Source organism: Mixophyes fleayi, chromosome 6 (assembly GCF_038048845.1).
Source record: "Mixophyes fleayi isolate aMixFle1 chromosome 6, aMixFle1.hap1, whole genome shotgun sequence".
Taxonomy (NCBI): Eukaryota; Metazoa; Chordata; class Amphibia; order Anura; family Limnodynastidae; genus Mixophyes; species Mixophyes fleayi.
Window position 1 is genome coordinate 132,660,017 of NC_134407.1, and position 72,089 is coordinate 132,732,105.

At 42.0% G+C, this 72,089-nt stretch overlaps 1 protein-coding gene across 2 annotated transcripts; it reads left to right on the forward strand.

Moving 5' to 3' along the window:
- Positions 1 to 17,516: 17,516 nt before the first annotated feature.
- Positions 17,517 to 39,805, forward strand: UBE2V1 (ubiquitin conjugating enzyme E2 V1). Of its 2 annotated transcripts, none has more exons than XM_075176460.1 (4): positions 17,517 to 17,625; positions 28,485 to 28,633; positions 37,102 to 37,227; positions 39,034 to 39,805. In XM_075176460.1, the coding sequence occupies exons 1-4, from the start codon at positions 17,604 to 17,606 to the stop codon at positions 39,178 to 39,180; spliced, it is 444 nt and encodes a 147-aa protein (XP_075032561.1). In that variant the 5' UTR covers positions 17,517 to 17,603; the 3' UTR covers positions 39,181 to 39,805. The 2 variants fall into 2 exon arrangements, with proteins under 2 accessions (XP_075032561.1, XP_075032559.1); XM_075176458.1 differs by having other exon boundaries at positions 17,583 to 17,634.
- The last annotated feature ends 32,284 nt before the right edge of the window (positions 39,806 to 72,089 follow it).

Here is a 72,089-nt window from a genome sequence, read left to right on the forward strand (position 1 = left end):
GCTAGTTCTCACTTTGTGAACGTTGCTGAAGAGACATGTCTGGTTTGAGCTGAATTTAACAGAGCAGAAACTGCATGTGGTGTATAGACAGTTGAATCATGTCCTAATACTACGTCCTCGCTCTTACTTACCAGAAGAGCAGTTGCTGCTACACTTCTGGGAGTGATCTTGCCACAGTGTCCAATTGTGCACTGTAGTATGCTACCGGTATACTAGCATCACCATGTTTTTGTGTCAGGACACCTGCTGCACAACCATCAGCTTCCGTACAGTATAACTCAAAGGGCTTTTCATAATCAGGTATTCCCAAGGCATGTGCTCTAGTCAGACTATCTTTAAGGTTAAAGAATGCCTGCTCTGACTCCTCTGTGTGTGTGTAACACGCTCAGGTTATGAGGATGAGACTAACTCCTGCAATGGGAATGCCAGAATAGATAAACCTGGGATACATGATCTACAATATCCACACATCCCCAAGGAGATACGGATTTGCTGTTGGTTCTGCGGCAGGGTCATGTTCTGTATTGCCTGGATTCTGTCCGTTGTCAAGTGTCTTAGCCCCATGACAGTGAAATGACTGGCAGACGGTGGAATCTGCATAAGGATGACAGCTGGATTGATCTCTACAGAGAATTGGCTCTCAACAACTTTGTTAACTCCCCTTAAGTCCTGGATTAATCTATAGCCCATCCCCCACTCTTCTTCACTGGGAAAATGGGACTGTTGGCTGTGCTGGATGTACGAACCAAGATCCCTTGTTGCAGCAGCCTCTCAATTACAGAATACACCCCTAATTCCACCTCAGGTTTTAATGGGTACTTTGGGATTTTTGGAACTTGCCTGCCACTTTTCAAATTAACCAGTACAGGAGCTACATTCACCATCAATCCAGTGTCTTGTCCATCTTTGGTCCATAGGGAACCCGGTATTTGCAAAAACATTTCCTTTACCTGAGATGGACTTTGTTCTAGAACTTGTTTTCCGTATGTCCTGTACCTCTTGTGCAACCTTCCCTGGTACATCTAGGAATACACCATCAGGGGTACAATAAATGACACATCCCATTTTGCACAACAAATCCCTGCCTAGTAAGTTAGTAGGAGCCGTTGCAGCCATGAGAAATTAATGCTTGGTGTGTAGTTGCCCGATAGTAACCTCTGTGGGTTTGGTTAAAGGGTAATTTAGCACTCTCCCCGTTACTCCCATAGCTGGAACGCAGAGCCGTAAGGAGGGTGGTGCGGGCGGTGCCTCTGCCCAGGGAGCAAGGCCTAGTGTGGGCGGGTGTTGCGCAACACCCGCCCACCCTTTACATATCACCAGTGAAATGGCAAAGTAGTCCTGCGGTGCCAACACCGCAGCACTACTTTGCCCATTGAAGACAGCCAGTGCGAGGGTGCCGACTTCCAGCTCTTGCAGCGTCCTGACGTACAAATAATGGCATCAGGATGCTGTCAAAACACAGGCGACGAGGAGCCGGCGCAGAAGGAAAAGGAGGACAGAAGAAGACACGCTCAGGTGAGTAAAATACTGCAGTGCTGGAGCGGACAGGAACGGGGGCTGGTGGAGAGGACAGGAGCGGGGGCTGGTGGAGAGGACAGGAGCGGGGGCTGGTGGAGAGGACATGAGCGGGGGCTGGAGAGGACAGTAGCGGGGGCTGGAGATTACAGGAGCCTGGTCTGGAGAGGACAGGAGCCGGGCTGGTGGAGAGGACAGGGGCCAGGTCTGGAGAGGACAGGGGCCAGGTCTGGAGAGGACAGGGGCCAGGTCTGGAGAGGACAGGGGCCAGGTCTGGAGAGGACAGGGGCGAGGGCTGAAGAGGACAGGGGCCAGGTCTGGAGAGGACAGGGGCCAGGTCTGGAGAGGACAGGGGCCAGGTCTGGAGAGGACAGGGGCGAGGGCTGAAAAGGACAGGGGCGAGGGCTGAAGAGGACAGGGGCGAGGGCTGAAGAGGACAGGGGCGAGGGCTGAAGATGACAGGGGCGAGGGCTGAAGATGACAGGGGCGAGGGCTGAAGATGACAGGGGCGAGGGCTGGTAGAGGAAGGTGTATGGAGTAAATGGGGGGGGGTCTGGAAAGGAGTGAGGGATCTAGTAAGGAGTGAGGGGTCTGGTGGGGGGGTGGTCTGGAGAGAAGGAGTGAGGGGTCTGGAGAGGAGTGAGATGTCAGAACTGGTTGGGGGAGGCTTATTTATTAAATGTGGGTGCTATTAATTTGATGTTGGGGCTATATGGGGGGAAATAGACATTTACTGTAAATGCTATTAATTAGATTCTGGAGCTGATTGTGTGGGAGGCTTGTTTTTAAACAGAAAAAGCTACTGATTTAAAGTTTGTCTGGTTGTGGGGAGGGGAACCTAGATTCTTCACTCACTGCTCAACTTTCCAGGAGGTCGGTAATAACATTCTCTTTTCCAAACAGGCCCCCAATATTCTAGGATCCATTTAAGCAGCAACAGAGCATAAGACACCAGCAGACAGAAGACGCCGGCGATGCTTAACCGCTGAGAAGCAGCATCTACTCCCATAAAGGTACATGGGGAGGGGGGGGGGGGCACCAAGTTCTGTTTCGCCCAGGGCACTAAAATGTCTAGTTACGGCACTGCTGGAACGGATTTGTTATTGACCTGTAGATTTAAAGTAGAAGTTATCACTGACCTGGCTGCCCCTGTATCTACAAGGAAGGTTTGTGTTGTACCAGCTATATCAACTGTCATTGTAGGTTTTTCCCTAAAATTCTCAGTTAAAGTAACTGACTGCAGAATACAGGTATGACCTGATCCCTGGCACTAGCTATCACTCTCCCGCAAAGCATTTGCTGCTATGACATGTGCGGGTAACTGTTGGGAATTTTCTAAAACTTTTGTGTCTCCTTTGTGGGTATCTATGTGATTCCCCTCTAGGAGTCACCGATCTTCTCTCTCAACAGTACTTCATTATGTGTCCCTCTTTATGGCAATTATAACACTTTGCTGTCACATATCTCTTTTTGTGTGTGTTGTAAGTTTGTGACCGTGCTTGTAGTCCCTCTAAAGCCTGGATACTCACCATCATTAGCCTATCACTTTGCACCTCTTTCTTCTTACATATATTTTTATCATGCACGGCAGACTCTCTAAGTGCATCTACCGTGATTCCTCTCCAGTTAGGTAAAGAGGTTTGTACCCTGGTCTACAGATTGTCTTTGAGACCATCCATTAGCACTGTAACAACTACTTCCCTGTGATGCACATCATCTTTTATGTCTGATATCCCTGTGTACTGGGTCATTGGTGACAGAGCTCTAGCAAAATAATCTGTTACATTTTCACTTTTTGTTTGATAGCGAAAATTTTGCTCCAGTTCACTACCACTGGAAAATATATGGCCAACTGTGAGATTATTTGTTTAATATTTTCATGGTTATCATCATCTGTTAAGGATCTGTCTTCCTCCAACATACAATCCTTAATAAACTTTTGTATATCAATATTGGGAGGAAGACAGGCCCTCAACACTCCTCGCCAATTTTTATTAGTTGCCTCATGCGCGTTACCTAAGTCTTTGACAAATTTCTGACACCTGACCAACTCTTTTCTAGGATCTGGGAAATCAGACATAATTGAATCTAGCTAAGATCTAGTCCAGGGACAATGCATTGCTACACGTTTATAGGAATTACACCATCTTTGTGCACTTTTCCATTGGGAACTGCTATTGTGTGGACAGGATGCAAACCAACCAAATCGCTACATTCAGGAGTAATTGCTGGAATTACTGTTTCGGTACAATGAATGTTCTCCCACCTATAACTTTCCCCACTACTCTCACCAATTTCAGCCAGTGCCCCTGCTGGTGGGACCGCTCCCTTTCCTGGTCTGTGTGGTGCCTCTTGCAGGTTAATAACATGGGCAATGGCTGAAATTATGGTGAGTTCATCATCTTCTTCAGAAATATTACCGCTAAAATGGCTTCACACAGGATATAAATTGCTTGTTTCATTTTTATAATTTTTTGTATCGGCTGTACTTGCCCCCCAACTGCATATGGTGGCAGGGGCGCGCTTGCGCTCCCTTCTCCTCGCTTTGCAATGCTTCTTTCCGGTATGCACGCACTAGTTTGCCACATGTTTCCTTCCTGTTGCCATAATTTTAAGCAGTCATTGTTTTTAATTCTCTTTTTCATTGATTTGATCAAACATATTTTATCTCTAACATTACTTAACACATCTGAATTGAAACTACCAACCTTGGGAAAAGGTCTCACACATTCCCTGGTCATCTTGACCCATTTGTCGTAGTACGCCGTTGCGTACGCACCATATTTCCTACACATAATATACCTTGCCGAACCAATCGGCCCTTCCTTAAGCAGCACCTCATCGACCATCTCTAGCGTTTGCTTAGCACCCATGTGGAAATGGACTTTTCCAACTCTTCGCAGCACACAACTACCACTATAGATGTTTATTGCCCGTGGACAAATTACACAAGCTGCGTCCACTCACCTCTTCTCAACTGTGTACCACTGAATAACACTCGCGATTGTCAATGTACACAGCGAGGACCCCTAACACAGAAACTGGGAGCACAAAAGTATCAACTTCGCAATACCCTGCCTTTCCAGCACACCTGCTGAGTATTCTACCACTGGTAGCACTAAGTATTTACTAATACCAGTCTTGCCAACGTATTCCCTCCCGCAACTTCCCAAGTCACAATCACGGTCACACGCTGTACCGTGCGGTCCGATCGCACCGCTTAGAGATACTACCTATCAATAAACTTTGCAATTACTATGGAGAATGCGACGAAAACCTCTTGTATTCGTTACCAGTATACTTGCCATGTATACCGATCCTCGGCCGTCCTACCTGTCTCGTCAAACAGCAACCGATATTCCCTGTCTCTTTGAACAGTAAATCAACTTTCACTTCATGATCACACAATTCACTTACACATACACCTTTGTTTTCTGCACAGAAAATTACTTTCCCAAGTGATTGTAATAACTTTTCAGAGGCTTTAACAATTGATCATACTATAAATATAACAGGACTATCTATCAAAACGACTGATTAAACACGTGGCAACAATACCGGAAATACACATATGCAATGCAGGAAATACACATACGCTATGCAATATAAATCACATTAAAACGCACAGTGACAATAAAAGAAAGTTTTTCCTTTCTTGTCCCTAGATTCTAATCAGTGCTCTTTGGATTACACAACAACGGACATTCGGTTTCACAACACAGAATGATAAACAGGCTTCGAACACATTGCGTTCTTATCCGTATGTCACGGGCACTAGGAGTCTTTACCCAGGGATCACCAGGTGGTAAGCTTACCAGAGCAATGTAGATGGTAATAGTGTACTCTGGTAGCAGGGTGATCACGGAACAGGCAATAGTAGATGATGAGATGCTCAGGAAAGTCTATGACTAGCAGCACTGGTAATATGGAGGTGATAATACACGAGGAACTGTATGGACAAGGGCACGTGGAGGTAGTCAGTGGTCTGCGTTAGCAAGTTGTACCACTGCTATAGTGAGGAGGAATGTCCAACAGAAACGAGGAGGTGATGAGAGTCAGCGGTCTGCGGATAGCAAGTGGTACCGCTGTCTGAGTGAAGGAATGGAATCCAAGTGGAGGTATCCGGGAAGTCAGTGGTCTGCGGTAGCAAGTTGTACCACTGCTATGTGAGAGGAATGGAACAGGTGATACTGGAACAGGAATCAGTGGTCTGCCTTCAGCAAGTTGTACCACTGAAAATATATGTGAGGAGGTGTACGGGGAGAGACTGCAACACAGGATGTACACGGGCACATTAAACACGATCCACAGTAATATGCACAATATATATAAATGACTGTACAGGTCTGCAAATGTAGGAAGTCTCTGAAGTAGTCCAGCACAAGGTAGCACAGTCAATGATGGCAAAAGACTCAGCGGATTGCAGACTCCAGAGGAGAACCAACACAGTCCAGCAAGATATGCAATACACCAACACAGTCAATGAGAAGTATGCATACCGTGGTTCAGAAGGCAGTCAGACAGAAGTGCAGTGATACCTGGGCGGCAGGAGGCCGACAGGATGAGAAGTCCCTGGATGTAAGAAGCAGGAGTCTAGTAGGTGCAGCGCACAGGTAAGTAGACCAACAGGGACACGAATCCAATGCTGACAGGAGGGTAGCGACCAGGGGAACCAGGAAGGCGTGGAGAGCGGATCAGCAGTGGATGGACGATAGGACTGGCAGCGTCAGCAGGACTCTGCGGACCCACGGGAGAGATGAGATGAGGCTGAGGTGCACAGGAGCAGCGGATAGGAATCAGCTTGCAGTCACGATGATGAACACAGGCGAGTTGCCAGCTGGAGGCTGTAGTGCACGGAGGCAGCGGATAGGAATCAGCTCACGGTCACGATGATGAACACAGGCGAGTTGCCAGCTGGAGGCTGTAGTGCACGGAGGCAGCGGATAGGAATCAGCTCACAGTCACGATGATGAACACAGACGAGTTGCAAGCTGGAGACTGCAGTGCATGGAGGCAGCGGCTAGGAATCAGCTCACAGACTTGATGATGAACAGGTGAGTGGATAAGGAGAGAAGGCTGTAATGCACGGAGGCAGCGGATAGGAATCAGCAAACAGTCACAATGGAATATAATAGCGTTGAAGTGGTATAGGAGACTGTAGTGCACGGAGGCAGCGGATAGGAATCAGCAAACAGTCACTATGGAATATAATAGCGTTAAAGTGGTATAGGAGACTGTAGTGCACGGAGGCAGCGGATAGGAATCAGCAAACAGTCACTATGGAATATAATAGCGTTGAAGTGGTATAGGAGACTGTAGTGCACGGAGGCAGCGGATAGGAATCAGCAAACAGTCACGATGATACAGTTGATGGTAGGAGTGGTAAGGGAACCACAGTAGTAGAAGTGGTTAGGAAACCACAGAGGTAGAAGTGGTTTGGAAACCACAGGAATCAGCAGCGCTGAATACACGAGGAAACACAGGAACACCTTCAGAGGCTCATGGGGAATGAGACTCCAAGATCAGGCAACGTGGTGTTGACCACAGGTGCTTAATATAGGGAGTGTTGCCTGATCTGCCAATTGAGTTAAAGGGACATACACTGAAGTATAGGAAAGGGCTGCGCATGCGCAGACCCTCAGGATGGAGGACGACCACGGTTCCTAAATGTCCGGGAAGAGGCACTCACGGTCCGGTGAGTGACAGTACCCCCCCTTTTAAAGGTGGGCACAGAACGCCTGGAACCGGGCTTGTCCGGATTTTTGAAATAAAACTTCTTCAAAAGGGCAGGAGCATTAAGATCTTCAGCTTTGATCCAAGAGCGCTCCTCAGGACCAAAGCCCTTCCAATGAACGAGGAAACGGAGTACTCCTCGCGAAATTTTTGCGTCTAATACCTCAGTAATTTCAAAATCCTCCTCCTGATGAACTTGAACTGGCTGCGGAGCTGAGGGAGGTTTTGAAAAACGGTTGATAATAAGAGGCTTGAGTAAGGACACATGGAAGGCATTAGAAATCCGAAGATTCTTAGGAAGAAGAAGTTTCACACATACTGGATTGATTACTTGAATGATCCTATATGGACCAATAAAACGAGGGGCGAATTTCATAGATGGGACATCCAAACGAATGTTTTTAGTAGATAACCAGACACGATCTCCAATTTTTAGTGGTGGGATAGCCCGCCTCTTCTTATCTGCGAAAGATTTATATTTGATAGATGTTTTCTTCAAACAGGTTTTGACCTGAGACCAGATATTTTTAAAGGTCTGACAGGCCGTCTCCACCGCTGGAACTTGGGTGGGCGGGAGGGCAGGAAATTCCGGAAAAGACGGATGGTGACCGTAGACCACAAAAAATGGAGTTTTGGATGATGACTCATGGTACATGTTGTTATGGGCGAATTCGGCCCAAGGAAGCAACTCTACCCAGTTGTCTTGATTGGCTGAAGAGAACATCCTTATAAAAGTCTCAAGATCTTGATTGACACGCTCAGTCTGTCCGTTAGATTGCGGATGGTAAGAAGATGAAAGTGCTAATCGTATGCCCAAGGTTTTACAAAGGGCTCGCCAGAATCTGGAAACGAATTGTACTCCTCTATCTGACACAATCTCAGACGGACATCCATGGATGCGGAAGATCTCTTTAATGAAATGTTCGGCCAGGATAGACGAGGAAGGCAAACCAGACAGAGGGACAAAATGAGCCATCTTCGAAAATCTGTCCACCACCACCCAAATAGTGTTATGATTCTTACTAGGTGGTAAGTCAGTAACGAAATCCATACTAATATGGGTCCACGGCTTGGACGGAATGGGTAGTGGTCGCAGCAACCCTGCTGGAGTTCTGCGGGAAGATTTGAATTGGGAACATAATTCACAGGAAGCAATGAACTCTTTGACGTCTTTCCTCATTGAAGGCCACCAGTAACTTCGAGAGAGCATCTCAAAGGTCTTGTGTTCACCGGCGTGTCCAGAAAAACGAGAGGCATGGAACCACGAAAGGATTTTCCTCCTTAGAGTAGGAGGCACGAGAGTCTTCCCAAATGGTAGCGTTTTGGTGGATGAAGCAGCCAGTGAGATACATTTGGGGTCTAGAATGGTATGGTTGGAAACCTCTTCTATATCAGAGGACGTCACAAAAGCTCTAGATAAAGCGTCAGCTTTTTTGTTCTTGGCAGCTGGTTTGAAGGTTATTATTAATTCGAAACGGGAAAAGAAAAGAGACCATCTTGCTTGGCGAGGGTTCAAGCATTGGGCAGACTGAAGATATGACAAGTTCTTATGATCCGTGAAGATCGTCACTGGATGGCGAGCTCCTTCCAATAGGTATCTCCACTCCTCTAATGCAGCTTTGATAGCCAGTAACTCCTTGTCCCCGATAGTATAATTCTTCTCTGCGGGCAGAAGACCCCGAGAATAGAAGGCACAAGGATGGAATTTTTGCTGTTCAGAGCGTTGGGAGAGAATAGCTCCCAAGCCCACATTAGAGGCATCTACTTCTAGAAAGAAGGGGAGTGTCACATCAGGCTGTCGAAGGATTGGAGCCGAAGAGAAGGACTCTTTGAGTGTTTGAAAGGCTTGAAAAGCTTCAGGCGACCATTGCTTAGGATTAGCCCCTTTTCGAGTCAGGGCCACAATAGGAGATGCAATGGAAGAAAAGTCTTGAATGAAGCGTCTATAGTAATTGGCAAAACCTAAAAAACGCTGAATAGCACGAAGAGTAGTTGGCTGGGGCCAATGTAGTACAGCATTCACCTTGTCTGGATCCATCTTCAGGCCAACTCCGGAAACTATATACCCCAAGAATGGAATCTGGGGTAATTCGAATGAACATTTTTCTAATTTACAGAACAATGAATTTTTTCGTAGCCTGGAGAGGACTTCTGCCACATGTTGGTGGTGAGAAGGCAGGTCCTGGGAAAAGATCAATATGTCGTCCAGGTAGACGACGACACATACATATAATAAGTCCCGAAAGATCTCATTGATGAAGCCTTGAAAAACAGCGGGGGCATTACACAGCCCGAAAGGCATTACCAGATATTCGTAATGCCCGTCTCTGGTGTTAAACGCTGTCTTCCATTCGTCACCGGAACGGATTCTGATTAAATTGTAGGCACCACGAAGATCCAACTTAGTGAAAATACGGGCTCCCTTGATGCGATCGAATAGCTCAGTGATCAGCGGAATGGGATACCGATTCTTGATAGTAATGGCGTTGAGTCCACGAAAATCTATGCAAGGGCGTAATGATCCATCCTTCTTTTTGACGAAGAAGAACCCAGCTCCAGCGGGAGAGGTGGAAGGTCGAATAAACCCACGCTGGAGGTTCTCCTGTATATACTCAGATGTAGCTTGAGTCTCAGGTAACGAGAGTGGATAGACCCGGCCCCTGGGGGGAGTCTTGCCAGGTAGAAGGTCGATCGGACAATCCCAAGAACGATGAGGAGGAAGGCGTTCAGACTGAGCTTTATCAAACACATCGGTAAATGAAGCATATTGAGGAGGGAGTCCCGGTGAGGTAGATGAGATGGAAGATTGCTGTACTTTGAGAGGAATAACTTGGGAAAGGCAACGATGGTGACATTCAGGCCCCCAAGACGTGACTTGAGGGGTGCGCCAGTCAATCTGGGGAGAGTGACACTGAAGCCATGGAAGGCCTAAGACAATCGGACTTGTCGTAACAGGAAGGATTAAAAACGATATTACTTCATGATGCAGGGCACCAATCTGAAGTGTTACTGGAGACGTACTCTGAGTGATGAGACCGTTGATGAGACGTGATCCATCTATAGCCGTCACAGTAATGGGTGTTTTTAAGGTAATCACTGGTAGAGACCATTGATTTACTAATGATTTGGAAATAAAATTTCCTGCTGCTCCGGAATCAATTAATGCCTGTGACTCAAAGGTTTTGGTAGCAGAGGAAATCGTAACATCAAAAGCGCAAACTTTAGATTTCATGGACGATGGAGAGGACTCCAGGGACCCTAACTTCACCTCTCCAGAACTAGTTAGGGCCTGGCATTTCCCGATCTCTTAGGGCAGGAGCTGAGAATATGAGTGGAATCAGCACAATAGATACAAAGTCTATTCTTTACTCTTCGTTTTCTCTCCTCGGAAGATAATTTGGAACGTCCTATCTCCATGGGAATCACAGAGGGTGAAACTGGACGAAATTGAGGGTTAGAACGAAGAGGTGCTTTAGCAGAAGTTGTTTTCTCAGCCTCCCTTTCACGAAATCTCATATCAACACGATGGCAAAGAGAGATCAAATCTTCAAGTGACGAAGGAAGCTCTTGAGTAGTCAGTGCATCTTTAATTTTATCGGAGAGCCCCTGCCAGAAGGCGGCAACTAGGGCTTCAGTGTTCCACTGAAGTTCAGAGGCTAAGATCCTAAATTGAATGACGTACTGGCCTACTGTATGAGGTCCTTGTCGTAGGCGGAGGATGCTGGAAGCAGCGGAGGTCACACGACCTGGTTCATCGAACACACTTCGAAATGTAGAAATGAATTTGGCACTATCTTGCAATATAGGGTCATTTCTCTCCCACAGAGGGGAGGCCCAAGCCAGGGCTTGTCCTGAAAACAAAGAGATAAGATAGGCCACTCTGGAACGATGGGTAGAAAAATTTTGAGGTTGGAGCTCAAAATGGACTGAACATTGGTTAAGGAAACCCCTACAAGTTTTGGGGTCTCCATCGTACTTTGACGGAGTAGGCAGGTGAAGCGTGGAAGCTGTAGACACCTGGGATGGCACTGGGGAAACGGAGGAAAGCACAGAAGCCTCAGGAATAGCTGTCACAGTCTGTCCAGATGTTCCTTGGGAGGTTAATGACTGATAACACTGAAGTAACAGCTGTTGGCGGGCATCCTGTTGCTCCACATGGCTGACCAGATGCTGCAGCATCTCTTTGGCGGTAGGTTCCGTATCTGGGTCTGTCATGGCCTGATCTTACTGTCACGGGCACTAGGAGTCTTTACCCAGGGATCACCAGGTGGTAAGCTTACCAGAGCAATGTAGATGGAAATAGTGTACTCTGGTAGCAGGGTGATCACGGAACAGGCAATAGTAGATGATGAGATGCTCAGGAAAGTCTATGACTAGCAGCACTGGTAATATGGAGGTGATAATACACGAGGAACTGTATGGACAAGGGCACGTGGAGGTAGTCAGTGGTCTGCGTTAGCAAGTTGTACCACTGCTATAGTGAGGAGGAATGTCCAACAGAAACGAGGAGGTGATGAGAGTCAGCGGTCTGCGGATAGCAAGTGGTACCGCTGTCTGAGTGAAGGAATGGAATCCAAGTGGAGGTATCCGGGAAGTCAGTGGTCTGCGGTAGCAAGTTGTACCACTGCTATGTGAGAGGAATGGAACAGGTGATACTGGAACAGGAATCAGTGGTCTGCCTTCAGCAAGTTGTACCACTGAAAATATATGTGAGGAGGTGTACGGGGAGAGACTGCAACACAGGATGTACACGGGCACATTAAACACGATCCACAGTAATATGCACAATATATATAAATGACTGTACAGGTCTGCAAATGTAGGAAGTCTCTGAAGTAGTCCAGCACAAGGTAGCACAGTCAATGATGGCAAAAGACTCAGCGGATTGCAGACTCCAGAGGAGAACCAACACAGTCCAGCAAGATATGCAATACACCAACACAGTCAATGAGAAGTATGCATACCGTGGTTCAGAAGGCAGTCAGACAGAAGTGCAGTGATACCTGGGCGGCAGGAGGCCGACAGGATGAGAAGTCCCTGGATGTAAGAAGCAGGAGTCTAGTAGGTGCAGCGCACAGGTAAGTAGACCAACAGGGACACGAATCCAATGCTGACAGGAGGGTAGCGACCAGGGGAACCAGGAAGGCGTGGAGAGCGGATCAGCAGTGGATGGACGATAGGACTGGCAGCGGCAGCAGGACTCTGCGGACCCACGGGAGAGATGAGATGAGGCTGAGGTGCACAGGAGCAGCGGATAGGAATCAGCTTGCAGTCACGATGATGAACACAGGCGAGTTGCCAGCTGGAGGCTGTAGTGCACGGAGGCAGCGGATAGGAATCAGCTCACGGTCACGATGATGAACACAGGCGAGTTGCCAGCTGGAGGCTGTAGTGCACGGAGGCAGCGGATAGGAATCAGCTCACAGTCACGATGATGAACACAGACGAGTTGCAAGCTGGAGACTGCAGTGCACGGAGGCAGCGGCTAGGAATCAGCTCACAGACTTGATGATGAACAGGTGAGTGGATAAGGAGAGAAGGCTGTAATGCACGGAGGCAGCGGATAGGAATCAGCAAACAGTCACAATGGAATATAATAGCGTTGAAGTGGTATAGGAGACTGTAGTGCACGGAGGCAGCGGATAGGAATCAGCAAACAGTCACTATGGAATATAATAGCGTTGAAGTGGTATAGGAGACTGTAGTGCACGGAGGCAGCGGATAGGAATCAGCAAACAGTCACTATGGAATATAATAGCGTTGAAGTGGTATAGGAGACTGTAGTGCACGGAGGCAGCGGATAGGAATCAGCAAACAGTCACGATGATACAGTTGATGGTAGGAGTGGTAAGGGAACCACAGTAGTAGAAGTGGTTAGGAAACCACAGAGGTAGAAGTGGTTTGGAAACCACAGGAATCAGCAGCGCTGAATACACGAGGAAACACAGGAACACCTTCAGAGGCTCATGGGGAATGAGACTCCAAGATCAGGCAACGTGGTGTTGACCACAGGTGCTTAATATAGGGAGTGTTGCCTGATCTGCCAATTGAGTTAAAGGGACATACACTGAAGTATAGGAAAGGGCTGCGCATGCGCAGACCCTCAGGATGGAGGACGACCACGGTTCCTAAATGTCCGGGAAGAGGCACTCACGGTCCGGTGAGTGACACCGTATGTGACGCGTCTCCACCCTTTGTTGAGGAACTGAAATCCGTAGGCTTTGCAAATCTTCCGGGAGCGTGATCTCAGCTGAAGAGCCCCCCAATTTGCTATGTACGTCTAGTCGCTATTCAATGAAGATTGTCCGCTTCAAATAGTGTGGTTCCAACTCACAATGCGGTTTAATAGCAAAAAGTAGCAGAGTAACAATTCAATAAAATAAGTACAGCCGATTACATACGCAGGTGCTCTGGATCCAGCAGTCATTCAGTCCTGAAGTCTGTGGTCAAGAAGACTGACAGTTGGTCCCAGCGTGCCTGCTTATTGTCACGAGGAAGGTATCTGCACCTGCAAGTATTGGCACAACTACACTAGGAGGCGCGGAGTCTAACACGCCGCCAGTTTTCACCAGGGACCCCCGCAAGGAAGTTTGGACTTCGCGGCGAACGACGTGCAGGTCGCGGCCCTCCCAGGTAGCTTCTTGCAAGATGATGGAGATAATCATTGTCGTACAGGCAGGAGTCAGAACCAGACGGGCAGAGAAGGTACCAAATCAGGAAGCGAAGAATAGTCAGCAGGCCGAGGTCAGAACCGGAGAATACTATGCAGGATAATAGGAGGATCCAAAAGCGAAGTCAGGGAGAGCCAGGTCAGTAACGAAAAACAGATGGCAGGTAAGCTGTATATCTATATATAAATATATCAGGTATGCTGGAGGCTAGATTACTAGTTGCTCTGGCACCCTAGTGGTGTCAGAGCAGGTCTTATATAGTGGGTGATCGTCTCATTGGTGGGCAGTGGTCAGACGCGCTGACCGCCGACCGGAAGTTCCACTGTGGGTCCCGTCGCTATGGCGACGGGCGCGTATGCGCACCCGACCGCCGGAGAAGCGTCCCCGTTGATTAGCAACGGGACGCTCTGACATAATCAGGCGTGCGTCCCCGCCTAGCGAGGAGGCGCGGGGACGGTGTCTGATACTTATATACAGTTGGTGTTACATTGAAAGCAATAGAGATGATTTGGCATGTTTCCACAGGTTCAGGACAGTCCAGTGAAATGCAGGTCATTGGCTAGTTCAAACGATGCCCTCCAAGGGTGGGGGTCAGCTCTGGAACAAATGCATACTAATGTTCCCGACAAAAAGCTAGTTCAAATTGGTCTATTTGCATTACACACAAAATACTATTCTGATCATGTATTCCCTATAATCCATAACTTGCATACGCAAGGAGCGATCTCTTAGCCGATGGAACCGGACGTCTGAGGATAAATAGAGGATTAGAATGATACTAGACATGATATGTTTCCTGTATCCTCAACCTTAGATCTCACTAAAGTGTATTTAACATTATTATATATAACTATAAACTCTGCTACATTTGATTATAAATGACTATGTGTTGGAACTATTTTTAAGGTGAATTAATTGCAAGCGAAGTGTAAGTGTAAATGTGCGTACAAGTGTTCGCACGTGTTGTCGTTAAATACGCTCTTCCACACCGTAGCGTGCTATTCGCATATTTTCAGACAAAGACAATCAGATTGATAGATATTAATTTGAAATTACTATATCCAATTATTTGACTTCAACAGAGCAGAACTCACCTAGATTCATATTCAACAACAGACGCATCTTTACATCTGCTCCTTTTTAAATATGGTCGTGTGTACGCCTGATTTACGTGTGCATACGTTTTTCATGCCTTAATAAATCAGGCCCAAGATCTAAATAATTTGAAAATTATATAGCTATACAATTTCTACTGTCAGTTTCATGTTTTACAGTTTGTGTTTTGCAACTATGCTTATGTTGTTTGTGTTCTATACTCCCTGTTGTTGAAAAATAAAAAGATTTAAAAGAAATATAGTGTCGTTGATGTGAGAACTCAGGGTAACAACTTGAGGCTTTAAATAAAAATCTAGAAAATGTGATATATTATACATGAGATACCCTATAGTAGATAAAATGTAGTGGCTGGTGGAATTGTGGAATGTTTATGTATTGTGGGCAAATGATAATAAGTGACTATGACTGGCTAGCAATAAAAATAACATATTTTTCACATTTGGATATCACCCCATTCGTCTTGGCAACATCCAAAATCTAAATTGTAAATGATAAGACTTAGGTCATACGGTATACTTTTATAACACTAAACCTTAGTTATGGGAGACATGGAAGCAAAGCAACAAGGCAAATAGAACTTTCCTGCCACAGACTAAGCCAGGCAATTGTATTGACACACCAAATGCTGAATGATAGAAAAAGGCCACAAAGATGAGATATGGGGAAAGAGAGACATCTCCAAAGCCAGACATGCACCAATCTTTGAAGCAACGGGATCTCCACTAACTGGGGCATAACCTGTAAACTCACTGTGAACACAGATTGTATCTACTTCTGGTGCTCCAAAGCTCCCAATATTAACTGAAAAAAAATGTGAACTTTGGCAGATACTGCAATACCTAAAATCCCTACCAACAAAGCAAGATTTTCAAGCCTTGTAACTCAAAATACAAGAATCGATCAGAGCTGACTTATCCCATGTGGTAGCTAGGGTAACAACACTAGAATAGAGTAAAAGGAGGCAGAAGACCTCAGCTCTAAGCTATGAGAAGCCACGGGGCCAAATGCTCTAGAATTAAATACTGTGCGAAAACACCTTGATAACTGAGGCACTATAACATTCTCTGCAAATTGGAGAAGATACCATTCTTTAGGAGTCATAGACGTCTTAAAATTTTCTTTTTATAAAATACAGAAACAGGACCCCAACTTCCAAATTGTATTTGAACAGACACACTGCGTTCTCCACCCCATAAAGCTTTACTACATTGAGCCCCAGTCAGGGCCGGTGCTAGGGTCCGTGGCGCCCTAGGCACATTTACAAAATCGGCGCCCCGCGCCCGCCACATTTTCAAAATCGGCGCCCCCACCCTGCACTTACAAAATATTGTGTAAGTGTGCAGGGTGGGGGTGCCAATTTTGAAAATGTGCGTCTTTTCTTACCTTAACTTGCCTCCTCTCTGCTCAGTCTCCTCCCCTCCACTCACTGACACTGTCGGGCCGTGATGATGATGTCACGCCCGACAGTCAGTCAGTGAGTGGAGGGGAGGAGACGGAGCAGAGAGGCGGCGGTGGTGGTGAGCAATAGTCCCATTCTCCCTCCCTGTGGATGTATGTGAAGCTGTGTGGCGGCCGTGAAAGGTATGGTCATTAGTCAGTTAATCTGTGGCGCCCTCCAGAGCCCGGTGCCCTAGGCATGTGCCTAACCTTGCCTAATGGGAGCGCCGGGCCTGGCCCCAGTGCTGTTTCTGGAACAGAGTAATGCAATATTTAGGTATTCCATACAGTGCAGTTCTACTCAAAAACGGAGCAGAGCTGCCTGCTGCAACCTCAGAGGTATTTATTGCCGCACTTATGTAATAATTAATCCTATTGCCATGCATATGCGCCCTCAGTATACCCTGACTGTTCCTCCATCCCCCTATGGACAGCCATGTAAAATGTGGTCGCCTGAAAACAAATATGGTCATAGCATTGCTTTTTTTTTCATATTTGCCTTGACACATAGACTCCATAGAACCTAACTACTGACAAGAACCACATTTGACAAATCATTATACCTGAAAATCTCAGACCCGATTTGATTCTTAGCTGTGTATTATTTTAGATTGGATAAGGCCTGCAGCATATACGAACATTTACTGGTTCACAATATATAGCCTACATCATGCTCAGGAAGGGATAGTTGCCTTTTTAAGATACATTTGTTTTTTTTACCTTCCTCTGGAACGTCTGGGATTTTTGAGTATGAAAGGTTGAATTTGATGGATATGTCTCTTTTCAACCTAAACAACTATGTAACTATACCATAACTGAGCAGAATGGACGGGTGGTAATATTATAAGTGTGTCCTTAGTTGGAGACTTACTGGTTAACAACCTTTGCTTAATTTAATATTTGTTCCCACAAAATACCGTGTACAACTGACCAAAAAAATTGGTCCCATGCCCTCATCAAAAATGGCTGCTCGGCAAGGTTTCTGGAAGACAATCTTTCTCACAACCTGTCTCTATGATTTTCCCGGCGCTGTCAGCTGTAGCCCCATCCTCTCTCCCTCTGACAGCCGGCTGAGGAGACCTCCCTCAGTGACGTCACCGAGAGGCCGGCTCTGGACACAGCTAACACAAGATGGCGGCCACCACGGGCTCGAGTGAGTTGGGTGACGGGGAAAGTGGGGAGGAAGCGGGCAATGGGGTAACGAAAGTGTCTTAATATGAACGCTGGTGGTCGGGGGAAAACCGGGCCTCTTCCGCCCATGAGAGGCGGTGTCTGACTAGGCAGAGTCGGACTGAGGCCTTCTTCCCTCAGCGCATGAATCTGCTCTGTCAGGAGCGCCCCACACACCGGCCACCAGAGCGCACTCAGCCTGGGCCCCGGGGGCTCTTGCTATTCTGGTGATGGCTAGAAGGGGTTTCCCCGAGGGATGTTGTCTCTGGGACTTCACATCCAGCCATATGTAATACAGTATACAATACAGTATACATTGACCAGCGCCTCACTGCCATACATCCTGTTTAACTGCCCTAGTGCAGTGAAACTTGGGCCCCTGGGGTCACACATCCCTTAATTGGTATAATACAATGTGCACTATGTCACTTTTATACATTCCTCTTGACTGCCCGGTAAAGTGTCACTTGTGCTCCTAGGGCCACTCAACTATTCTATGATATGATAAAATAGCTCCATATATCCTGTCTCAATGTCCTGGGGAATAAGTGCTGCATCTTTTCGGTCCAGTCATTTGGGCACTGCCAGGTCTCACCGTTTCTTGTGGGTTCAGGGTGTGTCCTCAAGGGGTAGTATCAGTGGGGGCCGTAGGGTCGTGTAACCAGCCATATGTATAATATTTCCACTGTGACTGGCATCTCACTGTACTATATGTTCAGAGATAACCCCCACATCCTGACATTGATAGCTCAGTATACACTGATGGGTCTCAATGGTTGACTGCTCCCAGGGCCATACTAAATTTCTAATAATGAAGTATAGTCCTATATTAGTCCAACACCACAGGCTGCATGTCCATGGTATCATTGACCATGGTGTTGGAATAATGTGGTTGCAAACTTAACAATAATCTATTTTTAAGCCATTACTGTAGTGGAAGTGTTTCAAAAGTACAAGACCATTGAAATAGGTTTAACCTGTATATTATAAAGATGTCCCATATCCTATTAATGATGCATGATTTTCCCTGTGTGGCTTGCTCTTATCTCTGAGGATTGTTATATTGAATTAATTGCATGAAGGGAATCTAATAGAAATAGTAGATTAATTGAATCAGAGTTCTCCAAACATTACATTTATGGTTGCGTCATTTTATTGTGTTGGAGCAAATGACTTGAATATTAACACTGGTAAAAAAAACATATCATCATCATCATCATCATCATCATTTATTTATATAGCGCCAACATATTCCGTAGCGCTTTACAATTGGGGACAAACGTAATAAACTAATAAACAAACTGGGTAAAACAGACAAAGAGGTGAGAAGGCCCTGCTCGCAAGCTTACAATCTATGGGACAATGGGAGATTGACACATGAGGTTAAGTATACATTTTGCATCTTGGCCCAGCCAGACTGCAAAGGTAGGGTGACTCATAAGCTAAATGATCCTGTCACACAACAATGTTATTCCGGGGGTAGTTGTCTTGTGTGAAATTGTGTAACAGGCTAAAGGTAGTGAGGTTAAGATGGTGGTTGAGGAATATTATAAGCTTGTCTGAATAGGTAGGTTTTCAGAGAACGCTTGAAAGTTTGTAGAACAGAGGAGAGTCTTATTGTGCGAGGGAGAGAGTTCCATAGAGTGGGTGCAGCCCGAAAAAAGTCCTGTAACCGGGAATGGGAGGATGTAATGAGGGTGGATGAGAGACGCAGATCTTTTGCAGAACGGAGTTGCCGAGTTGGGAGATATTTTGAGACAAGAGAGGAGATGTATGTTGGTGCAGCTTTGTTGATGGCCTTGTAGGTTAGTAAAAGTATTTTATATTGGATTCGGTAGAAGACAGGCAGCCAGTGTAGAGACATACAGAGTGATTCAACAGAGGAATAGCTATTTGCAAGGAAAATCAGTCTTGCCGAAGCATGTAAAATAGATTTTAGGGGTTTGAGTCTGTTTTTGGGAAGACCAGTAAGGAGGGAATTGCAATAGTCAATGCGGGAGATGATTAGTGCATGAACTAAGGTTTTAGCAGTGTCTTGTGTGAGATATGTGCGGATTCTGGAAATGTTCTTTAGATGTATGTAACATGATTTAGATATAGAGTCAATGTGGGGAACAAAGGATAGGCGTGAATCAAGGATTACACCTAGGCAGCGAGCTTGTGGGGTGGGATTTATGGTCATGTTATCAACAGAGATAGAAATGTCAGGTATGCTCTTGTTGGCGGGTGGGAATATTATTAACTCTGTTTTAGAAAGATTAAGTTTGAGTTGACGAGAGGCCATCCAAGATGAAATGGCAGAAAGACAGTCAGTTACACGGGACAACACAGATGTCGAGATATCAGGAGAGGATAGATAGATTTGGGTATCATCCGCATAGAGATGATACTGAAAGCCAAAGGAACTTATTAGATTTCCTAGAGAAGCGGTATAGATAGAGAACAGCAGAGGACCTAGCACCGAGCCTTGTGGTACTCCAACTGATAGGGGAAGCGGAGCAGAGGTGGCTCCAGAGAAATTAACAGTGAAAGAGCGATTAGAGAGGTAAGATGAGAACCAGGATAGAACTGTGTCTTGAAGACCTAGGGATTGCAGTGTTTGTATGAGAAGAGAGTGGTCAACGGTGTCGAATGCAGCCGAGAGATCAAGGAGAATTAGGAGAGAGTAATGGCGTTCAGTCTTAGCAGTGATCAGATCATTAACAACCTTGGTCAGCGCAGTCTCTGTGGAGTGTTGAGAACGAAAGCCAGACTGAAGAGGATCCAACAGGTTGTTTGCGGAAAGAAAGCGTGTGAGGCGAGTGTAGGCAAGTCTCTCTAGAAGCTTGGAGGGGCAAGGGAGCTGAGAGATGGGACGGTAATTTGAGAGAGAGTTTGGGTCGGAGTTTTGTTTTTTTAGAATAGGAGTAATCACTGCATGCTTGTATAGTGATGGAAAGATGCCAGTAGAGAGTGAGAGATTACAGATTTGAGTTAGAGGTGAAATGAGCACAGAAGACAGGGATCTACCATACCAAAAACATATTTCCAAACTATCAATATCTGTCCCCTTGTTGGATTCTGGATGTTCTCCATTTCTCAGGAACACTTGAAGATTAGTCAGCTTTTATTTTGGAAGAATTACTTCAGTAATTCTTTGGTGGTACCACCTAGAATACCCCTCTGTTATCTGATAAGATCAAGTAGGCCAGATTATTTCTCACTATGTAGCACAGAGATTTCAGTACATGGGAACTGGAGCTGTCCTAAAAACTCATCCTGTTAGAGTGGAAGGAGTATGCCAAATATGACAACTGATTGGTTGATCCAATCTCCTCTAATTAGGTGCTTCACTCATTTCCTCATTCTTGTCCTTTAAGATTTCTATCTTCCACCTCATCCATATCTTCTAAATTGTGAGAAACTCCCAAGTACCATCAGCTGTTTTCAGATAATGGTGGTGGCTACATTGAATGGCTGTATCAGAGATAGTTGTCCCAAAATAGCCAACACATGTGGTTACTGTTAAAGGGGAACTCCACCTAAACATAATATTTTTCTAATTACCTTCCCCTTAACCCAACTTGTACTTATACCGCTGACCCTGAAAAGTAAACTCTGGTCGTTGAAAGGTAGTCAAGATAACTGACCAGACATCCAGGGGCTGTTATCCACCCAGATGTATTAATTATCATGCAGTGAAACATATTACTTTGAAACATCTCCCCACCCAGGATCAGGATCTATTAAAGGGCCAGTCCGGACAAGTATGTCTTAAACTACTGACATCCTATGGTTAATTATTTCACTGTCTCAGAACGTTGACACTAATGTTTTTTTCAGCCTGGTATGGAGTTCTGTAGCTTCATTCCAGTTTTTAGTTTCACTTTGACTTCCTTTTCATTGCTCCCCCTTAAAAGTCCAGTATAAACTTGAATTGTTATTGTTTTTATTTTAATAGTATGCTCAGCAGTTGTTTAACTCAAATCATATGCTTGCTTTGTATATTTCTTATAGCTAGAATTATAAAAGTAAGGTCTCCATTCAGTTACTTGGCTGTCTGTGTTGCTTTAATTTGTATTTACTCTTCCTTTCTTCCATACAATATTGTTCTTTAATTATCCCTGCAGATGAGTTGTATAATATGTGGGCTAATGTATTATCCTGCTGTAAATTTTGGGCAGTCACTGAAGAGCTCTATGATCATATAAAATATGCTTTTATATCCTTCTGCTTCTACTTCCTGTTTGTGCGGCTGTGAAGCCGAAGACACCCTGTTCCATATATGGTGGAACTGTCCCAAAATCACAAGAAAGAAGTCTGCAACTTAATCACTTTCGTCACGCAAATCGTCCACCTTCCACCTTGCCATGTTCTCCCACATCCAATCCCCAACACACCAAAACACACACCCAGATTAATTGGTCAGATTTAATCCTGCTAGACTTCTCGCTGCACTTAATCGCAAAAATCTAGCACAACCATACTGAAGCACTTATCTTTAAAATATGGCAAACACATACATTGGAGCACATCACCTGTATTATTCATAACCGCCCCCTCCAATTTTGCAATGCCTGAACATCTTGCTATGCTGACAAACCACCACCCGCCACGTATCTGTCTTTTGTATACTATAAGCACTCTGTTTACAAAATGGTTATCATTTACCATTACTAACAATCTCTCTGCTCTCCACCCCCCCCCCCCCCTTTGACCCCCATCCCTTAGACCAGGGTTGTCCAGGCCCAGCACGCCTGTAAATGTGGCCCAGAAGGAGTTTTGGTTGTGGCAAGGGGGCAGCACTCTTAATGGAAAAAAAAATCCTGCAAAAAAAAAAAGAAAATAAACTACTTACCTTGCGGTCACGCGGTCACGTCAGCTGGTACTCCGGCTCCCTCCCTTGTCTCCTCCTCTGTGCGGTGCTCGCAGTGAATGTCGGGCGTGATGTCACGCCCAACATCCATTGCGGAGCGCAGCACAGAGGAGTCACCCGCGCGAGAAGAACAATCAGCAGCACAGAATTGGAGAAAAGAAGAGAAGAGGACAGGAGAACAAGCCAATTAAAAGGTAAGTTAAGGGGGATTTTTTGTATTATTTCAAGGGACGCTGACCAGTGAATAAAAGTCACCTGGTTCTGGAGCATCATGGACCTTATCTCCCTGCTACATACTTCTACTTGTAATACTAATGGGGCATTATATATTATTCTTTTTGGCCCATTATAAGTTGTTATCCCTTAACTAACATAGTGGTGTAATTAGCAAAACAGGTCACAATTTGGGGTCACAGTGGTGTATATGTCAGGTACCGCAGACCTGGTCAGGGCACCCTGATATACAATGCCTGGCTTAAATGCACTTTATTGATATTGCATCGAAACAATACAAAAAGTGATTATAGTATAATAACTAGAGAGGATTTTTTGAACAGGGCGATTGAAAGATAAGTATAGGGGGATTTGAAAAAAAAGTGATTATATATATATATATATATATATATATATATATATATATATATCACTTTTTTTCTCATATATATATATATGTTAACTATGTTTTCTATGGTTTTTTGGATGATCAGCTATCGTTATTGTTAGTGTATCTTATGTGCGGCCCAAACCAACTCGTCGTCTTCCAATGTGGCCCAGGGAAGCTAAAAGGTTGGACACCCCTGCCTTAGACAGTATTTCCATCCCCATTTCCTTCAAAGTTTGCTCTCCTGTTGATGAATACTGTAAAATTATAAGATTGTCCATTGTGTAGTTCATCTTTTCTAGTGCTATATATATATATATATATATATATATATATATCTTATTCAAACATACACTGTGCACCCTCTTCCCTTCTGCCGCGCCCCCCTTCCAAATTCATGCAAAAATGTCAATGAGATTTGTATTAGAAAAAAATACTTTTATTCAAGTCACATAAATTAGCGATGAATTCTAATATCCATAATTTACAGTAGTCTAAGTATTCCTTATAATATCAAAGTATTCCTAATGAACACTTTAGAGATGACCTCAGAGCTCGCTGTTTAAAGTGATATTTACAGAGTTTATATATGAGACAATGTACCCTCAACTGTAAATGAAAGGAGGTCTTTCTACATGTCAAAATTCTCTGTGGTGACTTCTAATATCTATAATACCGTCCAGTATGGTGTGTTATTCCTTATAATACACAAGGTTTTCTAATAAACAGCAAAGCGAAGACACCAGAATTCCTAGTTTATACAGATATTATTCATACGAGTTTATGCATATTTTAGCATTGCTTATTAATTAGATTAATTGTTGCCTGACCTGTAGTTGCCAATCTCCAAATAAGAATAGGAAAGTATAAAATAATGCTTAAAATAACTCCTGCACCATGATATGAAGTGTCTGCTTGCAAATGTTCTGCTTTGTGTATGCACATATTATTTAGTTCAGGGGTGTCCAACCTTTTAGCTTCCCTGGGCCACATTGGCAGACGACGAGTTGGTTTGGGCCGCACATAAGATACACTAACGATAACGATAGCTGATCATCCAAAAAACCATAGAAAACATAGTTAACATATATATATATATATGAGAAAAAAAGTGATATAGATATCACTTTTTTTTTTTAAATCCCCCTATACTTACCTTTCAATCGCCCTGTTCAAAAAATCCTCTCTAGTTATTATACTATAACCACTTTTTGTATTGTTTCGATGCAATATCATTTAAGCCAGGCATTGTATATCAGGGTGCCCTGACCAGGCCTGCGGTACCTGACATACACCACCGTGACCCCAAATTGTGACCTGTTTTGATAATTACACCACTATGTTAGTTTAGGGTTAACAACGTATAATGGGCCCATTAGTGATACAAGTAGAAGTATGTAGCAGGGAGATAAGGTCCATTATGCTCCAGGACCAGGTGACTTTTATTCACTTGTCAGCGTCCCTTGAAATAATAAAAAAAATCCCCCTTAACTTACCTTTTAATCGGCTTGTTCTCCTGTCCTCTTCTCTTCTTTTCTCCAATTCTCTGCTGCTGATTGTTCTTCTCGCGCGGGTGAATCCTCCGTGCTGCGCTCCACAATGGATGTTGGGCGTGATGACATCATGCCCAACATTCACTGCGAGCGCCGCACGGAGGAGGAGACAAGGGAGGGAGCCGGAGTACAAGCTGACGTGACCGCAAGGTAAGTAGTTTCTTTTCTTTCTTTTTTTTTTTTTGCAGGATTTTTTTTTTGCCATTAAGAGCGCTGCCCCCTTGCCACAACCAAAACTCCTTCTGGGCCACATTTACAGGCGTGCTGGGCCGCATGTGGCCCGCGGGCCGCGGGTTGGACAACCATGATTTAGTTAGTGATGAAAAGTGCTCCCCAGTTACTAATGTTTTGTTTTAGTCGCAGTGTGTCTGCTGCAGTTCCTTCTCTTCTTTCATTTATGTAGTGAGTGGTGTTGAGGAGATGTTGTTACTTTTTGGTTTGTCTGTGTGGTCTGAAGACATTAAGAGATTTAACATGTCACAAGTCCTACACAGTCAAATGGTTACTGTACAATAATGTATGGGATGTTGGTGGTCTCTGTTCTGTGATTTCCAGCTCTGTCCACAAGTACCCCTAACAAGCCACATTATTGTCTGTTACAGATAACTGGGACAATTTTTTTACGGTATTTCACCTGTTCTGTTTGCACTGAGATCTGTAAAACCTTGCACCTTAATGACTGGACATGTTTCTTGTTTCGTCAGGTGTAAACTATTTCATAGTCAATCTAAGCAAATGTTAAGTTCGTGCAACAATTTTAAGTGCATGAACTTTAATGTGATTGCATAATTAAGTGCAATAATTGACCCTCAGGTTGAAATTGGCATTAGAGGGCTTCAAGATCGTGTCACTGACTAAAATGTGTATGAAATGACTAAAGGAGAAATATGTATAATATTTGATTTTATTATCACTATCATTTTTATTTCTGTAAACAAAATTTTGCATAAGTTATTTTGCCATATTGTTTCATCTACTGACGTAAAACAATATGTGGTACATGGAGTCCATTTAGATAATTTCCCCAAGTTATTTTACTTAATAAGGTACACATAGTATTACAGCACTACATTAGGATAATATAGCAAATGTTACAGGGGTTCATAGCTTTAAATAGAAAAACAACAGTAATTGTAACAATTGTTTGGGTTATCAGGACTTGTCTACTTGCCAAATGGGAGGTGGGGAGTGCTATTAATCAAAAAGACAAACATACGATGAGAATAACCAGTGTTACTAATTAGACCATAAGGCAAATTTTATTAATACTTTACTACTTGGAACCAGGATAAGTCAAATGACAACCATCTGGATCCTGTGCAATCTAAGATTTGATTTGTCATTTCTGCGCTGTCCCAAAATCCTGGCACATAGTGCAGGTATGGAGAGACATCGTAATGGAGTCTTGAAACCTTAGGTCAGTACTACAGTATGCCAAGCTCACAATATTGCAATAACTTACAGTGAAACATTTTAGCTGGTTTTGATAGCAGTCACTAATGATTTTTATCATTTGTTTTAGAACATTGAGTTATTGATCAGGCATCTTATATGTGACAGTTGCAGGTTACTATAGTACAGGTTCTGATTCTTCATGACTGTTTTCAACCCAGCTATTTTGTTACCATCTTATAGTGGTTCTATTGAAGCATCTACTTATTACCTTCCCAACATATTTAACAATACATCTTCATCAATTAAATATTTAGTTAATGATGTTTGTATAAGGTATTGCTGCTTTGCAGTCTTGCCTTGTTTCACCAATGTTGACCTTGCTATATTTCTTTAAATCACATTATCATTAGTAACTGTGCTCCAAAAATCTCTTCTGTCTACTTAGAAAATCATTTAGAGGTTTCTTATTACGCACTGTAATATGTTTGAGAGTATTGATGCTACATACCCAGTGGCGGAACTACTGCCACTGCAGGGGTGTTGCTGTTCAACGGCCCGTAGATGAGGGGGCCTTAACACTCTCCTTAGGCCCACATGCACAAGCACCTTGAGAGGGGAGGCTAGCATCGCTATCTCTCCCAAAGTTTGCAATGGGCGTGTTCTGCTTTGTTACTTCTTGGATCAATAGATAACTGAGCGGTTAGCAGTAATTTTTGGTACAGCAAATATTGGTAAATACAATGAGCTTTAAATTCTGCAATATTGAGGCTATATAGCATTGTTCAGTGCAGTTATGTAAAGACAATCGGTGAACTATTTCTTTGCCACAGAATTTCCTTTGCTCTCAGTAGATACACAGTAGCAATATACCCACCAATTTTGATGGATCTTAACATAACAGCAAAATCAGAGATGTCACTAGTTCCTAGTAAATTAATGGTCTGTATATTATTGGGTTTGTCACACAAACTGACTGCCCTCACTGGAGATATACTTTAAGTCTCTACCACTCAATACAATTTACTAACCACCCTCCTGTAGCCAGGGCCCCAGTGGATGCTGATTGTTTTTTTCAGTGCTCTTCAGGTTCATAACTGTAATAACTGTAATACACAACTGGCAAATCAGTTTTGTTTGCTATTTTTAAGTAGCTGCGGAGGGGGTCTTTGACCAGTCACAAACCTCAATCTCTTGATTGCGCTTGTGACTGGTCCTCCTGCACAAGATCACATCTTGCCCCCGTCCCCTGCAGCATCACACAGCCCCTGTTTTTGATTGGGCCATGAGAAGTACTGGAGAAGCACTTGGAAAACCCCTCAGCATGTGGTGTCCTCCAGGGCTTTCTGCTATGGTGAGGTGAAGATTGCTAAAATGGTAGTGCAGCTTTAAGGTATTTATAAACCTCTTCATTCCTTTCCTGGTGGTATTATAAACTAAATTTATATTTTTAGTTACTCCCTTCTTTTTTAAATTACATTATTGCAGTTGTCTGGATTTGTAATCTTGGTTTTACATCGAACCAATTGAAAACATTTTTAGGGCCAATAAATAATGAGATAATCCTCTCCTGAAACAGCTGATATAGTGTAGTATAGAATGATGGTATCTGTGTTTCTTTAAGCCATAGAAAAGGGTCAGAGTGAGTACGGCATGTAACAACCAACCATCAGCTTGACATGACTGCACGGGATATCTCAATTGCTGCACTTCTTGCTCAGCTCCATAAATTGACCAGCTTGCTGATTTGTCTCTCCTGCTCCTAGCTTACCTATCATTCTGTCTGCCCAGTGTTGTTACCACACTGGCTTATTGGCTATGGAATGGAAGATACTCCTCTCTTTGTAAGGATTCCCCATTTTCTTTGTTCCTGTACCGTGTGAGGTTCCCATTCAAATTAGTCTCTTCATGGCTTCTTGTGACAAGCTGAGACTTGTATGTCCTCCACTGTAGTTCACGAGGACATTCCAGCAATTTGTAGTCGTTTATATGCTAAAACACATTATGACTTGATACAATAAGTGGGCTATTTTTCTGAAGTAAATTACCAGGTCTCGCAGGAGTGTATTTTTATAATTAATTGAAGACCTGTTTAATATTGTGAAGCAAATTGCACTGATGCTCTCTAGCAGCCAATCCGTTAATTGCTTTCATTGGTCTAACTTGCAGTAGTTGTTCAGTGCTAATAAATGAGCCGTAGCTAACCTGTGCTATTATCAGTTTGTTATTAAGTAATAATTGTAGTATTTAATTCTCGGATATACAGTAGATCACTCGTTTCTTAGATTAAGATTGCACTTATTCATGCTTCGGTAATTGGTAAAAGGTCAGATTGTGCTACTTTGATAGACTACATATACCAGACAGTTTTTATTTTCAGTTAATATTCTTTCCATTGCTTTGAGGAAAACACTCTGAGCCTCGGTCTTCATTCATTCTAGGCGTCAAAGTTCCTCGTAATTTTCGACTTTTGGAAGAACTTGAGGAAGGCCAGAAAGGAGTTGGCGATGGGACAGTTAGCTGGGGTCTGGTAGATGATGAAGACATGACACTTACAAGGTGGACTGGGATGATCATTGGACCACCTAGAGTAAGTATCCCTGTGGTTATGTATGATAATTTACTGTTAATCTTGTTGTATTTATCTCTGAAGCTTTCTGAGAACAAGTATGGGATCTCTTGTCCAGAAGTTTCTGAGAACCTTAAACCTGAAAAGGAAGTTATTGCTTCTTAGTAATTTTGAGGAGCTTTGCTATACAGTTCAACAAAGAGGGGAAAGACTGGTAATTTTTACATGTGTTTTTAGTTGATTTTTGAAATAATGGCCAAATTACTGTGCAACTCCTTATCCGGTAATGTCCCAAGCATTCTGGATAATAGATCCTGTGTGTTACGCAGCACATTGCAGAGATTGTATATTCATTTACATCAGCCCCTGCCCCTTTGGATCGTACAGTCTACATTCCCTACCATATGCATACACACTTATATCTTATCAGCCAATTATATGCAGCAACATGGTCAAGAGGTTGTTGTCGTGCAGACCAATCACCAGAATGGGGCAGAAATGTGATCTAACTGACTCAGACTGCTACAGCAGCAGAAGACTACACTAGGTTTTAATCCTATCAGCCAAGGACAGGAAACTGAGGCCACAGGTTGGGTACGCTTTAACAGTTACAAGAACTCTGACACAGGCAGCGCCTACAAAAAATAAACGGACTTCATGAAAAAATGACTGGAATCTACACAGACTTGCCCCGGGCCCCCCAGGCAGACCTGGGTAATTTGTAGCCGCCCCACACCTCTCGGCGTCCCTGTGTATGTGTATGTGTATGTGTGTGTGTGTGTGTGTGTGTGTGTGTCTGTGTGTATATATATATATATATATATATATATATATATATATATATATATATATATATATATATATATATATATATATATATATATATATATATAATTAGGGATGTGCACCGGCGACTTTTGGTGTCTCGTGTTTTGGATTCGGATTTTCGCGATGTTTTGGGTTCGGATTTGTTTTGCAAAACACCTGCCGAAAGGTTTTGGATTCGGATTTTTTTTGAAAAAAGCATAAAAAGTTCAAAAATCAAGTTTTTGGGCTTATTTTCACTCCTACGCTATTATTAACCTCAATAACATTCAATAACAAGCATTTCCACTAATTAACAGTGTATTCTGAACACCTCACAATATAGTTATTAGTCCAAAACGTTGCAACGAGGTATCTTTCTGGACTGCGTAGTGGAGTGGTCCCCACAATATAATTTAAAAACCCTGAACTTGTATGATTCGCACCAATAAATGTATCTGGACTGCGTAGAGGAGTGGGTCACCACAATATAATTTAAAAACCCTGAACTTGTATGATTCGCACCAATAAATGTATCTGGACTGCGTAGTGGAGTGGTCCCCACAATATAATTTAAAAACCCTGAACTTGTATGATTCGCACCAATAAATGTATCTGGACTGCGTAGAGGAGTGGTCACCACAATATAATAAGAAAACCATCAACTGGTCTGAATCGCACCAAAAAATGTACCTGGACTGCGTAGAGGAGTGGTCACCACAATATAATTAATAAAAAACCCTCCACGGCTCTGAATTTCCCAAAAAAAAAATTCTGGACTGTGTAGTGGGGTGGCCCCGGTACTAAATTTGATACCTGGGCCAAAATACCTCCTCCAAGTTCCAAGTGTAGTGTTTATAACATATTAACACTACACTAATTCTAGCACGTCAAACCCTCTTGTTTTAAATAATGACAGGGCATTTAACTTTTGATTACATTTTTTGAATTTGTTGACATTTTCTTTTACTTTTTGAACATGGCAAACGACTGTTGAATGGTCACATAATGCCAAAAAAATAGTTGCAAGATGGAATTGTCCTTGGGCCCTCCCACCCACCCTTATGTTGTTGAAATAGGACATGCACACTTTAACAAACCAATCATTTCAGCGACAGGGCCTACCAAACAACTGTGGCTGAAATGATTGGTTTGTTTGGGCCCCCACACCAAAAAAAACAATTCATCTCTCCCTGTACAAACTAAACAGGCTCTACTGAGGAAAGATGTCGTCCTCATCCTCAACCTCTGATTCCTCTCCCCCTACAGTGTGTACTTCCTCCTCCTCACACATTATCAGTTCGTCCCCGCTGGACTCCACAACCACAGGTCCCTCTGTACTATCTGGAGGGCAGTGCTGTACTTCATTGAGGAATTGATTATTCATTTTTATAAACATCATTTTTTCAACGTTGTGAGGAAGCAACCTCCTTCGCCGCTCACTGACCAGGTTCCCCGCTGCACTAAAAACTCTTTCCGAGTACACACTGGAGGGGGGACAACTCAGGTAAAATAGAGCCAGTTTGTACAGGGGCTTCCAAACTGCCTTTTTTCCCTGCCAGTAACAATATGGACTGTCTGACATGTCTATTTGGATGGTGTCAGCAAAATAATCCTCCACCATTTTTTCTATTGTGACAGCATCCAATGCAGCGACAGTAGACATGTCTGCAATGGTTGGCAGGTCCTTCAGTCCGGACCAGATGTTATCAGCATCCCCGCCAGCGGCTCTTTTAGGAAAACTGAGCTTTTTCCTCGCAGCCATAGATGTGGAAGAAAATGAGGGTGGAGCTGTTGGCATGTCACGGTCCTCTTCAGAGGACAATCTCCTCACCAGAAGGTCTTTGCACCGCTCTAGACTTGTGTCCGCCGGAAACAGAGACACAACATACGCTTTAAACCGAGGATCGAGCACAGTGGCCAGAATCTATTCCTCTGACTTTAAAAGAGTGACCACCCTCGGATCCTGGCAAAGCGTACGAAGGGCTTCATCCACAAGAGCTACATGCTTTGTTGGATCGCAATGCTTTACCAGCTCCTCCCTCACTTGCTCCAGCTGCTTCTGCAACAGCCTGATCAGGGGAATGACCTGACTCAAGCTGGCAGTGTCAGAACTGACTTCTCGTGTGGCAAGTTCAAACGGCTGGAGAACCTTGCACAACACGGAAATCAGTCTCCACTGCGCTTGACTCGGGCGCATCCCCACTCCTTTGCCTATGTCGTAGGTGGCTGTGTAGGCCTGAATGGCCTTTTGCTGCTCCTCCATCCTCTGCAGCATATAGAGGGTGGAGTTCCAGCGCGTCACAACCTCTTGTTTGAGGTGATTGCACGGCAGGTTAATGCTTTTTTGATGTGCCTCTAGTCTGCGGTAGGCACTGGCTGAATGCCGAAAGTGTCCAGCAATTTTGCGCGCCACCGCAAGCATCTCCTGCACACCCCTGTCACTCTTGAGGTAATGCTGCACCACCAAATTAATGGTGTGTGCAAAACATGGGACGTGCTGGAAATTGCCCATATTTAATGCCCGCACAATGTTACTGGCATTGTCTGACACCACAAATCCCCATGAGAGTCTAAGTGTGGTAAGCCACTGGGAGATTATTTCCCTCAGTTTCTCTAATATGTTGTCAGCGTTGTGCCTCTTATTAAAGCCTGTAATACACAATGTTGCCTGCCTTTGCAAGAGCAGCCATTTTGTAGATGCTGCTACTGATGCAGCTGTTGCTGTTGCTGCGGAAGGCGATGCATCTACCCAGTGGGCTGTCACAGTCATATAGTCCTTCGTTTGCCCAGAACCACTTGTCCACATGTCCGTGGTTAAGTGGACAGTGGGTACACCGCATTTTTCAGAGCACTGAGGACACTTGATCGTACTTCTCTGTACATTTTTGGTATCGCCTGCCTAGTGAAGTGGAATCTCAACGGGATTTGGTACCGGGGACACAATACCTCAATCAACCCTCTAAATCCCACTCCACTGATGGCGGACACCGGGCGCACGTCTAACACCAACATTGCAGTTACAGCCGCAGTTATACGCTTTGCAATAGGGTGACTACTATCGTATTTTGTGGTCATGGCAAACAACTGTTGGACGGTCAATTGTTTTGTGAAAGACTTAGCGGTCTTACGACTTCCCCTCTGGGAAGATGACCGACCAACAGCAGCAGTGGCAGTAGTAGGCGTACCGCTGCAGGATTCCTCGGATGAATCCCGTATTGGAGAGGACTCAGTCTGGCTGCTGAATTGGGCTGCAGGACTCAATCTGATGGAGATCGTGGAGGAAGTTGACGAGGAGGGTGTTGCTGGTGTGTATCCAACTGGACCACGGGATTTAGGTGTCCCTGTACCGATGACGGTCCTAGCCCCAGTTCCTGAACTAACCACTGAACTATGAAGGTTATTCAGGTGACGTATAAGGGAGGATGTCCCTAGGTGGGCAAGATCCTTACCCCTGCTTATTTGAGCTTTACATAAGCTACATATGGCCATACATTGGTTGTCCGGATTTGGATAAAAATAACTCCAGACCGAAGAGGTGCATTTTTTGGTCTTCTGACCAGGCATGACGATGGGCTTTTTCATCCCATGGACATCAGCTGTTTCCCCCCCTGGTGCCTCATTTACAATAACCACATCATCATCCTCATCATCAAGTTCCTCCACAGCGCCAGCTACATCATCAATAGCCTCCTACCGAGCCACCTCTTCCCGTACAGTGATGGGAAGGTCAGGATTGACAACCACCAACACCCTTGGACTCGCCTTGGGGATTTGTGATAATTTCTCTTTAGAAGGCAGAGTTGTTTGCTGTTTTGTTGCTGACAGCATAACTCTCTTCAATTTTTTGTAGGGGTGGGGAGGAGGAGGAGGGCTAAGATCCTTGGGTGAAGATGGACCACTAGTCATGAACACGGGCCAGGGCCTAAGCCGTTCCTTGCCACTACGTGTCGTAAATGGCATATTGCCAACTTTACGTTTCTCCTCAGATGATTTTAAGTTTCTCTTTTTGCTTTTTTTTGAGAACTTGGGCTTTTTGGATTTTACATGCCCTGTACTAGGAGATTGGGCATCGGGCTTGGAAGACGACGTTGATGGCATTTCATCGTCTATGACTAGTGGCAGCAGCTTCAGCATTAGGAGGAAGTGGGTCTTGATCTTTTCCTACTTTATCCTCCAAATTTTTGCTCTCCATTATATGTAGCACAAGATACTGCAGAATGTGTGAACTTGGTAATATTGCAGTACCAATGGGCTTATACTGCAGGATTGGTTTTGCAAATTTTGTTGTAATTTAATCTTTTTAAAAAAAAATTGTAAATTTTTTTTAAACACTTGGGGAAATAACTATGCCCTTAGAAGCACAGAGCACGGGACACAGGACCACTGGACTGAACAGGACACAGCACACAGGACCCAGCAGCACCACTGAACTCAAGATTGACAGAGCACAGCACCACTGGACTGATACTGCAGAACACAGCACAGCACAGAACTAAACAGCACAGCACGAGATCTACCAGAACAGAGGACCACCTAACACACCCTCCCTCTACCCTGATCAATGCCCGAGTGAAGATGGCGGCGACTAGCGGGGAATTTATAGGTTCCGAGTATCGCGAGATCCGACAGCGGGATTATGACTCAGAGCCTCGGTTTCAAGTTTTTATTTGGCGCCAATACCCGGATCTGTCTCGGATCCGACTCGGATCGGCAACGTTCGGGTGGGCTCGGATTCAGGAAATCCGAGTGCGCTCATCTCTAATCCTGGGTTGGTGGTACAATGGTCTGACCTTTCCACCGTTATTGGTTTTGTGTTTGCTGACTGCCCTGCTCTCGTCCGCCTTGCAGCCCCTTTAGTTTAATATTATCCATTTAATAAATAATATTTTATTCCAACGTTAATCTGGTGTCCGTGTCCTTATTTATTTTATGTAAGGCATTATGGTAAACACTAAGAACTTCCACACTGTGCATTTTAAGACTGCTATCTGACAAAAGCTTCAAGCATGTGCAGTATCAAGGAGCATTAGTGAATCTCCTGATCTTGGGCACACACATACACACTGATAAAGCAATCAAGGTGATATTAGAAAGGTTCGGGTGGGCTCGGATTCACAAAAATCCGAGTGCGCTCATCTCTAATATATATATTTATATATAGAGAGAGAATATCAATCACATTGACAGTAACGGGACCAGCAAAAAAAACAACATTATGCCGCACAGTAGTGCCTCAGTTCACATCATGCCTCATAATTGTGCCCCCAATTCATACTATGCCACATAGCTGTGCCCCTTGAAATTCATACTATGCCACATAGCTGTGCCCCTTGAAATTCATACTATGCCACATAGCTGTGCCCCCTGAAATTCATACTATGCCACATAGCTGTGTCCCCTGAAATTCATACTATGCCACATAGCTGTGCCACCTGAAATTCATACTATGCCAAGTATATGTGCCCCTCAATTTGCTGCTCCTACTTATCTTTGGAGACATGTCTTCCTCCAGAAACCCGAGAGCTTCTTCAATAAAACAGCTGGTGATGGCCGAAACGGAGCTTCTGCACATGCGCAGAAGCTTAATTTCGGCCGTCATCGGCTGCTTTACTGAAGTCGCTTCAGCACTGGCGTGCCAGACAAAAGTGGTCAGCATGCCACGTCTGGCATGCGTCCCAGGGGTTGCCGACCCCTGATCTAGAGGAATTATATTATAGTAACTAACCCATAATAACAAACCCCCTAATAAGAAATATTTATTAGCATTGCATCTGACATTGAAGGTTTATAAAAATTATATGATCATACTATGATTAAGAATTGGTTCAAAAAGAATTGGCCAATGACCCGATTTTAAACAACTTTACGTGAAAATACATTGTTCTATAAACTTAACTCTATAAGATTAACAAATGGATAATGGAATAAATTGACGGGCACTAGCGAGTGACGTTTTTATCAGATTTATTTTGGAGAACACAAAGCTTAAACATTATTCACCTTTTAATGTTACTCTTTTATATTTCGCTGATATATAGATATTGATAGATATAGCTACAGAGATATAGATAGATAGATATATAATCATATTAACAGTAACGGGACCAGCAAAAAAAACCATTATGCCGCACAATAGTGCCCCAGTTCACATCATGCCTCATAATTGTGCCCCCAATTCGTACTATGCCACATAGATGTGCCCTCAGAAATTCATACTATGCCACATAGCTGTGCCCCCGGAAATTCATACTATGCCACATAGCTGTGCCCCCTGAGATTCATACTATGCCACATAGCTGTGCCCCGGGAAATTCATATTATGCCACATAGCTGTGCCCCAGGAAATTCATACTATGCCACATGGCTGTGCCCCCGAAATTCATGCTATGCCAGATAGCTGTGCCTCCCGAAATCCATGCTATGCCACATAGCTGTGCCTCCCGAAATCCATGCTATGCCACATGGCTGTGCCCCCCAAAATCCATACTATGCCACATAGCTGTGCCCCCCGAAATCCATACTATGCCACATAGCTGTGCCCCGGGAAATTCATACTATGCCAGATAGCTGTGCCCACCGAAATTCATACTATGCCACATAGCTGTGCCCACCGAAATTCATACTATGCCACATAGCTGTGCCCCCCGAAATTCATACTATGCCACATAGCTGTGCCCCCCCGAAATTGATACTATGTTACATAGCTGTGCCCCGGGAAATTCATGCTATGCCACATAGCTGTGCCCCCCCGGAAATTCATGTTATGCCACATAGCTGTGCCCTGCCGGAAATTTATGCTATGCCACATAGCTGTGCCCCCCGAACTATGCCAAGTATATGTGCCCTCTCAATTTGCTGCTCTTACTTACCTTTGGAGACTCATCTTCCTCCAGAAACACTGGAGCTACTTCAATAAAACAGCCGGTGATCCCCGAAACGGAGCAGAAGCTTCATATCGGCCGTTATTTTTTATTATTTGTATAGTGCCACCATTTTATGCAGCAATTTACAGTGAATTACATATTCATTCATATCCGTCCTTTTTCCATTGGGATTTAACATACACATTAGGACTCTATCGGAAGCCATTTATCCTAGTAGTATTTGAACTGTTGGAGACAACAAACCCCACACAGCTGGAGCCCTAGTTGGAATTGAACCCATGGCCCCAGAGCACTGAGGCAGCAATGTTTTACCACTGTGCCACTTTTACCATTAGAGAATAGCTGGCACTCTTCCAATAAAGCTATCCTCTCTATTTAATTCAGTGGAGGAAAATATTCCTATACCCCCAAACCACATTCTCCCTGGAGACTTAGTATTTTGCACGCCTTTATACACTTCTCAAAAAGAGGAAGCAGCAGGCAAGTATGTTTGGTCCTTCTTAGTCATTTTTTTGCATCGTTACAGGGGGGAATAAAATCTACATTTCAGGTGGTACACCTTAGTTAAGGGAACCATTGTATTTCCTTTTTAAATAAAATAAGCTGTTATAGGTGCTATGTTTTATACAATAAATGATGGTTCTCCTACTTCTTTCTGGTGAGTGATATGTACTGTTATGTTCCACCTGGATCTTTAGTAAAGGTAAAAAGAGCAATGCGACAGACCTACAGCAGTACCTAAATGATCTATTCATCCACTATTTCTCCTGTGTCATTTTTGTTGTGTTTCTTTTCCAGACAATTTATGAAAACAGGATATACAGCCTTAAAATAGAGTGTGGTCCTAAATATCCGGAATCACCGCCGTTTGTTAAATTTGTAACGAAAATTAATATGAATGGAGTGAATAATTCTAATGGAGTGGTGAGTTCAACTCTCCCCTTTCCCCAGAACATGTCTTTGTGTCTTACAGAACAGACAACAGTGTGGGTAGACTGTGCTTTGGCAACATACACGTAGTCCGTCACTTAACAATTGCATGTATGTTAGACTGAAAATCTAGAATTAAAATGAAAGGTGGATGCTTCCTGCTGTGCAAAATGGGGGCTGCAGCACCCTGGGGGATATTTTTTCCAAAGATATTGTGGTCTTTTGTTCAGTATTTCCCCATGTTTTTCCCATTTTGATTTGGCCAGTAGGTAAGTGTTCAATCAGTATGCTGATTGAACACTTGCCTACTGGCCAAATGTAAATATGCACAGGAATAACATGTGTCTATGGAACAGGAATAGCGTGTGCCTATGTATAGAAAATGAGATGGCATGCTGCTGAGAACTAGGATATCTTTTCACTGTAGACGAGGGTGAGGGTTGTGTAGCCTATACTGTGCACGTGTTTGCCAGACTTCAGCTATTAGGTGACTGTGGGATACATTATGTAGATCAGTTTAGCTCCAAAAAAGCTGGAACATTGTAAGTGTATGTCTCACCCAAGCGTCAATCCTTTTTTTTTTTTTTGCTAAGGATCTTCGCTACCACCACCTTTTACTCCATGCCCCATCATTCAGTATGTTGGGTTCCTTTCATGGCACCCAAACCATTATTTAACACCACTGATTTCTCATTGCCAATAGATAATGTGAAAGGGTGCTTATAGTACTTGGCAACTTTCTTCTTATTCCGTAATTCCAGCTGCTATAACTGGTTTACTTGAGCGTCACCTGTTTTTGTCTAATCTGGTTCTGCATTCAGTGTACCAAGTCTACACTGTGCAAGGTTGCAGCAGCTGCTTCTCTCCAGTGGTGCTAAGAGGTGACTGCTGTGAGGTAATGGTGGGATCCATTTGACAGACCCCATTCATACAATAATCTAGAAGCTGTTCTCCTAGACTGACTGGTGTTTTATGCTGCCTTTTATTTTTTTTTGGTTTTTTTTGGAGCTTGTAAGAAAAGTCACTACTCTGGCCAGACCATTTATCATAGTTCTGTGCGCCAGTATGGTGACCCATACTTATTGTATTTAGATAATGGGAAACCTGATTAATGTTGGCATCTGCTTGTATATATATATTTATACATTATCAATAATATCCATGTTTACTTTAAGGAAATATATAATACTCCTTCCTAAGCTAAGTACACATCAGTATCAGGCTTATAAATTAGAGATCAAGCTGGTCATCGTTGGGATTCCCTTTGAGGAATGGGGAGGTACTGTGTGATCAGAACATGATTTATATACTTTAAATACACTCAGGGTTTGATGGTAATGGAACGGCACATTATGCTGCAATAAATTGGCCCAAAGCTTAAAATATATTTATATTTAAGTAGATGAAGGAAAAAACAGACCACACTCAGAGAATTTAGAAAAAATTAAGGATTATTTATTCCATAAATGGTAGCCGTGTTTTGAGACCTGTATGGTCTCTTTTCAGCCATACATACATACATGTCTCAACATGTTGCTACCATTTATGAAATAAATTATCCTTCATTTTTCTTGCCTTCTCTGAGTGCCATTAGTTTTTTCCTTCCTGTACTTTGACTTTAGCTTTGTACGTTATGTCTAAGTGATGTTAATAGATCATAATGAAGTGGTAGGAACATACATTTTAATATGAAGAAATGAAAACCCCATGTCACTGAGGAGGCAGGGAGGTGGTCTTTGTGTTGAGAAAAGATTGAATTGCAAGCTCTGACCTCTACTCTTCTATATTCCTTTGCTCCAGGTGGATCCCAGAGCCATATCCGTTCTAGCAAAATGGCAGAATTCCTATTGCATCAAAGTTGTCCTCCAAGAAATGCGGCGTCTAATGATGTCCAAAGAAAATATGAAACTTCCGCAGCCACCTGAAGGACAATGTTACAGCAATTAAACGGAAAAAAAAAATGAAAAAAAAGAAAAACATACAAAAGAAAAAAAATGTTCATGCCCAATTTAAAAGGAATTTAAGCTGTCTTCATTTTCCACAGTAGTAAATTTTCTAGATACATCTTGTAGACCTCAAACGTACTGGAAAGGAAGTCCCCAAGATAAGCCAGTTTATCTTGAGACGCTGTAAATTATACTAATATATATTTTTTTTTTATTATTTTGTTTTACCATTTCAAAACAAAATATAAGTTTGTGCTATAACCAATAATCATGTCTGCATAGTTGAAGTTCCGGTGTCAAGAAAAATCAGTTTAAATTTATTACTGTCTAAGAGCAGTGTGGCACATTATCTGACTGTGAAATCATGTATCACACAATCACATTGCTGCAGTTTTATTTTTCCTCTTTTTATTTTCATTGCTTTAGACATTTTGTTCTGAGCTGTTTGAGTCAAACGGGTGATATTTCGTTTACCTCGTTTCATTTTTTTCCTCCTCTATACTTTTTGTGTGTGTCCAGTTTTCAGACTGGGTTTCATGGACTACTAATAGGAACGCGTGCTAATTTGGGTCACCCCCTCCCCCCTTTGTGTCGTCTCTAATAAATGCTGGATGTGGCAGATTGTGGGTTGTTTTGTGTGTGTAATTTCATTGAATGCTGCTGATGAGTGAAGAGCCTTTTTTTCCCAAAACCTGCATCAGAGAGCGGGTTTAATTTACAATCATTTTCACGATAAAGATTTTTGCTTCTATTAGTGTAATTTTGTAACAGAATGTACAAAATTGGATGCATTTTCCCTGCTTTTAACTTTTTAGCTAAATATCTTAAGGCAATAGCTTATTATTGAAACTCTGCTCTGTGGGTGCTATATGACTTGAGCTGAGCTGTCACTGTGTCCTGTTTACCTGTGTCTTCCATACAATGAAGGCAGCAGACTTGTGGTCTGAACCATTATTCAACCTGTCAGTCTAGTGAATATTGGTTCAGCCCCAAAACTGACTAATTCCAAGACGTAAGTTGCAGGTGTTATTTTAAATGTTGTTGATTGTACAGCTAAAACTTAATTTTCGAAACGGATATTGGGAGGTTTGAATTAGCCACCTTTAACAGGATTCTATATGCAGTTGGAGCCTTTGTCTCCATGTAGCTCCCTCTGATATCTTTCCTTGGATCTGGTCTCTTCCTGCTTTTACTTCATCTTTCTCCTCTTCCTCGAGTGAGATTTTCAAATTGTTCCCTATTATTCTTCATGTAGAAATTGTTCTAAAATAGCGCCAGAAGACCTGCACTTTGGTTTTAAAAGGTAGAATTGAAAAAAATATATTAGAATATTCACAGAAAATTAGTCATCATCATAAAGATGTCCTTCCAAATCCATCATTTTAAATTCTAAATCAAAACATTTTTTTTTTTTTAATTTTATTTCGCTGGTATTTTAAAAAATCCAATATTCCTAATTGAAACTGCAAGAATTTTAAAAGCTTAAGAAATCATTTTTTGCACCAGTCATTCTGTGGGTTTTTTTGTTTTAATTTTCTTTATCTTTAAGTATAACTAAAGACCAACATTTGGTTATTCTGCTTTTAAAAATCTGGTTTGGTGACCTTTTTAGTGTGTTTGCAGCATTGTCATGGCTGTTTATTAATGTTCCCCAGTGTGTTGTTCTCCATCTGTTTGAATTTACACGTCCCTAAACGGGTCTTCTACTTTTGGACAAGGTCCCATAATATAGTCCCTAGTTGCACAATGCATTGAGTAGAAAGGCAAGTTTTTATTCAAAATATTTTACTTTTTCTTTTGCATTTCATTAGCTGTGAACTTTTTGTAACATTTAAAATGGAAACATTGTTTGTCCTTTTATCGTCTACTGGTTCTATTTGGTGAACATTTCACAATTTCACTGTAATATTGTAGTCTCCAATTTCTAACTTTAACTGACTAAATTATTCCATTTGAGGATAAATTGATTTCTGCATTTTGCTTTCAAGCATTCGCCTGAGCAGAGCAATATCTCTCATTTCCTTTACCTTTTATGCCTCCTATTCTATCTGAGAATGAGCTCTCCAGCCCCTCTTACATAGTGTGAAACATCACTCTTCAGGATGCAATATCAGAAAGTTTGTGTTGCGTCACTTGAGTTATTGAATTCACTTTATGTTCAGCATAAATTAGTGTTACAAATGTTACCTTTGGAACTAAACTCTAGCTAGAATATGTTTCTATTATAATAATGGTGTCATGGTATGGTGACCAAAACTTGAAACATTTTTTTACAGTTTATATAAACCTGAGTATCGTTAACTAGCATGCAGCTTGCCAGTTGCTTTGGAACTACCAGTGCCAGAAGATGGAACCAACATAAGTAGCTGAAGAGCCACATGTTGCCTCTATCTTATTAACTATACTCCTCAAGTGCTACATGGGTTAGGCTATCTTATAGTGATCATCATTGTTCATGGCCATCAAATTCGGATCCATATTAAATCAAGCCAGTTTAACATATTTCACTCTCACTTCTTTTGGAAGTAGGCAATAAGGAAATACCTTTTGCTTTTTCACTCCCCTGTAGAAAAAAGGGGCTAGTTAAAAGTAGTCCATAAGCATCATATTTAATGTATTAAACCATTTACTTAAGTTTATTACAATAAAGTTTGCATTAAAATTACATTGGTGTGTCTTTTGCGAAGTAACACATGGAGAGGTCATCAAGCAATCAACATTTATACTCGGTTTTTGGTTGCTTTAAGTGGTCCACCAAGGGGGGGTCTATGTATTGGACCTCTCAAAACCTTTTAATTCTTAATAAAAAAGCTGCAACTAACATCAGCAGATATAATAAATAGGTAAAAGTATCTGGCACGTCTCAGATACTTAATAAATGTGATCATGTGGAAGATTTTGCCCTTTACCTACTTCCATAACTTTTGCAGAAGAATGCAGAACAGCATATTTACATTAGAGATATAAATGGGGAGTAGTAGGATATGTTAATGTGCCAAGAAGGGAGACACTGGCATTCAGACATCGCTGGGATTCGCGCTGGCCCATGAAGATTTCTCTATATGCAGTTGATATCATCTTGACCCCATTCTCCACTCTGTCTTCTCTTCAGACTGAACTCTGGAAATATGGGGACCTCTCCAACTTTAAAATCAACAGTGATAAATCCAAAATTTTAGCTCTCAACCCCCCCCCCCCCCCCCCCCCCCCCCTCCCTCAGCTGCCCCAATCCCTTCAGCAGCAAGGTTTCAGATGGTGGCCGGATAAGCTCAAGTACCTGGGTGTTTATCTGATCAGTCACTATAATTTGCTATAGGATGCTAATTTTCCCAAATTGCTGAATTATCTGAAACAAAACCTAATGGATTGGGACGAGCTCTGTATCTCCTGGCTTGGCCGTATAACGGCAGTAAAAAAATATCTTACGCTTTATCTGCTCAGTAAGGCGCTCTAGGGTGAGAGCCTGTACATTATACGGTCATACTTCAGAGGGCGGTCTAGGCCTGCCGAACATTAAAAATTATTTTGCTACCCACCTGACTCAAGGGGTTCTCTTCCACTGCCTGTCCCTCACTAGTCTTTGGATGGATTTAGAAGCTTACCTCCATTTCATCTCTCCCCATATAATCTGCAATGGATCTCTATCAAGCACCGCCAGCCCCCCTCCCTGTTACTTTCTGATACACAATTTTCCCTCTATCTGGGATTATAGCACCCGTATCTGTTGTGTAATTAGCAACTTCTCTTTTATTACCCATGTTATGGGATAAAACAGCTTTCCCACCTGGCATGCATCACAAATCTTTCAAGACCTGGTCCCACCAAAATATAAAATTCTTGTCAGACATTGCTACCACATGGATCTTCCCTAAATTTGTGGACCTTCAATGTCCCTTTAGTATGTCTCATGATCATTTCTACCAATTCCTCCAATTGAGACTCCGCTCTCTCCCTGAATTTAAACTGCACTTTAAACTTGCTCCTCTAGAATTATTTTGTAGCAGTAAGTCCCCTCCCAGTGGTCTTATCTCCACTTTCGTTTTTTTGTAGCAGGATGTCAACCTGATAAGGATTGATATGAACTCAAGTGGTCTTAGGACAGGTTCTTGATGTAGAAGAATGTTCCAAAATCAGAGTGAAGGTTTCTAAAAGCTCTGTCTGTGTACATACTAAACAAAATGCCTTCAAATTACTCTACAGATGGTATTTGGTACCTACTTGCCTACATGCAATCTACCCATGTTCTTTAAAGTTTACTTGGAAACTTTGTGGTCTGTGGCTCTTTGCCAAAATCTCACAATTTTTTGACAGGTTCACCAAATGTGAGGCAAAGTTTTCATGACTTGATCAGTACCATTATTTCCCTGATGCGCCCGCCCCGTTGCAGGCACTGATAAATATACGCTGACTAGTGGGCAACATTCTTAATATGGCCAAATGTGGTTTTCTGGAAGCAACCTGACCCCCTGATTTACTGGCAGTAATCAACAGAATCTGGCAAACTCATGAATGTGAATATGTCACAAGCATTATAAACAATTGCTTCAATACATTTTTATATATATATATATCTATATAGTTCCTGGCTTTTCCCACTATGAGGCCGATACTTAATTGTTTTCTTTTTGAACTCTGTCGTTCACTCTAAAGTTAACCCGATATTTGAAATGTTAATTGCACTGGTCTGGACACTCACCCCTTCCTTTTTCTTTCCCTCCTCTCCTGTCCCCTCCCTCTCTCCTCTAATTTATTTGCTTTTACACTGTTTGCTGTCACTGTTAGAGGTATTGCGTATCTGTTGTTTAATGTCTGCTCAGGCTTTCACTGCCTGGGTTTCCTCCTGAGATTCTCTGCTACTGATTCCCTTGTATAAGCAACTGCAACATACATTTTGATTTACCTCCCAGCCCCTTGCGCCCCCCCACCTCCTCTTCTTCCTTTGCCTATAACAGTCGTGTGTAATAATTTTGTTTTGTTTTCTGTACAATTTTGTAAAACTAATAACATTTATTTTGAAGAAAAAAAAATTGTCCAAGAAGTGCTGTATTTACATTAAAAAGTGACCATCGACCTTCGAAGTTCCAGTGCCCAGGCTCCTGCTTGGTTATCATATTGTATTCCTTTCACATATATAACATTTCTATCTTAGTTTTTCATCTAAAATTTAGTTTCTCTATGTGCACTATTCGGCAATTATCATCTTGCTCTGCTACAATCCATCCATTTGCTTCTGTTATGTGGTTTTCATCCCATGTCCGCTTTCGCTCTTCAGAAAACTCTGCCTTGGACCTCTAAATATGTTCATTTTCCCCACTTCTTTCTTATTGTGAACCTGGTCTTTCTTCAAACTGAAATCCTTTTCACTCGGTGCTCCCAAATCTTCCACTGAAGAATAACCTAATGCCTGATTATCAGTGACAAGACTAACCTCCTGAAAGTTGTTCCACACCTTAAAGTTCAGCTCTAAATGAGATGGTAAGCCCTTTTGTTTTGAAAATGTAATTTTAGACTGTAAGCTCCAGGGCATGAGGAGAGGAACTATAATTTTTTTTTTACCTGCATAAATACCATTATATTTTTAAAAAGTGCTTTACACTAGTGTTCTAAAAAATAAAAAAGTGTGTGTATATATGTGTATGTATATACCCTATTTGCTGGCGTATAAGACTACTTTTTTGCCCTGAAAAACATGCCTCCAAGTGGGGGGGTCGTCTTATATACCGGGTCCAGTATCGCGCGGTATCCAGTGCGGCCACAGCGGGTCATCAGCGTGGCTGCGGCGAGCATCAGCAGCGATACAGGGGTGCCAGCCTTTTTGGCGTGACCGGCCCGTTCTGCTGACAGGGAGCAGGGACCAATCCAATCAGACTTTGTATACAGCCAACAGCCAACCACAGTACTGCACCATTGTACAGTACAATACAGCATAGAAAATGTCCAGCAGTCAAACCCCTATCAACCCTATCATGGCACCAGCAAAAAGAAAGAAATATGATGCAAGTTTTAAACTTAAAGTTGTAAACTTTGCCATGGAACATAATAATTGTGCTGCTGCAAGACAATATGGAGTAACAGAAAAGATGGTTCGGGACTGGAAATCAAATGAAAAAGCATTAAAGATTATGCCAAGGGGTAAGTGTGCACTTGCTCTCTCCCTCTATTTGTTATCTTCCTTCTATCATTGACTAGTGAATTACATTTAATAAACTTGCACTGTTTTATGTTTACTGTACATGTTTGATAACATACAGCCTTGTGACAGTTTTCCTGCATGTCATAGGCATTCGAATATAAATTAACATGTTGAAATCAAATCTGATGTTCTTTTACGTTTTATTTGGTGTGTGGAAGGTGTGCGGAAGAGGGGGTAGTCTTATACGGCGAGTATATAACAAACTCTATATTTTGAGTGGAAATGTTGGGGGTCGTCTTATACGCCCAGTCGTCTTATACGCCGGCAAATACGGTATTTTCTCATAGTTAAAAGTCCCCATACATTAAGCTCAGTTAAGATGGTTGTCCTTGTATTTAGATTTGTTATTCGGCTAGCTTTACGCTTCAGTTTGTCTGTATCCTTCAATAGATTAAAGACAGTCTGCTGAAACAAGCAGGGAAAAAAAATCACAGGATCACACCTCTATATACAGTCAAGTCCATAAATATTGGGACATCGGCACAATTTTCATATTTTGAAATGAAACTAACAAGATGTGCTTTAACTACAGACTTTCAGCTTTAATTTGAGGGTATGTACATCCAAATCAGGTGAACGGTGTAGGAATTACAACGGTTTCTATATGTGCCTCCCACTTTTCGCCCATTCCTTTTTGTAGCACCTCTCAAGCTCCATCTGGTTGGATGGGAAGCGTCGGTGCACAGCCATTTTCAGATCTCTCCAGAGATGTGTTACACTTACCTCTCCCTGTTCCAGCACCGCGATCACTGCAGTCCCGGCTCTCGCTTCTGGGTATCGACAGGTCACTTGATCGTGCTGCGGGCCAGGGAATTCAAATCACAGTGTCTATTTAAACATTGCTCTGACGCCTGGGCAGCATCGGAGCAACTGCTGTGTTCCTGACACAGGAACACATTAGGAACACACGTGCTTGTGTACTGTGCTTTTGTCATCCAGTGTGCCAGTCCTGCTTGCTTGACTATCCTTGCTCTCCAATCCTCGTGTATCAGACTCCGGCTCCCTGACTTCATATATCTGCTGCATTCCTCTTTGCTCTTATATCTCCCACAGCCTGACCTCTAGAGGCCGACCTATTGACAAGGACCTGCGAGCCTCCGCAGCTAAGCCCATCCCGCCTTGCGGCGGTTCTTGGTGTACACCAGGGGGTTCGTTAGACTCTGCATCACAGGCCTGCCAGTGCCAATCTAGAGTTAGGCAAGTATCCCGTCATTTTCGTTACAAGATATTCAATCAGATTCAAGTCTGGGATCTGGCTGGGCCACTCAAGGACATTCACAGTTGTCCTGAAGCCACTCCTTTGATATCTTGGCTGTGTGCTTAGGGTCATTGTCCTGCTGAAATATGAACCGTTGCCCCAGTCTGAGGTCAAGAGCGCTCTGGAGCAGGTTTTCATCCAGGATGTCTGTACATTGATGCATCCATCTTTCCCTCTATCCTGATTAGTCTCCCAGTTCCTGCCGCTGAAAAACATCCCAACAGCATGATGCTGCCACCACCATGCTTCACTGTAGGGATGGTATTAGCCTGGGGATGAGCGGTGCCTGGTTTCCTCCAAACATGACGCATGGCATTCATGCCAAAGAGTTCAATCTTTGTCTCATCAGATCAGAGAATTTTGTTTGAGTCCTTCAGGTGCATTTTGGCAAACTTCAGGCAGCCTACCATGTTCTGTTTACTAAGGAGTGGCTTCTGTCTGGCCACTCTACCATACAAGCCTGATTGGTGGATTGCTGCAGAGATGGTTGTCCCTCTGAAAGGTTCTCCTCTCTCATGACTGTAGCATACTTCAACAATCATGGACGTACCAAGTGCTTCCTTGCCATAAATTAAAGCAGCAAAATGATTTCATGTTCCGGCTATGTTGGAGGTGTTCATATCAGGGGAGAAAAACTGGAAGCAGATTTTGTGAACAGGGATGTCCTACACCCCAGGAATTGGCTCTTCATCCGGAAGTTTAACAGTATTGTGGGAAGATGGTGTCAGCCACGTGTCGACATGATGGCATCTCCGTTGAACCACAAGGTGGAGTGCTTTTGCTCAATGACGAGAGATCTGAAGGCATTTCTGTTGGACGCCATATTGATTCCATGGAAGTTTTGTAGAATTGCTGCTAAAGAAGTTAGTGTTGAGGTGATTCTCATGGCACTGGACTGGCCAAGGAGGTTGCGGTACATGGACATTCTCAACTTGGCAGGGGGACTGTCATGGCTTCTTACTGTAAGACCCTTACCAGACTCTTTCTTCATCAAGGCTTAATGCAACTATTTTAAATGTATAGATGTTGAAGCTATGGTTCTTAATGCTAAGGGCTCCTCTGACTGTGTGGTTGGGACTATGTTCAAGGCTTAGAGGCCAGTTTCAGGCAATAATTATCACAGGGTGTGAAATATTTATATCTCCTGCTGTGCAAAAAAGGCGTTTCATGCCTTCTCTTTTCATTTGTCCTATTTACTGCTATTTGTGTACAAAGGTCTGGACTGCCGGATGGAGACTTAGTTCCCATAAAGTTCAGATCTCGGCTCTCTTGGTCTTCTTTAGGAAAAAGGTGGTACATTTTCCGGTAATGCATACTTTTATTTCAGGTAGTAATGCATTTGCAACCTCTATACATTTTTAATAGCCTTTTGGGATCTGAACCTGGTCTTAAAAGTTTCCTAATTGGAAGACAACCTTTCTTTTGGCCATCTCTCTAGCTAGGAGAATTTTGGAACTGGGGCCTCTGTCTTGTAGGTCTCTATATCTAATTTTTCATGAAGTTAGGGCTGTCCTTTGGACTAAACCCTCTTTTCAGCCGAAGTGGTCTAGATTCCATTTAAATAAGGATATTGTGATTCTGGTCTTAGAACATGGTAGAAGAAGAAGATCTCTACACTTTGGATTATTATAATTATTATGAATGTTTTCAGGGCTCTGAAGACATGCTAATAGGACTCTTGATATTTGCAAAACCGATTATATGTCCAGAAGAAGATGTTGGCCTGCATCAAAGCAGACCATTGCAAGGTTGATTGCTTCAGTATTTTCACAGGTTTACGTCAGAGTGGGGGAGCCTGTTCCTGAAAATGTGAGGGCGCATTCTACCAGATTGACTAATGCCTCCTGGGCTGAGCAGCTATGTCAGGCAGCCGCATGATTTTACATATTCAATACTATTTTTTTGAATGGAAGTTGCTGCTCAATGCAACTTCTGAGTGTAGCTTCCTGTAGGGGCAGTTTGCATTATATTTGCATTAAATCCTTTTCTCTGAATCCATTGAGGGACACTGGGCTCACACCGTTTTATGCTCTAATTCTCCTTGTCTATATTTAAAAATTAATTGTTCTTGGAGAATCTTGATTTTCTTCTTGTCTTGCTCCTCTTTATTTTGTCCTATGGGGATTGGTTGGCCTGCAGGCTAGGTGATGTAAAAGGGGAGGAGTCCAGACTTTGTGTTAAAATGTAAAGTGTCCAGACTCAATGCTGAGCCGCTTTACCAAAAGGTTGCAGTTTCCCCCAATAAAATCAGATAAAAATATTTAATGTAAGTATACAAATCCCTGTAAAATATATTACTTATATTATTATATATTTGTGAACAACGCTATGAGCTTTAATAAAGAAAATTATTTTTTAAATTTTATCGTTTTGGTTGTCTTTCAAGTAGAGCCCAACCCACAAAATAATTAAGGTTATATTCATCAATTTCTACATATGTAAGTGATAGATATTTAAACAAACATCAGTTATCATGTTTACCCATAACTTGACGTGGGAAAGAAAAAAATTAAATGGGGGGGGGGGGGGTGTCAGTAGCCCTTCACTTCATTGTTTCCCCACTGCACTTCTACATTCTGTATGTCTGTTAAGTCTAGGTAGGCCCACATGTAGGGAAGGGCTTGGTAATTTTTCTTTTCAGTTTTTCAACTTTTTAAATATCATTACACCATTGTCCACCGAGAGACAGTAACCCACTTGGTGCTATATACTATGTAAGCAGTTCCACATAACCCCTGCTTGTACACATCTTTGGTTGGGGCATATAAGAGGATGACCAAAGCATCTTTAACACTGAATTATAGCAGTCTGGGAGCTGACATGATCTTTCTACTCATACTCTGCCACATATACAGCAGTGAAAATTTCTTAGAAACAAATTTAGCATGAAACCCCTCCACGTCCTTCTCCAAGTCTGAAAATGTGGCCCGCCTATCAAAGTATACAGTCTCCAACAGCTCTGACTTAAATTCTGTAACCGTTGGGGATACACCTGTACCCCATTTACCTAATATAGTTTATCTTGCTATAGTAACAATAACTGTGAGCATGGGTATAATCCGAGGACTTGGTAGTTGATCTTTCCAGACATCAAAGGAGGCAAATAACAAAACCTCGAGGTGTGGTTGTATATGTATATTGAAGGTAAAGTTTAAGAAAGACACCAATTTATTCCAAAAACTCATAATTTTCGTACACTTCCAAAAGTTATGTATCAAATTAGCTTTGTGAATCTTACATTTTGGACATAGCCCAGTCTTCGCCTCTACTACATATTTCATCTGAGCCTGTGACATATATGCCCTATTTATTGTTCTTTATATGCGCTTCTTGGAATCTAGCTGAAACTAAAGCCTTCATGACTTGTGCTGTATGTGCCAACACCTCCTCTGAACATCTTAACTCTGGAATGTCTCGCTTCCAAGAATCCCAGACCTTAGACCAGACTGAACCAACACTCATATCTATAAAGTCTGAATATAAATATCTGATTCTGAACTTATGTATACGGGAGAAACCCAATAAAGATTCTAAATTTATGATTGTAGGGTCTTGGCTTGGTGTTACTAATTTTTGCTTACTTGAAATATAATGACGAACCTGCAAATACAGGTAAAAAGGCATGTGGGAGCGAGTGTGTCTCTTGCGATTGCTGAAAAGTAAGCATTGCCCTTCCTGGATCGAAAACATGTTTCACTAACAGTATACCCTTTTCTTTCCAGACTTTATACATTTGGTTGGTCAGTGAAGGGGTAAATTCTGGGTTTCCCCATAATGGGAGATATTTGGTAAATTTTGGGTTACCATTCAGGTTTTTACTAATTGCTTGCCATGCCGTATATGTCTCTTTAAATAATATATTTTGTAACATATTAGCTGGCATATCATCTTTTGGCATATGGATAAGCGCATATGGGGAAAAACTCTCCTCCTCTAATGTCCTATTTGTGAAGTGTTCAAGCCCTAGTAGCCAATCTGAGCTATATCTGAACATCGCTCTCCTGTTGAAAACCAAACTATCCGGAAAGCTCAGTCCACCTTTTTGTTTAGGTAGTGTTAATCTATGTCTTGCTATTTTGGGTTTCTTTTGCTGCCATGTAAATTTGGTAAAAAGGGCTGTATACTTCATGGCATTCATCCTACTTATGGTAATAGGTTGCATTTGCATTGGGTAGGTCAACTTGGGGAAGATTATACTCTTAATAATAGCTACTCTTCCCAACAGTGATACTTTAAGATGTTTCCAATTGTTTAGCTGCATCTGTATCTTACCAATAATGGGCGTAAAATTGCATTGATAAAGATGTTGTGGCGAAGAAGTTATCTGGAGACCCAAATATTTAAGTGTTGACTGCACCACCGAAAAAGTTCCAAGAACCGTTGGCACTAATTTATTTTCCCTAATAGAAGCGCCTCTTGACTTTTGGAAATTAATTTTATGCCCTGTAAATGAGCTAAAATTTGTTATAGTGTCCAGGATTATTGGAACAGAGATGAATGGTTTTGATATGAAAAGTAGCATATCACCTGCAAATAATGAAAGTTTTACTTCTTCTTTCCCCACCTTAATTCCTGAGAATTGACGGTTCTGTCTAAGTGCTACCGCTAAAGTCTCTAATACTAATGCGAATCATAAAGGTGGCAGTGGGCACCCTTCTCGGGTTACTCTATGGATGGAAAAGGGTAGCGACAAATAACCGTTAACATTAATATGAGTTAGCGGGTTTGTATATATCGTTTGTATATTTTCAATAAACTGTATAGGGAAACCAAACCTCTGGAGGGTTTCATACAAATGGTCCCAACCTACCATATCTAAAGCCTTCTCAGCATCTAATGATAATAAAAGTGTTGGGTCCTCTCCACCAGCTACCGACTCCAATTGGAGCACAGTAGCTACTTTTCTAATATTAGAAACCGTTTCTCCCCCAGATAAACCCTGTTTGGTCTTTATGGATAATATCAGGCAATATCCCTTTCAGACGCTCCGCAAGAATTTTTGTCAGTAATTTGTAGTCTGTATTTAAAAGGGATATTAGTCTGTATGAACCAGGCAATTCTGCATCTCTTCCAGGTTTGGGTAATACCTTCAGAGTTGCGGTATTAAAATGCAGGGATAAAATTTTATTAGAAATTATAGCATTGAAATTTTTTTTTGTAAGGCATTGGAAATTCGAGGAAGGAGAATCTTATATAATTCTCCCGTCAGTTCATCAGAGCCAGGTGACTAATACCACTTTCATACTGCCGCCCCTGCAATATCCCGGGTTTTTGAAGCCGGGTTTTTGCAGGATCTCAGAGCGTCCCAGCTCAGAAACACCATTCATACTGCACCTCGGACCCGGGAATTTCCCGGGTTGACCCCATTCATGCTGCACAAGTCTGTGCCCTGGCAATTTGTGGGAGTCATCACCAGAGCAGTTTTCATTGGCTGAAAAATGGTGATGTCATTGAAAGGTGACTGGTTTGATGATGCTAAAGTGGGTGGTGATTGTTTACCACATTACTTTTCATCATGGCCGACGACTCACTTTTGTGTAGCCCAGAGTTCATGTTTACTAGTATTTTTTTGATGTTTTATGCAGCAAATGAGAGTTTGCTGCAGCTGCTGACACTGTGCATTCTTGCACAGTCCCAGTTCAGGAGGAGGAAGGCGAAGTTTATGGCACAACAGAAGAAAACTGGGTGTCTGTATATGCGCAGGAGGAGAGCGTTTCTCAGGGCCAGCATTGCCTCAATTTTGAGATTCAGTGCTGCCAGTAACCGAACCATGCGTGCCAGAGAGCGTAGCCACTGAGAAGCTTTCTGGTCTACTGTGGAAGCGTTTGAGGAACAGCAGTGGATGCAACACTTCAGAATGTCACGTGGGACATTTAACTATGTGCTGGACCTTATTACCCCAGCACTTTCCAGGAAGACCACTAACTTTGGGAAACCTATTCCACCATGTAGGCGCCTTTCTATTGTGTTGTGGTGGTATGCTACCCCTGGAGAATACCGGACAATCTCCTGCTTGTTTGGAGTGGGGATATCCACGGTGTGCACTCTAGTGCATGAAGTCACCACGGCATTGCTGGAAGCCCTGTATCATCGCTTCATCTCCTTACCGCAAGGTCAGCGCCTGGATGATACAATTGCAGGATTCCTGAAGCGTGGGTTTCCACAGTGTGCTGGAGCCATAGACGGGACACACATCCCCATCATTGCCCCCACAGACAACCATGCTGATTACTACAACCACAAAGGCTGGCATTCCATCATTCTGCAGGCTGTGGTTGACCACAACTATTGGTAAGCATTTTTTATGGGTTTTTTTATGTGACTGCGCCATGTGTAATGCGTATTGTAAAACATTGCTATATGTATTTTTTTATGTCAGTTTCACAGATGTTTTCATCGGCTGGCCTGGATGTTCCCATGACGCCAGAGTTCTAACAAATTCGGACCTTTACCAAATTGCTGAGGAAAGACAAGATGGCTGGCTGTTCCCTAGAGAGGTAAATATCGGTGAAATGTTGTATGATGTTTTTGTAATTGAAGCTTATATACTATTGTTTGCTATCAATATTGTATGTATTTACTGCCCCTTTTTATATACAGATGTAACACTTGCAAAATGCATTTTCACCATATAGTACCAAGTGTACTGCGTTATTTGACCAATATTTTAAACATGGTGACGTGAAACTGCATGTTTTTATTTACAGAAATCTACGTTTGTTGATGGTGTGGAGATACCGGTACACATCATTGGGGATGCTGCCTACCCTTTGAGGCGCTGGCTGATGAAGGGGTTCACTCAGCATTATCACCTATCTCAGGAACAGATCCGGTTTACACATACCCTCAGCTCTGCTCGGATGGTGGTGGAAAATGCTTTTGGGCGCTTGAAAGGACGTTGGCGCTGTCTATTGAAGCGCATTGATACCAAGCTTGTGCCCCACGTGGTTGCTGCTTGCTGTATTTTACATAACATTTGTGAAATTCAAAAAGACCAATTTCTACATGAGTGGAATGTGCAGGAATCTGAAATGCCAGTGCTGTCAGTGGACTCCAGTACTTTTGAAGGAGAGTGCACCAATACCTCTGCTGAACTTTTTAGGACCACCCTCACTGCCAATTTGACCTCACTTGTATGAATGTACCACACAAATGTAAAAATAAAAAATATATGTTTATTTCACATATTGTATTTTGTTTTGTACATATTTCCTCATATGTCTCTTCACAACAAAATATAAAATGACACAATATAAAAGTGCTTACTTGCATGTAGAAAAAAATAAAATATATACATAAGTAGTAAACCCAAGACACAAATGTGCCCAAACAGTAAGTGCAAATTTGCTTTTCAGGTTATATATATATATATATATATATATATATATATATATATATATATATATATATATGAGAAGCTAACGGTGGGATTCCAGATCACACGTAACATACATGATAACAATTAACAGTGAAACATTTGACCATAAAACATGATTATTACAATTGCCTATATTGTGGCATTTCTGGTGGTGGAGTGGTTTGAAAAAAAAAAAACACCCCCCGCGAGAGCTGCTGCGCATGCGCAGCAGCTCCATTTCTTCAGCGCTGTCCTATACAGCAGCCGCGGCGCTGTCTAAGAAGCGTCCGCGGTGGTGCTGTATACACTACAGCACCACCGCGGACGCTTCTTTGACAGCGCCGCGGCTGCTGTATAGGACAGTGCAGCTATAGCGGCCACTTAGTTAGCGCAGGGGGGGGTTTCTGGAGACTCAGAAACCCCCCCTGCGTGTGCCACTGATGTCCGTCATAATAGTAAGGACTTGGAGGAGGTGCCTGCACCCGTGAGAGGAGTCTGTCCATGAATCCCATAATACACTCACGATTTTCGTGTAACACGCGTTCCTGCATGTTCATGATTTGCATGAGGAAAGAGTCCTGCAGTTCCCGCTCATTGTCCATGAAACGCTGCAGTTGTGTATTCTCGTGTTCACTCATGGTGTTGTCCATCTCCCGCAGTTGATCCATCATGACAGTTGTCATTGTTTTAGTTGCTTGGTCCATTTTGTTGGGCCTTTTGCGTTTTTTAGGAACGTTGTAAACTGTACGTAGAAAAAAACACAGTAAAACATACATTAGAATATATAATATGGCAGAACAAAAAAGCAGTATTGTAAGCTGATATGTGCTTGAGGCCTCCGCCCTCTTGCCCAGTAGTTTTGCACTGCAACATATGCGTAGAGATGTTTTAATACTTTGGAGTGTATTATATTTGTCTTTTGGGCTTTTTGTTGAAATAGTTCTCTTTTTAAAGTTATGTAGAAACATTGGTGTTTGGTTTGCATTTATGTTGATATACTTCTCTTTTTTTTACAGATATGTTCAAACATTTTTTAATTTTTTTTAAAGTTATGTAGATATATTTTTTGGTATTTGGCTTGCATTTTGGTTGATATAGTTCTCTGTTTTTGGGACTTTTGTTTATACAGTTTTTTTTTTTACAAATTATGTAGATATAAATGTATGTATATATGGTTGGTTATTATGTGAGATTATTAAAGATACTTACTGTTGGAGCGTAAACTGGGACCTGGCATAGACTTTGACACTGGCACTGGTTCTGGCTGCGTTTCTTGCGAAGTCTCTGTATCGACTTGCGCAGCAGGGAATGGCTGTGAATCGTTCAATTCCTCCCAAGACATGTTGGTGTCATCTGTTGTGGCAGAGCACTCCAGTTCTGGGGTGTCTTCAATAGAATCTTCTATTATTATCGTTGCGGTCTCGCTTGTCTGTGTGCTCTCTGGTGGTGTTGGTATAGCCGCATCCACATTGCTAGAAGATGACAGTGCAATTGGATTTGTCAGAGGAGAATGTCCAAAGACCATATTGCACTGGTCATAAAAGGGCCAGTCCATTCTTTCAGCGCCACTTTTGCGCCTGTTGTGGTCATGGACTTTAGTGTACTGCTTCTTCAGGGACTTCAATTTGTTCAGGACTTGTTGCTGTGTCCTCTTTATGCCACGTTGTGTGAGTATTTTGGCGATGTTGTAGTACACTGTGGCATCCTTCACAGTCCCAGTCACTTGCCTTCTAATTTCTTCCTCCCCTCTGACATTCAGCAGCTCACGCACCTCTTCCTCCATCCAGTGTGTCATAACTGCTGTAAATAAACACTGTTTTTGTAAACTATTAAAAGCAATTTTCTCAGTACAAAAACGCTTCTGCTTCAGCTTTAGCTTGAGAACACCATCCACCATCTCTCCTAAAAAGCTTCTACAATGTTCCACGGGCTTCCAACGATGACATCATCCTCCAGAGACAGGCAGACAGCCAATCAGCATGTTTTCTGTGCAACCCGGGTTGAAAAACCCGGGTTGCACCATTCATAGTGCAGGCGACTCGGGTCCGACCCGGGAATTACCCCTCGATAAATCCCGGGTTGAAGACCCAGGTTTTTAGACCCGGGATTTTTCACTTGTACCATTCATACTGCAACAAGACCCGGGTTGTTTCAGCTCGACCCAGGAAAAACCTGGGATTTTGGTGCAGTATAATTGGGGTATTATTAGACTTTAGATGTTTAACAGCAGCAACTACTTCTTCTGAAATGGAATCTGGAATCTTTAAGATTCCCCGAAACGTCCCTTAGAGAAACAATTAAAGTAGAAGACCTAGTGCCATGTATGAGGTTAGAAAGTAATCTGCTGATTTTGTTACCATATTTATAGAATTTATATATGCCTTTCTTTCTATGCTTAGTCCCCACTTGCGTTATTATATTATCAAAATGAATTATTATTTCGTTAAACTGCGCCTTATTTTTCTGAGTTGGGGCTCTTTTCATTTTCTTAAATGCTGATCTAAGTTCCCTCGGCGAAGTCAAATAAACTTCCGACTGATCCCTCTTCATTATTTTGCACATATATTGCCCAGGCTGCTTCCAATTTATGCTTGAATTGTTGGGATGAAGCTAAACTTGATGGGAACCGCCACTGCCTATAATTACCTATATTTGAGTTTGTTTTTAAAGTAAACCAAATAGGGGCATGATCTGACTAATGGGCTCTATTTCCGCCGCAGAAACCCGGCCAGCCAGTGAATTTGAAAGTAAGAAATAATCTATACTAGATAGGGTATCGTATATTGGTGAATGATATGTATAACCTAGATAAGTCAGGTGTAACAGGCGCCATATATCTGTTAACTGCAGTTTCTGCTCCATATACCCAACTCCAACCTTATATCTACGTGGGTGACCTTGTGCCTTACTCTGTCTAACTAACATATTTGAAGCCACAATATTAAAGTCTCCTCCCAAAATTATCCGGGAGTCTATATGGGAATACAGCCTACTGACAATTTTTAAATAGAAGGCTTTATGATATGCTGTTGGTGCATAGATATTACATAACAAATATTTAGCCCCGGCTATAGTGGCCTCAAGCAATATAAAACGTCCTTCTATAGTTATTTGTTTAGCATGAATGGTAATGGAAAGACCTTTGCACACTAATATGGCCACTCCTCTAGACTTAGAGGAGTAGGATGAGTAAGCCACCACCTGCTGTCTCAACATGCTTAATATTTCATGCTCTTGATCTGTGAGATGTGTTTCTTGTAGATACGTTACATATGCATTCATCTTATGCAGGTATGTTAAAATCTTTCTCTTTTTCATTGGTGAATTTATGCCATGAACATTCCAGGAGCAAAATTTCAAGACATCCTGCATTTTACTCTATTATTATAAGTGTGATACTTGCCGATAAACAACCATTAACTCACAAAGTCAAGCTATCGTTAGTGGTATAACATTGCTTAGACACATTGTCATTTTGGAATCGGCACAGATAAAGTGCACATGGTGTATCGGAGAGGGAGTAAGGATAGAGGGGGCAAACATAAAACATATAAAAAGAGAACAAACAATTACAACCATAACCCTCTTTTTGAGGGCAGCAACATTTCAACCTTATGTGTAATTTGAACAGAGTTTTTTGACCAAATAGAGACGTCAATAAAACAGACCCCGGTAGGTCACAACCTATGACAGATATTATTAAACCAAAAATTTTGATATTTGCATCAAAACCCATAACTAACAGTAGCCATTAAACATTAGATATTGTCATTCTTTTCTACAAGCATAATACTTTGGTAAATACACAACTTAGACACTAAGTAACGTCTCTCACAATATTCCACCTAACAGCTTTTGACCCATTTTGGATATTCCAATAACTACTTATGGGAAAAGAGATGATCTTCTTTTGTTCATGTCACGTTACCCTTCAGACCTGCTAAAGGTTTGCACAGAATTAGAGACATAAATATATTAGCATTATACTCATCTCTCTAGGTCACCTAACTCAACTCAAGAATTTACTCATCTCTAGATAAAGTCTGTCTTTCGGTTTCCTCTTCACCCAGATATGCTTGCGCATCTCCCGCGGTGTTGAAATCTTTGCCAATGAAGAGACGCAATTTTGCTGGATACATGAGAGCGAATTTCTTTCCTTTTTCATTAGACGTGTACAAATAGATTACACTTCTTTACGCGCCCTCGATACGTCAGATGAGTAATCTTGAACAGCATAAGTTGTTTTTCTTGCCACTTAATCTTCCCCACTTGATTTGCAGCGGACCAGAAGTGGACTTTACGTACATAATTTAAACATTTGAAGATGACTGTATGCGGTCTCTTATCCAAATTGTCCCTAGGTGGACCCAAGCGTTGAGCTCTTTCAATTTCTAGATCTTTCACATCTTTCGTGATTTTGAGAATTGCTGGTAGATCATCTTTAAGAAATTGGATCAAGGCCGGGCCCTTAACAGTTTCTGGCAACCCTACCAGTCACAGATTGGTACGTCTTGATCTATTTTCGAGGTCATCGATTTTATTAAGCATCTGTTTATGGTCCTTGCGCAATGAAGCGACTTGCTGTGACAAAGATGATACATCCTGCATTTGTTCGCCGATGCGTTGTTCATTGATGCTGACCTGCTTATTTGTGGCTGCTATCTGATCCGCCAGTTTTTTAATTGCTTCTGTAAACTTTGTGGCCTGCATATGCATTAGAGGCTCCATGGTCTCGTTTATTGCTTTAACCATAGCACTATATGACAAAGGTGCCTCAACAGCCAAGCTGTCTGAATCAGAGTTCATTTTCCCTGAGGTGTTATTTCCTGTTTTTTTTTCCCAGTTTAGAACTTTACGGTTTAGCAGAAGCTGGAGTATTTATAAACTTCTCCATATTATGTCAGATAATATTCCTGGAGATGCAGCTACAATATTGTATGAGGTTGTGATACTACCGAGATCTCTATACTTGATCTTTTACATATTCAAAATTTCTCAATATTCAATCTTATTTGAAATCTCCACCTTGCTGGATTCATCAGCAGAGTGACTTTACTCGTTCTTGCCAGTAGTAATGTCAAAGAATTGGATCAAGACTTTTTGTGTTCACTAATATGTCCAGATATATAAAGCACTGCACTATAATAATTCGCCACAAGATGGTAGTGTTGCACGATTTTCAAAGTGTGAAGTTTGGAGCCTTCTGTTACTTTTTAACCCTATGTCGCCTGGAATCTTTTAATGGGTCTAAAGCCTTGTGATTATTTACTAATCAGTCCAGATTTAATACAGCAGATTCCATATAAAGAAGGCACTCAAGCCAGATGTTCTGTGTTGTGTGCTTTGCTATGAATAAATCTATTTATGTTGCAACTTGCTGTGCTGTATTGTATTGTGCCTCGACACATATAATACAGATACAAGCTACTGACCCACCAGCGCACGGGGCTCTACTCCTCCACCTTCTCCGCAAATCAGCTGTAAATTCCCGTCCAATGCACGGTGCTCCGGTGATCTGTATAACTGCACCTGCTTTCAGTGTCCAAGCGTCGCTGTATATACCACAAGGGCTACTTGGTTCCTCCTCCCGCTGACTCCCAGCTCAGTGCCTCGCAATGGGGTAGTTTAAAGTCAGGCTGCCTCTGTCTCCCAGACCCGCTAATGAAACGGGGCAATGGCAACCTCCACCTCCCGTTTTGCACCAAAACCTTCACGCTGTTTCTCCGCTGCCCCTATTCAGAAGGCTAGACAGTAGAAGTGGCGGTATGGCATACGTCCGTCTAACAGCCCACTTCCACCACTGTATATATATTATTATTTAAATAGATAAACACAAATCCTTCACATATATACACACACAATTGTAAATGATTAATACATAAAACACACTTCATTCTTCAAACATATTAAAATGTCAGAGTAAAATTCCGCATTCAAAGTTGGACAAATTGCGCCGTTCTCTCTTACCTGATCTTGTAGCCTAGATTACCCGATGTTCTATCTTACTTGTTCTTGGAGCATTGTTATTGGTTGGCTGGCTTCTGGATCCTTGGGGTCCTGTATTGAAAATGTGCATAAATTGTATTATAATGCAAAATGTTAACAAACCCTGAATGACTTAAACACAACACTCCATTATGACCAAATAAAACAACCCCCTAGTACAGGCATATATAGACAGTAAATTATATGAAAATTATTTTAACATCCACCAACCCCTGACAGTAAATTAATTAACCCCCCCTCCCTTAGCCTATCAATAATCTTTATGCCCCTGCAGCCAATCCATCCCCCCCCCCCTTCACAGCACCAGTTATCACCTCCTCCTCTTGATTTTCCCCCTGAAATTTAACTTACTTTGTTGTCTTCTGGACTGGTCATCTTCTCTCCTTTGCCACGCATCACGCCCGTACTGCCTGGCAACTAACAGTTTCAGATTTGCAGTTAGCTACCGCCTGTCTGAATGGTCAGGGTGAGTGAGTGTGACTTGGGGCTGTCCCTTTGAGACCAGAGGTGGCCCTGATAAGTGAGAAAGCCGGCATTTTGGAAACAAAAATATTTATTTAAAGAAAAGAAAAAATGTTAAAGTGTGCTGACACTGTGCCCCTCCCCCTCGCCAAGGACCCAGCGCCCCAGGATGCAGCCTAATCAGTCTATTGGTTGATCAGGCCCTGCTTGTATTGCTTCTCCTACTTACTTTTGTTCTTTTGCAGTAACATTGACTGAATTAGATTACATAAAAAATACATATAAAAAAACACTTATTATGAAGTTATTAATTTACTACAATAGTAACATAAGTGTGAAAATTGGGATCGGAGCATCTTGTTATGGGTGAATTTGGTCTTGTTGGAAGGTCAGTAAGACATAGGAACTATAAGTATTCTTGTTGGCCAGTCACGTGCCAAGGGAATTGTTTGGCTGCAATTCTTGTGATTATTAGTTCAGCCCAAGTGATGTTAAATACTTTTGTGTCAAAAAAGACAAAAGTATTATAGGAGTGATACCTTTATTGGCTAACCCCCAAAAAATATTATATTTGCTAGCTTTCAGAGCACAGAGGCCCCTTCATCAGGCAAGTTTAAGTTCAGCCCAAGAAATGTCTGCTTCTATTGTGTGTAGGAGTTAGGTACATATAATAAATGTATATATTACTGAAAATGTGCTGTAAAATAGAAGACATGGATCATTTACAAATAACAAAAAGTAACTCTGTGAATTTACTCAATGTTTCTTCATAAAAAGCCACTGCCTATATCCCAGAAATGGACAAATCAACGATCTACTATCTGCATTCAAATTTATTCAATATCACCCACATATTAGTATTAGAATCCTGTCCTCACAACACCCAACTGAACCTCACTTGAAAAAGTTAGGAAGGAGAGTTCTGGGCTGCCTTCAATCTCTATATAAGAATGTCCTGGACTTTACATTACTTTGTCTTCAGACCATAACTGTGCATGCATAATGGCCTTAAGTCAATGCAGGTCAGAAGAACATGCCGCACAAGAGGAGGTCCGTCATCTTACGCAGGGTGCCAACACGCCTGTGTGTGTATTTATGTTTCTATGTATATATCTAGAAGAAGAAAAGTACATACATGCCCATCTTGGTAAATGTTGTGTACATGAAGTTTAGCAGGATAGCTGGTGAACTTACAGATGAATCGCCTCAATAGGGTATTGTCCAGCCCAGGTTCTCCAGATGTTTTGAAACTACAAGACCCAGCATGCTTTGCCAGTAGATAGCCAGACGATAGCTGGCAGGGCGTGCTAGAACATGTAATTTCACAGCACCTGGAAAGACACAGGGTTGGCCAGGCCTGATGTAGTCTGTGGAAATCAATAGATAGTTATTAGCATTTTTAAACTCAATTTTTACAAATAAGGGAAGCATAGCCTACATAATGGAAGTGTCTGTATGATAAAAGCAGTGCACCAAATTGAAGTGTTTAGTTTTGTAAATACATATGGAGCCAAGAGGGGAAAATACATTCAGTTATCTAATTTGTGTGTGTCACAAATGGGGTAATATTCTGCAGATTTAACCATTATCAATTAATATTGGGGCTACTCTGTAATAGAGGAACTGTGGGGCTGAGCTATTGAAATAAATAAAATATTTAAGAATCATGGATTGGTCCAGAAATACTGGCCACAAACAGTGGTTAGCTAAAGATCATTATTCTACCAGCTTTCCCTAAGCCCCTTGGACATAGAACATCACACTTACACCTCAGACAACAGCACCCTCCCTAAAGATCTGGAGAAAGCTTGGAACATGCACATTGATTTCATCCAGTGTATTATTATTATTATCGTCGATTTGTAGGGAAAACAGGACATACATAAAACAAGGACATACAAGGCAGACAAAATGAATGCAGACATGAAAACAAAAGGATATGAAGGACCCTGCTCATTAGAGAGCTTACATACTAAGTGGTAGAGTGCACGGTCGAAACAAGAGGAGATAATGTGGATTAGAGTGGAGGCTGGGACGGTTGGGAGGGTGTATTAGAGGGAATAGTATAATCAAGGATAAAGTAACCTCTAAAAAAAGAGATCGATTTTCAGAGAACGTCTAAACAAGGCTGTAGGAAAGCTTGATTGGGCATAGTAGGGAATTCCATAAGTGGGGAGCAGCAGGAGAGATGTCCTGTAGGCAGGAGTGAGAGGTGGTTACCAGTGACGTGACAAGGTGCAGGTCACAGGTTGATCTAAGAGGGTGGGAGGGAGTGTATTTTGATATGAGATTTGAGATGTATGAAGGGGAGGTGTTGAAGCCTTTGTAGGTAAGGGTGAGTAATTTGAACTGGACTCTACAGGACACAGGAAGCCAGTGTAGGCATTTGCAAAGTGGTGCCCCAGATGTGGATATATGGGTGTCGAGAATGTCATATAGCATTAGGTTGCAGTAGTTAATACGGGAGATGATGAGAGAATGTATAAGAGTTTTGGTAGGATGTTGAGTAAGAAAAGGGTGTATTCTTGCAATGTTTTTAAGGTGGAATTGGCAGGACTGGGAGAGAGTCTGGATGTGAGGAATAAAGCAGAGGGTATGACACCAAGGCAGCGAGCTTGGGAGACTGAGGAAATTATGGTGTTATTAACAATGAGGGAGATTTGAAGGGAGGTGGTCATTCTGGCAGGAGGAAAGATAATAAGTTCTGTTTAAATATGTTGAGCTTAGAGTGTATCTCCACTGACCTATCTCACGCAGCGCAAGGTTTCCCCCTTGTATTCTCCCTCACACACTCAAAGCTTGGTGTACCTGGGGGTCTACTTAGATCTCTCTAGGACTCTATACCACCTAAGCCCCAGCACCATAATGGCATCATCTATGCCTCGCTATATTATGGCCTCATTATCTTGCCATAGTGAACCCCATTATGCCTTTGTTCCCATTTACTCCCTTTGTCTCATTATCCCATGCCTTTAGAATGTAAGTTCTCACGTTCAGGGTGCTCTATCCTATGTTTTATGTTTGTATCGTATGTATCATGTCTGTCCACTCTATGTCCTTCTAGTTGTTCGTTTTTGTCTTATGCAGATTTGTTTTTCTATGATCTGTTAATTGCATCCATGCATTTATTATTTTGCTTATCTGTACCCATTGTTCTATGTACCTATGTAATTTTGCTGCATGTTCCCAATCCACTATGTGTGGTGCTGCGGAAGCCTTGTGGCTCCATCCATATAAATAAAAGATAATAATTGTAAAGAGAACTAAGTTACAGGGGCCAATTGAATGTAGTGTGCCACCAGACATCACCACAATGTCCGGCTGCACATATTTCTGGGTACAATGATATCCCAATTCACAGATTTTTTTCTCGATTGGGTGAGAGGAAAAATCTGCAATGTTGCTTAGTTGCAGAGTGCCGTCGCGACCGTTGCAGCGGAACTCCGCGGCACATCACTAGTAATTGAATCGGCCACAAAGTATCTGTTGATCACATCACTGTTTCATTAGTTACTACTAGAAATGTAGAACAAATTAAGAACACTAGAGGGCACTATGTGATCATTTTTTTTAGATCTGTCACAAACTTCCAGTGATGTCGAAGGTGCTTATTTCAACAGAGATGTACAAAATTAAATTAATTTTAAAATGTAAGCGAACAGTTGTTCTCCAAAGTAAAAAGAAACCATGAAAGAAAAATATTGTAAGGTTTAATCTTGATGAATTCACATGGTAAAGCCCAAGGACAATGAGTCATCCTCAGGCAGACACTTGAGGATAACTGCGAAGGATGGGACTAAGCGCAGGTGTGACAACCCCCTCCACCATCACACCTTCACCCTTAATAGCGCTTGTTCATGGTTCCGTTCTGTTATATAGTTCTCATTTTAATGGAGATGAAACTAGTGACAACCATTATCATGACCCAAAAGCGAGTTTTAAAAAACACAGGAACATAAACATAGTTGGTAGGGGGGGTGAAGGAAGCCAGATTTTAAATTAAAGACGGGATCATTATTATCTATCATGTAATTATCCTGGCATGGTAGGTGTGTGTGTGGGGTGGGGGGGGGGGGGGGGGGGGCAGCGAGTGTATTCACCAAGTGCGGGCCTGAACCCTTAATCAGGCCCTGAATGATGCTCACAATCTGTATAGGTTTAAACACAATAAAAAGGGTGTATAAAGTTGTTATTTGGAGGATGATTAGACTAGCTGGAACCTGGAGTGTTGAGGTGCTAGCAATGGTAACCCAACCCACAGGGGTCCTGGGCATGAAATCCTGTGGTTATGCTGTTGGAGGAAAGGATATTAAAATGGAGCGGGCAAGGATATTATTTTTTATGGATGTCTCCTTTAAAAAAATATATATAAACTTTACCAGTAGCTCTTTCATAAAAAGTTTTTTTGTTTCCAACTAAGTTCGATTTGGGGATAACAAAACACTAATTGTTTATAGGCACAGGATGTCATCCCTGTACACATTGACATCTGCTTTATCTCCTTCCCCTTGTTGTAAGAGTTTTCATTTCTTTAAGCACACCGCGACTGTCCAGATCCCGAGGAAGTTGACGCAGCAAACTCCTCCAGAGATCTGGAACGCTGACAGGTTATGATAAGACACTTGCCAAACAGAATTTCTCCAGGGGAACTCTGACAATCCCTGGGCCACTGGCTCTCTTTTTTTGTCTAAGGTCTGCAAGCAGATGTTGCTCAGCTGCCTGACCCACTTCCAGCTGAGACACACTGAAAGGACATTGGATGTGTAAGCAATAACATAAACAATTTTGGAGGCCTACCCTAGAGCAAGCTATTAAAAACTTCCCACGATCCTCTGTGCAATGCAAGTTTCCTCCGAGAGCATCAATGTTTTATGCACTGAGCCTGGATATCCTGCATGGGTCAGGCTTCGGCTGCCACCTGCTAGCTCCAGTTCCACAAACATGTCTTTCTGCTCTGCTTAGTGGCGCCAGTGAGCCGCACTTCTCCGCCGTGTGATTATTTGTGTTAGCAGATCATATAAGCTGATGGAGAGGGGGAGGAACTTGCAAGTGAAACAGCCATTTGCAGTTATGTAGAAAGACAGATTATTTTAATTGTGTTTTGCATTGCACAGAAATCAGAACATTTAGAGAAAGGAAATTAGAAGTGGAACCAGGGAGGAGGGAAAAGACCCTCTTCCTCGATTAATAAAACATTTTGTAATTTCAGTGCTTATGTACCCTTCAGGAATATCCTATATGTTTTATATTAAACTTATACTGTCATCATGCTGCACTGTGTACGTTTCTCAGTGGAAAGTCTAGATATTAAACATGATTAGATTGTTACTTTCCTGTGTAACTCCCACACAGCTTTTATTCCTATCTATATGATTGTAAGTGTTAAGGAATAGAATACTCAGTTTTCATTCCTACTGGATAGCTGGTCTACATAGCTATCACGCTGTAAAATTACGTGTACACTCCATGTGAAACTTTGCAGTATGAAGTTTGAGAGAATGGCTTATAGTTCTGTTGTGGTCTTATGTTAATTGTGGCCATAAAAAAATTATAATTATATATATATATATATATATATATATATATTTATATATATGTCCCTTGGACTGCCTGAGTATTCATGGTCCTCTACTGAGCTATTTAATATAAGAGCTACTGTCTCAGCTTTTACTGCATAAGATCAGCCATGCGGATGCAATATTGTCCCAAAAATAATCCCTGTGGCTCATTAAAAATTAAAAATAGATTGGATAATTATCGGACATGTTGGTAGTATCTAACAGGCCCAGTGATACACGGGACGAACAACCAGTTCACCGGATCCCATCCAATTTGGACACATACATGACTGGCCACAGGGAACTCCGATAACAAAAAAATCTTCATCCAAAAGTGACAAATTGAAGGGTGTAATGTAAACATTAAGAATCCCACTAAACTGCCCTTTATTTTGCAAGTGCTGACAATATCTGCTCAGTCATGTCAATATTGTAAATGTTTTTATTTATTCATTTTATCTTAACTTATGATCAGTATAAAAACGTCTGTTTATAACGTGTGTTTTAATTGTATAGTGATGTGATTGTACAGAAATGCAATTGTTTTACACACACACACACACACACACACACACACACACACACACACGTGTGCACCGGCCACTTTTGGGGTTTTGGGTTCTGATTTGTTTTGTGAAAAACACCCCACGAAAGTTTTGGTTCTGATTTTGGGTTTTGGGTTCTGATTTTTTTTTTAAAAAAGCATAAAAAGTGCTAAAATCCATATTTTTATTTTTTTTTCACTCCTACACTATTATTAACCTCAATAACATTCATTTCCACTAATTTCCAGTCTATTCTGAACAGCTCACACCTCACAATATTGTTTTTAGTCCAAAAGGTTGCACCGAGGTAGCTGGATGTCTAAGCTAAGCGACACAAGTGGGCAGCACAAACACGTGGCCCATCTAGAAATGGCACTGCAGTGGCAGACAGGATGGCAGTTTGCAAGAGTTTGCTAGAGGTGCAGGATGGAATTGTCCTTGGGCCCTCCCACCCACCCTGATGTTGTTGAAATAGGACATTCGCACTTTAACAAACCAAGCAGGAACAGTGAACGTAGTTTAATCTCTGGTACTAATATTTCTGGACTGCAGGAACAGTGAACGTAGTTTAATCTCTGGTACTAATATTTCTGGACTGCAGGAACAGTGAACGTAGTTTAATCTCTGGTACTAATATTTCTGGACTGCACTAACAGTGAACATAGTTTAATCTCTGGTACTAATATTTCTGGGCTGCAGGACTATCTCTGATCGAGATTGTGGAGGAAATTGACGAGGAGGGTGTTGCTGGTGTGGATACAACAGGACCAAGGGATTTAGGTGTCCCTGGACTGCTGACGGTCCTAGCCACAGGTCCTGAACTAAACACTGAATTATGAAGGTTCTTCAGGTGACGTATAAGGGAGGATGTCCCTAGGTGGCCAAGATCCTTACCCCTGCTTATTTGAGCTTTACATAAGGTACATATGGCCATACATTTGTTGTCTGGATTGGGATAGAAATAATTCCAGACCGAAGAGGTGGATTCCTTGGCCTTCAGGCCAGGCATGACGATGGGCTTTTTCTTCCCATGGACAACAACTGTTTCCCCCCCTGGTGCCTCATTTAAGATAACCACATCAGCATCCTCCTCGTCAAGTTCCTCCTCAGCGCCAGCTACATCAATTTCCTCCTCCCGGTGTACAACATTCACACCTTCATTAGCCAAATCTGTAACTGCACTGTGGGTGATCCTTCCAGCATATGCAGAGGGCGTGCTGCAAATGGTGGAAGGAGCCACCTCTTCCCGTACAGTGATGGGAAGGTCAGGCTTCGCAACTACCAACACCCTTGGACTCGCCTTGCGGATTTGTGATGCCATCTCTTTAGAAGGCAGAGTTGTTTGCTGTGTTGTTGATGACAGCTTAACTCTCTTAAATTTTTTAGAGGGGGGGGAGGAGGAGGGCTTAGATCCTTGGGTGAAGCTGAACCACTAGTCATGAACACACGGGCCAGGGCCTAAGCCGTTCCTTGTCACTCCGTGTTGTAAATGGCATATTGGCAAGTTTACGTTTCTCCTCAGATGATTTCAATTTTCTTTTTTTGCTAATTTTAGTGAACTTTGGCTTTTTGGATTTTACATGCCCTCTTCTAGGAGATTGGGCATCGCCCTTGGCAGACGACGTTGATGGCATTTCTTCGTCTATGTCATGACTAGTGGCAGCAGCTTTAGCATTAGGAGGAAGTGGTTCTTGATCTTTCCCTACTTTATCCTCCAAATTTTTGTACTCCATTATAGTTTAATCTCTGGTACTAATATTTCTGGACTGCAGGAACAGTGAACGTAGTAAAATATTGCAGTACTAATATTTCTGGACTGCAGGAACAGTGAATGTATTTATATATTGCAGTACTAATATTTCTGGACTGCAGGAACAGTGAACGTATTTATATATTGCAGTACTTATATTTCTGGACTGCAGGAACAGTGAACGTATTTATATATATTGCAGTACTAATATTTCTGGACTGCAGGAACAGTGAACGTATTTTTATAAATTGGAGTACTAATATTTTTGACTGCAGGAACAGTAAACGTAGTATAATATTGCAGTACTAATATTTCTTGACTGCAGGAACAGTGAACGTATTTATATATTGCAGTACTAATATTTCTGGACTGCAGGAACAGTGAACGTATTTATATATTGCAGTAGAAAATTTGTAATAATTTTTTTATATTTTTTTAAAATTATTTTTGTATAATTTTTTTTAATTTTTATTTTATTTTTTTTATAATTTTTTAAGAATTTTTTAATAACAATGGACTTAGCAGGACAGAGCACAGGACACAGCACCACTGGACTCAGCAGGTCAGAGCACAGGACACAGCACCACTGGACTCAGCAGGACAGAGCACTGGACAAAGCACCACTGGACTCAGCAGGACAGAGCACTGGACAAAGCACCACTGGACTGATCAGCAGGACAGAGCACACCACAAAGTAACCACTGGATTAGCAGGACAGAGTGACAGGACACAGACAGGACAGAGGAGCACCACTACTACAACCTTCCCTGATCTGAGCCCGAATGAAAATGGCGGCCGCAAGCGGGGAATTTATGACATCCGAGTCTCGCGAGATCCGACGTGAGACTTGGACGTCATAGCCTCTGTTTCGTTTTTTTTTTTTCGCTGGAAATACCCGAACAGTGCTCGGATCCCGTCGGATCTGCACTGTTCGGGTGGGCTCGGATTAGCGCAATCCGAGCCCGCTCATCTCTAACACACACACACACACACACACACACACACACTTCAGTAGCTTTCTATCTGATCGTTTTGGATGAAAAGTTTCCACTTAATTCAATAGGATATTGATTGATTTGGTCTCCTGTTGTTAATTGCATTGGATAAATTGTCACCCGCAATCAGATTGTAATGTGTGTGTGTGTCTAGTTTAGGACAACACAACTTGGGGACTAAACAAAGTATTTGAAAAGTATACATCTGTTTGAGAAGCATAAATGTCACATATGATCAGTAATATCCTTAGGACATAGGTTATCATATATGAAACCTATTTTATCTGTAAGTTCATTTGTTTTACCAAATTTTACATGGCTGAAATAAAGTATTATATTTTCCTCTATCAGTTTTTATCCACCTGGTGGCTCCATCCAGTGGATAAAATATCTGACTTCTATTATTAATTGAAATGATTTTAGTGATAATATTGTTTTGAGGGTCAAGAGGATAGAAATTATGATTTCAGTCCATTTATTTACATATTTTCCACTGAAAATAAAATATTCCTATATCATAGAAAATACCACTTTCCATTGTTTAGGCTACAAGTCAAATACTGTTTATTTTGTATCCTGAACATTTGGTACAATTGATCAATCTTTCCATATTTCATTGACAATTCCACAGTATATCAGCATTTGTTAGTGAATCAATACTTGGCATGGTTGTGTTTATGTGACATCTGTGCTCCATTTATACAACAGTATGTCAGAGATATCAGTTATTGCAACCAGTGTTTGGAATGGTGCATTTTGGAGGAAAGTTAGACAATGATTTATTCACAGCTTAGCAGCAGTTAAGAATATGGAAGTGCTTGAGATGAACTGAATGTTCTAATGAGGAATGTCGTGTCTTACAAATCCATACAGCTGGTAGCACTTTTCTGTCTCCAGATAAGAAGTGGAGAAATAATGACTTGTTTCTGATCTGCAGTGAGAACCTTTTTAGATGAATGATACTTCACTAATTATTATTGTAGGAAATAATTCTCTCCCACTTCCTACAAACAATATGCTCTTCTGATTATGGTCAGACTAAAGTATATAGTTAATAACAGTAAACACAGGGGATATTTTTTTAAATTGATAAAAGGCAACCCTTAATGTACCCCCCACATGTTACAATTTGGTCACACAATTACGATTTTGATTGAATTGTAGACAAATCTTTGTGTATGGGTGTCATGCAATCAAATTTGGTCTAATCTATATAATGCAGTTGTATAGAATTCAGATTGCATCAGTTGGAAAATTTTTATCTTAGAATGATTGCGTTTGTAACAGTAGGGCTCTTCAGCATAGTGCACATTCAGTGTCTCTGTGTGTATGGGGGTAAGCTTTTGATTATTTTTTCAAAGCACTTCAATTAAAGGGTTTTCCACTTTAAATATGTATATGTTTGAATCCCCTCCTTTCTAAATAATAATACTTTAGTAGGGGTCCTCCCCATTGACAGTTACATATAGCCAGTAGCTCTGGCGGCCACCCCTCTGGAAGCTTCCCTTAAGTATAATAAATGGTACGTTAGATAAAAGCCTATTGATGCAATGGTAGATCAAATAATTAAATATAAAACATAAAGATTATATAAGTAGCATAAAACAACATATTTCTCAGCCATACTGAGAAATACTTACAAAAGCCAAATACAGCTAACGTTCCTTCTTCACATTGACACCATTATTCATAGTATATTAGGATGCTAAATTCTTTGAAAACAATTGTTAAAGTCCATGAGCTTAATATCAGCACACATGGTAACTGCAATTTAAGAGATGACTAAACTGAAAATGAAAGATGTATTACAATGCAAAAATATATGTTAACAGGTTGGATGTACAAATTTAATTTCATACAGAGGTGTTTTATAGACTCCAATGTTCTTGATGTTGCCATTCCCCTCCTTACATAATGACACTGCCCCTGTCACAAAATTAGCAGATTCAACCTGAAATACTCTGCTGTTATAAGCATTCTGATGGTCTGATTGAATATACATTATTCTATGCGTGTCCACTTATACGCATCTGTAAATGTTACAAAAATTTAGTTTTATATTGGAGCAACACATATTTTGGGTTTAATGGTGTTAAAGTGTATCCGTTGCCTACTCATGCATGAGGCAAATTATTTTGTAGCAATTTACTAGGAACTAGGGACATCACTGAGGCATGAGACATTAGTTCTTAGTCAGTTGGTCGATGCTGCTTCCACTGTGTCTATGTGACATGTAGACTTTATTTTATAGCTACATCTCCAGCCAGCAGACGGGTCTGTGGTTTGCAGGTGCTGTACTTTTATGTTTTCAGTATTGTGCACCCCTTCCATTGCTTTTGGGGTAAATATCTAAAAATTCTGAACTGAAAGGAGTGAAATACTTGAGTGAAGGGAGAGCTGGACAAGAGAAGTGACCCTGGGACTGCAGAGGCTGGAGTGTGCGATACAGAGTGACTGTCCCAATCAGGAAATGTGATGTGTTAATTTATGCAACCAAGAACTGTGCAGAAAAGAATAGATACAATAAAATGTATTCTTTATTTAATCAGAGTGATGATCTTGCACCCGTTCATTTTGTCAACTGTAGTTGTATTGTGCAACCATGCCTGTTCCTCAACCATAAATTGCTTTCACTTTTTACACAACCTGTCTGTGTGCTTGTCACTACACACTGTATCCTGAGAAGAAAAAGACTGAGATAGGCATTATTATCGTAGATTTGTAAGGCGTCACAGTGCTCTACAGCACCGCACAGTAGGGAAGACAGGGACATACATAAAACAGGA

Coding starts and splice junctions, on each gene's coding strand:
- UBE2V1 (XM_075176458.1), top strand. CDS start 17,604: ATGGCGGCCACCACGGGCTCGAGTGAGTTGG. Junction 28,634..37,101: donor TGATCATTGGACCACCTAGA/GTAAGTATCCCT, acceptor TTTCTTTTCCAG/ACAATTTATGAAAACAGGAT. Junction 37,228..39,033: donor TGAATAATTCTAATGGAGTG/GTGAGTTCAACT, acceptor CCTTTGCTCCAG/GTGGATCCCAGAGCCATATC.